This window comes from Lygodium microphyllum, chromosome 23 (genome assembly GCF_053477565.2).
Source record: "Lygodium microphyllum isolate KBCC chromosome 23, Lygodium_microphyllum_v1.1.10, whole genome shotgun sequence".
In the NCBI taxonomy this organism is placed as follows: Eukaryota; Viridiplantae; Streptophyta; class Polypodiopsida; order Schizaeales; family Lygodiaceae; genus Lygodium; species Lygodium microphyllum.
In genome coordinates this window covers 54228186-54300274 of record NC_141157.1, presented here as the reverse complement: position 1 = coordinate 54300274, position 72089 = coordinate 54228186, and the positions used below count along the sequence as shown (strand labels likewise).

The window sequence follows — 72089 nt, the reverse complement described above, 5'->3', positions numbered from 1 at the left end:
ATTTGGGGTGGCTCAACTTGCATGGAGCCAATATTTTGTATGGGTCACTATACATGAATTAAAAGCCCCACTTACTAAATTGTATATGCAAGATGCTAATTGGATAGCTTTCAAGAAGACACTTGGGGAAGAATTTTACATTGAAGAGACCAGTTTAATTACTTGCAAGACTTTCAAGGAGTGGGTTCTATAACCCAATAAGAATCTTGTGTACAAAGTTATTAAGAGAATTTGAAAGTTAGTTTGAGTAGTTATATATTGCAAAATAGCAAGCTCTTCCAAGTCAAAAAATTAAATTATGTCTAAAAGTAGTAGATCTTAAGCTTCAAGACAAGCTTGAGTATTTGTTAGAGAATCACACTACAAAGATAGGGCTTAAAACAGAGTGGAGATATATTAAGAAAGTTCCTACTACCGTGGTGAAAAAGCATAGAAGAAGAGAAGAGAAATATTGAATGTATCTAGATTGCTCATTGTTACAGGCAAAATAGTTTATATATCTAGTAAGCCACCCACTTTTGAGGCTAACCCTATTGTTGCACCTGTTGTTTCCACTATTAGGGAAGATGTATTAGATGAATTGGTTAAGGGCATGCAGGATCTTTAGTTGAAAGTCACAAAATTGGATGAGAAAGAACAAGAAGAAAGAGGATGGGAAACTATCCCTAAACGAGGGAAAATATGTATATGGTATGATAGTTTGCAACATGATAGGAAGGATTGTGCTACTTATCAAGAGGCCTTGGCATGATAGCTCATATTTTGGAAAGATGGCAAGATCCATACACAAGAAATGAGAGTGCCCCTTACTTTGAATTTTGAAAAGGGGGGTATGAAAAAGTTGTTGGAAGACTTGGCCGTCTGAAATGCTTATGCAGTTGTACATGCTTCTACTTTTGTTCTACAGTTGGATAGAATGCTTGGCCAAGTGTGGTCTGAAGATTGCAATGTGGATGCATTCTTTGCATATAGCGAAAAAGAGAAAAGTTACCGATAGTGAAATGTCTCATGTAGGGCAAGATATTTGTGACATATTGTCTAGGAATCAGCAGTAGATGCATATTTAGTGTATACATATTTAGCAAAAGTGCAAAATATAGATATACTTTTGGAAGAGAAATGGAAGAGAGATGAAGATAATGTAGGGACATCTAAGAGAGTGACAAGAAGAAGTGTGGATCAGCCCAAAGCTACAAATAAACCACCTCCCAAGCATGTTATGGAAGAGATCCAGTGGAATTCACCTCGAGAAAGGTGCTTGGCATCACCAAGTGTGAATTTCATGACAAAATCATTGACATAAATAAGAGGACGCATCAGTTTCTTGGTGATAACACTAGTGCATTGCTGCCAATTGAAGAGGAAACTGGTTTGTTGGGCATTCAGGCTGAATATGAGCATGATGTAAGTGCAGGTTTATCTATGGAGGATGCTGCTAATCATTGGATATCATGTGGAAAAGAGAAGAAAGTGGTTGAAAATGTATTGTGTTGTAGCAATCTATATGGTGGAGTAAGGCAAATGTAACAATATGGGGAAGAGACTCGCGGATATATTCTTCGTAGTCAGTATGTTCTTTGGACATGTATGATATTACAACATTGTTTTCTCAACAAGAAGGATTACAATATGCTAAAGCAGTTGTGGAGACAAAGTATAAGATGCTGGACAAAAAGGTATGATAAGTTTTAGCTTGCAGTTGAGAGGAGGGATATCACAACCATGAAAACTCCCTTGGGATTAGTACATATCTATACTCTCTCGCAAGTTGCAATGAACTCAGTTTCACACATGACAAATGCTATGAATAGGGTACTCAAGGATTTTATATCACAATTGACAATGCCCTTCTTGGATGATGTTCCTATCAAAGGGTATACAATGGATGAAACGAATGAAGAGATGGATACTCATGGATGCAAACAATTTGTTGCAAACCATATTGTTGATTGTGAAAGGATTTTGATGCATCTTAAAGAGGTACATTTAACTCTGAAAAAAATTCAGTCTTTGGAGTTAAAGACGTTTTGATTGTTGGGCATATGTGGGGGCCCTATGGGTAAATACCATGTGAGAATAGATGGGATTGATAGAATGCAAGATGTATGCACGAATGCATATCTCAAGTGCATAGATTCTTGGGTGCATGTGTTCTATTTAATATGGATCCTTCAATTTACACATGTATCTGCTGATGCTCTATATTAGCTCTTGAGGAAAGGTCAGAGGTTTCATTGGGAAGGAAGCATCACAAAAAGTAATGAAGAAATTAAAGCGGCTCTTGAAATTTTCTCCTACATTGAGAAAGATTGATTATTCACATGGAAAGCCTATCATTATTACTATTGATATGAGCCCAATGGGGATTGGAAGGGCAATTGGGCAAGATGATGAGGAAGGACAAAGATATACAATTTGATTTGGCGCTAAAGTATTGACCAAACAGTAGAGAAGGTATCCATAGGTAAAAAGAGAATTTAGGGGAATTGTGACAACCCTTAAATGCGATAAGGAGTATTTTATGGGTGCTTTGTAGTCATTGAGGCTAATTGTTTGTCGGTATTGGGTATGATTACTAGTTATGCTACCTTGAAAATTGCTATGCTTTTTTGGATTGTATACATCAAATCTTTAAACCTTGAATTTCAACATATTGCAAGATAACCCAATGGCAGACATGTTATCTCGGGCACACTATGAGAATGAAGATGGGATGATGGATGAGAAGGAAGAAGATGAATTTCTTGCAACTTAAAATGATGTTTTGATTGGTGAAACTAAATCAGCAATCATTGTAACTATAGGTATAGCTCTCATGAATGCTAGGACAACATTAAATGTAGTAGATATACGACAACTAGTTTATCAAGTACAAGTGTTGTAAGAGTGAATTTAGCAATACAAGGAGTTGCTACAACATTAATAGAAGCTTGGACAACAAAGAGAAAACAATTTAGATGCTATGTATCTTCTGTAGAAGTGTTTTTGAAAGACAAATATGTAGGAGAGTAGCTATGAATTGGTTAATACCTCAGCACATTAGCAAAGAGAGATGAGTGGTCGGATGAGGATTTTAAGAAGATCAAGAGGAAAGCCTATGGGTTTTTCTTAAAAGATGGGTATTTGTGGAAACATGCTAAAAAGAAACAACGTATGCCATTGCCATGTTTTGGGTGACAGAGCTTCACAAGTAAACGTTAAGTAAGAATTTCATGAAAGCTTAGGGGCTCGCCATAGAGGTGTTTGGGGTACTTTTGCAAAGATCAATGAAAGATATTAGTGGCAGGGCATGTATAAGGATGTATATCACTTTGGAAAACATGTGCAACATGTCAAATGTGTTCATCTATGAGACATCAGGATGGATTGCAAGCCACATATTCCTTGTCTCTTCATTTTAAGTGGGTGGTGGGTTTAGTCACAATGCCTATAGGTCTTTGGCAAATAAGATATCTTGCACTTGCATGTGAAGTCTTGACTAATCAAGTGCAAGGTAGAGCTCTATGTACCAAGATAACAAATGCAATGCGTGTACTTTTCTCTTAAAAGAGATCTTTTGTTGGTATGGCTACGTGGAAAAAATTACAGTAGATAGGGGTGAATAGGATGTAGATGAAGCCCATGATTTCTTCACATGGTTGGGGATAAAGGTTGCTTTAACTTCAGCTTATAATATTGAAGGAAATGGCAAAAATGAAAGAGGTCATGTACCTATTGTAAAGGCATTAAAAAAAGAATGTGGGGAGAAGGTAAAAGAGTGGCCACGATTGCTCCCTTATGCTCTGTGGGCTAACAGAATGACTCATATTGTTGCTATAGGATATATGCCTACTAAATTGATGTACAAACAAAAAACCAATCGACATAGCACTCTAGATTGGGAGGAAGAAGAAGGAGCAATCAGGGAGAATCTTGATTAGGTGTCCCACAATCTTACGTCCCTTTCAAAGCCAAGGAAACCAATAGATTTTCCATTTAAGCAGTAGAAAAGAAGCTAGTGTTTGGTGTGCATTTTTGGTGTACTAGGGAGCTCTAGGAGATCTAATGCTTTAGGGTTTCTTCTGAGTAGTGCGAAACAAGGATTTTGTTTATCATCTTAGGTTCTATCAATACATAGTGCTTTAAATCATTGAGCTTTGTCTTTATTTTTTGTAAAGGCTTTGGAAAATTTGAATCCCTTGCATATTTTTTTCCTTCTCTTCTATCTCATATTGTCTACTTCCTTCTCTCTTTGATCCCCGGTGGAAACAACCTTTTGAATAAAATCCCTTCGACACCGTTAATACCTAATGGATGTTCTTCTTAGAGCACTTCATGAAAAACCTGAAGGTCTTTGTGTGACAACAAGCTTGTCCAAAGGGCAGCATGGTTGAATGTTGGCTAGTTTCAGAGGCATTAGTTTATATTTTGGATTGGCTACTATCGATAGTGGATTTAGGTAATAGTATATTGTGGATGCTAATGTACGATGATAGAATAACATGAGATGTGCTAGTCAAAAGAACGATAGAAAATAGGATGGATAGTGCCATGGAGGAGAAAGTGAATTATTTTTGTATGTTGCACTATGCATCCATGGGAGAAGTGGCTCAATAGGTACAAGAAAGCTAGAAGGGAACAATTGGTAGTGTGATTACAATTTTGGTGTAGCACACGCCATCAACTAGTTCAATATCCTCACGACATGGAGAAGGTGGTTGCATAATGCCTTGAGAGTGTAGCTTCACACGAAGGGATACAAGTCTCTAGGGAAGGAATGTAAATTCTTGAGGGGATGCAGTCAAAAGGTGACCATATGTTTTCTTTGTTGTTGTATCTAGATTTTTTAGTGACAACAAATCTAGCCATTTCTATGTCAAATGAAAAATCTACAACATGGTGTGGTCATGTGTGCAACATTTTTAAGTTGACTGCATTGACAAAATACATTCCATGATGGATTGTGGTGTCATGGCAAAGTTTGGGCAAGAGAGTCGACGATGGGCCATAGATCTAAATATTGTAGCAGATGAGATGGAATATTTTCGCAACATGTAAAGTGTTATTTCAATAGATTAGCATAGATTCTCCATGATTATATTCGATGTATGATGATTTGAAGTGCTATTGAAAGGAGCAATGGCAATAGTTCGGTGAGGACCATCTAGATTCCTAGGGGTAGATTCTAAGAAAATATGGAATGATCTCTCTGTAAGACATTTGTCTTGCCAGTTCATCATGAACAATTATATGACCTTTTTTGCTATTTTTTTCATAGCACAAAACTATCACAAATGCTAATGTATTATTTGCAATACACTTATTTGTGATATTAAATAGGTAATCTTCTATCCAAATCCCCAACAACCTCATTATTGGTATGTTGTTCTATCAACACCTCAGAGCACTCGTGTATGATAAAATCAATGTCCCTAGCATGGAGAAGAAGAGTATGCGAGTAGAGGAGTCAATATTGCGGGGGGTTGGAGGATAAGGAGAGCTTGGAGCATGTGAAAGTGAGAAGCACAATTAATGTGGACAAACAAATATGAGTACAAGATTTTTTTGAGAATGAAGTGTACTCCTTTTTATGTGGAGACCTATGCATAGACCTTTTAGTTTACACCGAGCTATGCGAAGAGAATCCTCTTGTCAAATTCGTTGATAATTTACTTTTACTAATATTTTAATATATGCTTTTTACCTCATGAAGTGGATCTAGATTGGCCATGGAGGGAGGCCTAGGGATGTGTCTCGTTCGACCGACGGAGAGGGTGGTGATGGTGGATGCCTTAGAGAGACGCAAACTTTATCTCCTCTTTGTTTTGGGGGTGATTCTAGGAGGTGTTGCAAAGGTGCAAATGTTGTGATCCCATGGTTGGTTGCTACTTCTTGCTCTCGTACCAGTTCTAGAGAGAGTGACTCAAGTGGGTGTTTTGGAGACGTTGATGTAATGTCCCCATCTTGCCACTTGATCGGACACTTATCACCTCTATGGTTTGCTACACTTGAAGGGACGTCTAATCCCCCTTGACTCCAAATTTTACCTAGTTGTTCATAGATGGCACCCCTATGGATGCTACTCTAAGAGATACCACTCCTACAGGTACGCCAAATGGATAGGGGTGTCTTATCTACACCCAAGAGCATAGTCATAGGTGGGAGAAAACACACCTTAGATGTACCCCACTAGGATATGGATACCTAGTGGTGGATGAGAAAATAGGTGTTGTGCTCATAATGATGAGGGGAGGAGAGTGATAGCATGCATGAGAGAGTTGTGCCAACAAGTATTAAGATACAATTTTCTAGACTATTGAAAGAATATACCAGAGGGAAGGAAGGACTATGTCATTGTCATACTGCTGCGTATCCGAGGTGTGGAATCCACCAAAAAGTCTGTGTGTGCGACATTTGTTACTTTGTGCATACTTAGACGTTGTGCTTTGCTCTGCTTGAACGTTTTGCCTTCAGTTGGTTCATGTTCAATTTCACAGAAGAGACAAGTGCTGTTTGGGAGTGAATCTGATATTTGTTACAAACAATTTAGAAGGAGAATGGGCTAAAAAAAAATATGTGCCATTGGACAAAGTCACAACTAAGAGGGCGAGGAGGATGCTACAAACATTCATTTTATGGTATTGAAAGCCACAGGTGCATGGAGACAACACCAAGTTTGGAAAATGGACGATCCAAGTGAAATTGTTGAGGCTGCACTAGATCAACACATCAAGATGATAAAACAAATGAAAGGTGTTCCAGGAGTCAAAGAAGATCGATTGACGAAAGAATTAAATCCTAAACATTGTGCTCTTTCATTAGTGGGAGAATCCTGCACTATTATATGGTTATGGAGGCATCTGGGAAACTATCATTGAATGTTGAAGAGCTAAATAATCCTCAATCTGCCTGTGGGAATTGTGGGCTTGGAGATGCTTTTCGATGCAGTACCTGTCCATACAAAGGCATGCCCCCTTTCAAGCTTGGGGAGAAGGTTACACTATCAGGATCATTGTTAACTGCAGATGTATGATGCCAACAAGCTTTGGTTTCAACAATTGTCACTGGCAAAACACTTTATTTGCCTCTTTTTGTTAGATATTTTAAAGTGGCAGAGTACTTGGAATTTACAGTTGCAGACAGGCAACCTGAGCAATTGAATTTATAGCCGGACAGTGATGAGGACAAGGAGGAGCATAGCTGAGTTTATAGTTGAGTGGCGCTTTTGGACCTCAGAAAAACATGATGCTTTTTTTGCCTTTCGGAAGGGGTCCTCATCCTCTGAGCTCGAATGGGGGGGAAAAAAGCAACAACAGCAGGAAGTAGGGGGAGAGTCTGCCATCGAAGAATGGATAGAGAAAAAGCAACGGCATTTGGACCCAACTATGGACAGAGTGGGCAGGTTCAACACGGAGGTTCAATGTCAGTCATGTGGACGACAATCATTATCTAACTCCCTCCATCAATATCATTGCAGGATTGTGTTCTCGAGGTAAAGGCTTGCTGCATTTGTGCTACACAGAGAATAGTAGGGAAACCCTTGTGCTTGTGAAGGAGGAATTGCAAGGAGGAGGAGGACTGATTGGGTAGAGTGTGTTCATGCATGGGTGGACACCCCGAAGAAACGTAAAAACAAGACAATCAATCATACGGCAGTATCATGTGATGTTCTCCTTCATCGATCCTTCTTTAAAGAGCTCCTAAACAATCATCATTCTAATACTCAGCTCTAAGACTAGGCTGCGATATCCTGAGGAAGATCCATGCACAAGCCTGGCCTGGTCAACTTGCATACATCCACATATTTGACCCATGTAAAGAATTCTTGGTGCTATTTGTATTGGCAGCATAGACAGACAGACACATAGAGAGAGAGAGAGAGAGAGAGTCTGATAGAGGATTTCAAATAGGTAGATTTATTGACGAACCCTCGGCCCAAACGAAGTCTTTCGCCTATATAGGAAAAAGGTGTCACAAGAGCAACATTGCATACAAGTTACAGGTGATGTTTCTCCCTTTCAAAGCAGTGGAGCAGTAGGGTCTTGGAGTAGGAGCACCACATTGCCTGATTGTGAAAGATTAGCAAGAGAAAAGTCTTTGCAGGAGCAGAATATGCTAAGAGAGGAGTCCCATAGGTTAACAGAAAGCCCATAGTCTGTGGATTCTTCTGTGGCCAATGCTATACACAGAAGCTTAGAGCTTTGTGCAACTGCTTTAGCTCAGGTGGACAAGCTATGGGAGAGGAATGCAATGCTGGAGCATACTCAGGTCTTCCCAAACAACACTTTCAATATGTAAAACATGTCAAACTGGGCCTGGTAAAACGCGCTTCCCTGCACAAGAAGCCTAACATGTAAGAAGAAGCTTCAAAGATCCATATAATCATTATAGCAGAAGGATCTACAAATGCTGCAGAATTAAATCGGGTGGCCTAAAACCAGTGGACTGATCAGATTGGAATTCATCTTGTATTTTGTAAACATCTTGGCAGTAATACAATTGTTACTTGGCATGATTTTCTCATTTTTGCTTATTCACATGTTTGATCTTCTATCTTGAAATTTGTCAAGGACCTCTGTGGTCGCGACTTTGCTTTTGAAAACCCTTCGACATCGTAGTGTCCTTGCACAAGGAGTTATTGGTACCTACAGTGGTGGGCTAGTTTTCCATAGGATGGATGATGGATTGTATGCATGCATACATGTCACATAGACAATCAAATGTGTGCAAGGAAATCAAGTGTGGTAGTCCAAAGCCTGAGTAATTGAGCATAGAGGATTGGCGAAGACTCAAGGAGGAGGCCACAGACTCTCTAGGACAATGGTAGCAACAACGAATAACAGTGAGAATATGGCTGGAGGTAAGGGTCATGCATCATTTGGGGAGTGGTGGCATAGAACTTATTTGGAGGATTTTGTAAGTTCTTTTTTGATTGTGTTCACTTTATTATTTGGTATATTACTTGTACTAATAACCTTATTTCTAACCATGCTGCTTTATTTTCCTTGCATCACTCAATCACAAACCGTGATTCTATAGGTTTGGAGACTCGGTATATAGAGAGATGCGGTCTCATTGCAATTATCAATAGATTATATGTGTACGATAGCCTAGTAAATCATGTCTCTTTTCTGCTTTTAGCTTTTTTTTGTGATGCATTATATATTGTGTATTAATCTCTCATTATTTATATTACAGAGTCCGTTCGATACTCCATTGCATCAAGACAAGCTCTTAGATGGTGAGGATCTATAGCATTCACTTGGATTCATGGAGCACACATCATTTCCTTTTTTGGCCCTATGATCCATGCAGGCTCTTTTTATGTAACTTTCCTTAGATATATTTTTGATCCTTTGTATGGACTTGCATTTTATCATACTTGTAGATACATTTCTCTATTTATTTTTGACTCTCCTCCCTATCATTCAATGTAGTTTTATGAGGTATTATCATCATTGATATTGTACTTATTTTAATATTGAATCAAGGATTCTTTCTTTCCAACATCTCACAATGTATGTGTTTTGCATATGGAACTAGAAGGGTGATAGGGCAACATGCCCTACCACCTTTTTTTTCTCTTTATAATTGTCGCTATTTGCATCATTAAATACATTAAAAAATATCACTATATGCATTCTTATGTGCGTTGCTTTGGTTTAGCACACATTTTAGGTCCCCAACTTTAGCCACTATCCGTACATGTAGGATAGTTTGCTATAATACACATAGGGATAGTCTTTACTTAATTATATCAAGCTCTAATTATGCTTGTATACCCATATATTCATGTTAGATCATTCAATATTTTTTTTAAATGTCTTCAAATTCTCTTGAGATTAGTTTGAGGTCAAAATAGCTCCAGTTTAACTATCATTTAAGTACTGTAATAATAAGGTAGCAAGCTTATATACAAGGAAGATTATATATATTATGATTTGATGCTATTTAGGTACTCTAGTAGAGATTTATTGATGTGTGATATTGAAGCTATGCACCCCGATATGCTTATGGAATGTCTTGAGCTTTGCCTTTGAGTTTGGTTACATGTATTGGAGCTTTTGCTAGTTGCTATATTGGTCATTGATATTACACTCTTGAAGATTCTATTAGGTTTTATGCTCCTAGATTTATGCTTGATGTATTTAAGATTGTAGATGGCCATATATTTGATGTTCTAAGCTTGCATTGCTCATTTGGCATTCAATTTTACTCCAATAGGAGTCACTTGAGCTACTTGGATATTTTACATTTGAGTAGAGCTTTGGGTTTATCAATTGAGCTTTCTTCAATGAGATCGTGGAACTCACTTAAGTTACATCTATGTTCTCTGAATGCTATTTGGATGCAGTTGTTGACTACTGAGCTAGTTTGATTTATGCTTTGAGCTGGCACCTATCTCTATTAGGTTGTTGCCCATGATTATTCATCTTACTTAGCTATGTACTAAGCAACTTTACACTTGTTCAATTAGATGTGTATTTGACAATTCTCTTTTTTTATCTTTGAGATCTACTATATACATGATAGTTATGCCTCTTAGATGTATCCCACTCTGACACATTGAGTTTGACAATTCTTGGTACCAGTTGCATACTTAGTGACTACTAGTGGTTTGTATATATCCCACTTTTTGTAAGATATATAGTTTTTTTAAGTATGATCCAATGTTCCAACTTGCATTTAGGACAAGTCAAATTTGGGATTTATAGGATCAAATCTTCTGCATAAGGGAAGATAAGCAATTAAAATATATAAAGTTAAAGAAGGCTTGGAATGATGCAATACAATTTTGAAGGGAATGTCTAAGAAGATAGATGCATCCATTGAAGAGCTTGTTGATGATATGAAGTTGTTACCATAGTGCTCTCTTCAAGATGTGAATAATAAGAAGGTACTTATATCCACCTTGTTTAGGGTAATAGCAAAGGAACTCTCCTTACATGAGATGGTCAATGAATTGAACTCATAAGTTTTCTTTTCAAATATGTTTATCTTATTTTATGGTCTACTCTTTCAAATATTAAGAAAATACTTTTTTTTGCAAACATAAAGTTTATATGAAAATACAAGAAATAATGACAAACCACCTCAATTGTTTTTCATGGGATGAAGTCACTCGTGAATATCCAGAGTCTAGTTTTATGAATGTGCTACAAGATTTCTTCCTACCATTCAAGGATTGGGTAAGCATTGATGCTTTTTATCTTGAAAAATAACATATTTGTACTATTTAGAAAGTAATATTATTTTTTTCTATTAAAGAAACAAGCCAAAGGTAAAAGAAATGGAAAAGGGCAAACCACATTATAGGGTGATAATTTCCCTCCATAGTTTTCTTAATCCATTTGGAATGGGCAAAGCAAGAGAGATTACATAGATTACTAAAAAGGAGCAATATGTAGCATAACATGACGATGTGTAGATGCATTCCTTCTATCATCCACAACTTCCACTATAAGGGAAGTGTTACAAAGTTATTGTAATAAATGAAGCTAAGAGGAGAGAGGAGAAGAGTTGAAGAGAGAGAAAGAGAACAAGAAGAAGAGAAAAGAAGACTAGAAGAGGAGAGAGAAAGAGAAAAAAGGGAGACAAGGAAGGAGGAAGCCATGGAATCTGAAGATGAAGGTGAAGAGTATATTCTTGATAATAATTGGTTGTCCTAATCTGGGACTCTTACACCTTTATACCTCAGTCAGTGTGACTGGGTGTCTAACCCCTAGTTTCTATGTATCCCGCTTGTTACAACCCATCCCCACCCTAAAGGTTTTTGCCCTCAAAAATGAAAAGAACTAGAGGGAAGTGATGGGTGGGCTTAGGGAGGGGTGTAGAGAACTACTCTGTACCACATTATAATCAAAATGGGTGGGTAAAGACTAGGGACAACATGTTGTCCATGATTGGCCTGTTGAGGTAAAACTATCATAACTTTTGGCAGTCTGCTCCAAATGGGGCATGTTGCATGTTGAAATGGAGAATATGACAAGTACTTTCAGTCTAGGTAGGATGCACATGGCTGAGATGTGGGTAAGTATAAAACTATTCTAAAACAGTGTGTAGTCTATAGGTAGAGGGTGGTCAAATGGGGGTATAATCAACTAGTCTTTAGTCCATTGGGCCTCTTGAAGGTGAGAAAATTCATTGACAATGGTGGCTAGGCACCAAGAGGATTCTTCAAGGGGTAGTCCTTGCCATTTGATAAGGTAATCCTTGATGGATCGAGACCTTAAGTGCTTATCTCATTGTCTAATGATTGCCTTAGGGGGACATACTGAATGATGCTATCTTCCTCTATGGGGGGGAACTTCTTCCACATATTTCACTGAGGTGCCCATGAAGGGTTTCAGCTGGCTGATGAAGAAATACATTGTGGATTTTGGTGGTAGGGGGAAGCTCTAATTGGTAGGCCAAGTCACCAACTCTCTTCAGGATCCAGTAGGAACCATAGAAGGAGTGGGCCAGCTTGTTAGTGCTGCGCTCATTGAGAGTGAAGTAGTGGAGTAGTGGGGTTGTGGGACTTATTCACTTTGCATTGCTGAAGTAGGGCTTGCATGCAATCCAACTCAGCCTGATTTTTAGTATTTATCTTATCATTGAATAAGAGTGTAAGGAGGGGAACCTTATACCTATATGAAACTCCAATGCTAGAGTGGGTGGAGTTATTATAGACAAACTCAACCAAGTGGAGCCATGTATCCCAACTATGTTGTACATCATGGCAAAAGTGCCTCAAATATTTCTAAAGCCATTTGTTCACTCTTTTAGTTTGGCCATCAATTTGAGAGTGGTATGTAGTGGATGGGGCAAGCTTAGTACCCATGGATGTGAAAATTATCTACCAAAAGTTTCTCATAAACTTAGCATCCCGATCATGTACTATGACTTGTGGTAAGCCATGCAACTTGAAGACATATTCCATAAATTGAGTGGCCATTTGAGAGGCAGTGTATTGGGTCTTAGTGGGGATAAAGTGGGTAGCTTTGATGAGGCGATCAACTACCACATAGATATTGTTCCACCCTTTCTTGGTCATGGGGAGGCCATTGATGAAGTCCATTGTGATATGAGTGTGTTTCCCTTCAAGGATAGGGAGGGGCTGCAAGAGGCCAACGAGTCAAAGTGTACTGTCCTTGTTCTATTGGCATGGAACACATTTGGTCACAAAGTCCTTGACATCCCTCCAAAAGCCTTTGCAATGAAAGCTCTGGCAATCCTATCATATGATTACCATTCATCAAAGAAATGGTGCTTGGAGGCAAGATAGACCTCATGCATGTGAACATTGAAGATCAAGTAGCTGACGTCTTTACCAAATCACTTCTAGATGTTGAGGGTTGAAATGACTTGATTTATTGGCTGATTTTTCATATTTTTGTGGACTAAATATTTGATTTTTGATGGATTCTATATGATGTTTAGTTGTTTTGGAAGTGTTTGAGAGTGTTTTGGATGAGGTTGATTGGGTTTGAGAAGCTCATAATGGTTTGTAGTAGAGATATAATGTTCTGATATGTTTTGTTGATGTCCTGTAAGTGTTTGTTTGTGTCTTTTGAGCTTATTTTTTGCTCTATTTTCCTTCTATATAAGGGGTTGGACTGATGATTGATAAAGTTTGAGAGTTTTTGGAAGTTTGTTGATTGATTCTTTATGTTTTTGAATTATTTAAGTTGAGCTAAGTACTTTCTGATGCCTTCTCTAAACCCCCTATTGACCATTTGTAGAGCCTCTATCTCTGCTTTGTTTTGTTCAGTATGCCTCTCTAAGTGTAATGATGGATGAATGTGTAGGCTGGAAAATTTTTCCAACCTTGGGAAGAGATGAATACAAGTTCAAAATGGCTTGATGAAGTGGAAGAAGTAGCTTCTGAAGACCTGAAGTAAAGACTAAAATGGCAATGATAGTAGTGAGCTCTTAAGGGACACTATAGTAGTTCTGGTGACCTTTCATACTAGGCATGCCTCTTGGGAGGGGTATCCACGACCAAAAATGGGTTATGAATGAGTATTTTTTATTATCTCATTGTAATATTGAGAGAGAGCACGTATAAGAGAGAGTATGTGTGAGAGATAGACGAATCAATGCAAAACAATGTATTTATGAGGGAGAGATTGTGAGAGAAACCTATGGAATTGTTGAAGAAGAATACTATGTGATGATTTTCATTTAAATTTTTGTATTCTCTTGTGTTTTTTTGTTATCTTGATGAATTATATGAAGAAAATGAAGAGCATAATTAATTTTATTCAAGTTAAAGCCGTTGAAGAATTGTTTCTATGAAGCTACATGGAGATTTATTGTCTTGGTCTTCTTTTCCTTGTTGTGGTCATACCGAATATGAAAAAGATATTTTTTTATGATACAATATATATTTTCTTGTAGTAGATTCTCCATTTTCTTGGTGTTGCTCTTGGGGCTACATGTTTTTGGGTGCGCAACAATTGGAAAAAACTGCCAATAGGCATTACAAGGGGCTAAAAATAAAGGATATTGCAATGCCAAGAGGAGAAGAATTCAATGGATACTTGCAAAGTCCCTTCAACCACTGAAGAATTGGATATTCTCATTGCCAAAGCCACTTTCTACAAGAAATTCATCTGAAAATGGTGGAAACATATAACCATCATGGTGCAGGCTCTATGTGGTGGACTATTTCCTCTTCTTGTTGAAGCTATAGAGATGTGCATCTTGGTAGCAAATTGTCAAGGAGCAAACTAAAGTGCAAAAATAGAGAGAATGACCATCCATGGAAGATTTGGCATTCATTAAAGGGTTTCCAGATATCATCAAGTGGGAGATTGTAAAGAAGCTTTAGGAGTCGTGGTGAGTGGAAGCTCACAAGAATAAGAAGGAAAAGAATTGGAATCTGTTTGTGGATGCTCAATAGCAGGATATGTGGGATGCATGGTGCAGTGACAACCTTCTGTTTGTCCAATTAGCAACCCATTAGAAGTTGGTGGATAGAGTGTTTTTCACAAGGTACATTATTGAAACCATCAAAAGATGGCATTACTATGATGATGGCACCACAAAGATGCTCAGAAGAATGAGTTTTGACATTGAATTCAGAGACATTGAAAAGAAGAAAGTAGAAGAAATGTTAGTTAGAGAGTCCTCCGGAGACTAAAGTCCCCTCTGATTATGTTCTGTGGAGTACATCAACTGGGTGGAGCTAACTCCTTGATGAATGATGCAATCAAGAGACAAGCACTAGAATGAGTCTAGAGGTACGTGAGAAGAGAGAATGAAAAAATCAAAGCTGAGAGTGAGCTAGCAGTAGAAGCCTCCTTTGATGCCCTAGCAGCACTCTTTATAGAAGTCCCCATGGCGACTCAAGATCCCCTTCCTAGTGAGATCTGTTACAATATATGCATGGGAATTCACCTTAAGAAAGGGTATATAAGGGCTGATGGATGTAAATGGACTTAAGGGGCAGGGGAAACCCTGACACTAGCTATGCAGAGGCTATATAAACAACCTATGGGTTACTATCAAGGTTGAGATTTGTACCCAAGTTGTACCTTGAGCAACTTAGTAAACAAGATTTTGTTCTTGTACTTTGAGCTCCTATCTCCCTCTTGTGCACACTTTTTCTTGCTGCAACTTTGCTCTTTCACATGGTAACAGAGCCTTCTCTAATCCTTTCAGCTTCCTCAAACCTCAGCCTCACTAAGTGCACACAATCTTCATTTCTCTCATCTTGGACCTTCAAACTCCATAGCTAGCTTGACCTCTTGACCTTGGAGGGCTGGGGGACTCCTGGCTTCAAGTAAGAACTTCTTTCTTGACACAAGGCAACCAATCTTGGCACATCAAAGGGCAACATTAGGTAGCGTGGAAGACGGCATTGAAGAAATCATCAAAATGACACAGATCTATAGACATCGACTTTCAAATATCAACACGGTCTAAAGATGCAGCAATCCCTCCAACAACCATAGGGCTTACAAAGCCCCCCCAGTGGGGTATCTCCCTCTAAGAGGGTTTGCTGAAATTCTTCTTGTATTGGCTGCAATCAACCAAACCCTAGCTATCAGTTTCCTGCCAGAGCACTAACAGTGATTCTAATCACTGATTAATCCTCTCCAAAGTTAGTTGAAGGTTTGAAAGCTTCATTTCAATGCTCTTACACTCGGTGAGTCCTTTTAATCCAGTAAACACATCACATCTTACATCTCAAGTGGCATAAAACTTGAGCTGAGTGCTTGTAAGCACTAAAGCACATTGCTAAATCATTTTGCTGCTAGTATTTACTCACTCTAAGTTTTTCATCAGAAAATTAAAACCATTAAGTGCTCTACTTCATTTTGTAAGGCTATGTGTAAAACTATAAACACATAGACCATCCTATCCTAAACTTGTGTTACTTGCTGCATATCATGTGTAGTTTCTTTTAAATATCTTGGTCAATGAAATCAAAGAGACGAGTGTCATTGTACTCTCCTCGGAGCCATCAACAACAGGCGTTGAAGTCATAGACCATCCTTGTCCAACACAAGGTTCATCTACTAAACCATACCATAAGGAGGAGCTAGAAATCCAGTCTAGGTTCACGTCATTGAAGCCTAAAAAGAAGATTACACATAAGAAAGGACCACCAAAGTCATATTTTGAAGTACTACATATGTATGATTTTCAACCTTTCTATTCATTGCAAATTTGAATATCAATTGTTTCTAAGGGTGTCCTTGATTTGCTTCCACATTCATTGGCACACTACCCTTGTCTTAGCAAGTGGTAAGACCTTCCCAATGGCCACAACATATGCTGATGTCTACCCTCAAATTTGTAAATTTGATGGCAAAGATTTCCACCCATGGTAGGTACTTATCAAGTACAAGATGATGGAGAGAGGGTATTGGCCTCTCATTCAAGGCACTAGAGCTGTAAACTTTGCAAATATGGTTGATGTAAAGGATGGCCAATGTGCCCAAGCAATCATCATGTTACACTTAGATGAGTCCTTGATTCATCAAGTTGATCAACTAAATATTTCTAAAGAAAAATGGAATGAGCTTGAAAAGCTCTATGGAGCCACTGGTAAAAATACTAAAATCTTCCTTAAAATTGAATTCTTTAGCTTGGAATATAAATCAAGAGAAGACTTGCGAAAATTCATTTCTCACATGAAGGGTCTAATGGCACAGATTGCCTCAGTCTAAGCTCCAATCCATGAAGAGGATACTATTGCTATTCTCCTAAAAGCTGTGAAGAAGGTTTTTCCAACCCTTGTGACTACCCTAACTAATATCTCGAACCCAACTTTGGCAAGTACCATCCAGTCATGTGGATGAAGAGAAGAGAAATCATACTGAAGGAATGTCAGAGCAGTCACTTTTATGACCAAGTGTTAGTCCATAATGCTTCTACTAAGTGCTCCTTCTGTCAAAAAATGACATATTATAAGCATTTGCTGGAAGAAATACCCTGAAAAAATGAAGTGCAACAAATGCAAAACGACCGGGCATATCATCAGTAAGTGTCCCAGTGTTCCACCAGTATCGAAGGAATTGCAAGACAACTTTGCCTCCCAATCCACAGATGATCGACTCTTTTGAGTCTTGTAACATCCTCTACCTATGAATATCCTTGTAGCATGATTTATAAAGGCATCCTAGTTGATTGAGAGGGGGAACTTTAATATGTCTAGTGATGCAATGCCACCCTGGCATTGAGGGGGAGTGTTACAATATAGGCATGGGAATTCACCTTAGGCAAGGGTATATGAGGGCTGATGGATGTAAATGGACTTAAGGGGCAGGGGAAACCCTAACCCTAGCTAGGTAGAGGCTATATAAACAGCCTATGGGTCACTATCAAGGTTGAGATAGAGTGTACCCAAGTTGTACCTTGAGAAACTTAGTAAACAAGTATTTGTTCTTGTACTTTGAGCTCTTATCTCCCTCTTGTGCACACTTTTTCTTGTTACAAATCTGCTCTTTCACAATATCCATCCTTGAAATATTAATGATTGGCCAATGATCATTGTCAACATCGTGGTCTATAGATGCAGATTGGGCAATGACTGACAAAAAAAATATTGTTGGGTTTGATGTGCCACAAAGAAGCTTTGGAGTCAAAAAACACATTTCCAAAAGGAAGCACAAGAAGATATGGCCTCAAGAGAGAGATCTAGCTACTCAAAGTAGGGTAGGTATTGTTTTGGCTATAGTAGACACAAGGTCAAGATGAAGATGAAGTTGAAAATGGAGTCATGAGCTAGATGTGAGCTAGACACAGGTTACAAAAGAGCTTGAGAGAGCAGAGAGGAGAGCTGGAATGAGCTAGACCATGCTCAGCTGAGATTTGTTACCAAGAGGGTATGAGAAACTCGGTTGCCCTCCTCTTGCAATCATCAGCAAAGCGTGAGACAGAGGGGGGATGAGAGTGATTGATTTCCCTTTCATCAACTCTCAGAGGTGTGGATTGAGGGACATTATGACCATTGGAGATAGGTACATTCTCATTTTCCTATGCACACATGAGAGGGGCCTCCTCTACCCTCACTATACACCTCATTTTATTTGGTGCATTGCACACTACTAAGGCTCTGTGGCCTTCCTTCTTGCACCTATGCCATATGGGTTGGGACACATTGATCCACCATCAACTTTGCAAATTGACATACTCTCTCTGAAATATTTTTCTTGCCGATATCTAAACTGGATGTGAGATATGGATTTCAATCATTATTTTTTAAGTGATGTGAGTCATGGGGCGAGTGACTAATCTAGCATTCCAAGATGAGTGACTTCAAGATTGAGTGATGTATACCTTGCCACATCAACAACCTAACCAACTCTTTATTAACTAAGCTATCTTTTTGGGTGCTATTGTGTGGTCCTTACCATGTTGAACGAGTGTTATGTGGCAAGTCGTGGTACCTCCTAACGATGACGACAATTCTTCATGTGACAACGATGGTTTCCCTCCTCGACCATCTACAAAAGCAGGCTAAGTTTTTCTAACGCTATCCCTTTTGATTGCATGGATCATATTTTAAGTCTAGGGACACACGTGTATGGGTTATCATCAAATACTAGGCCCCTATTGATGAGTCACTCTGATCTATTAAGGTCTTAAGTGTGGGGATGCATCCCTGTGCGTCTATTTTGCATACCCTCATGGAAACATTCCTAATAGACGATTTAAGCCTACATGTCCTAATCTTTCCCAAATGGGGTCCCTTCCCCACCTACCAATCCCATTTTCGCCTTGTCTTGGGGTCATTCCTTATCTGTTTGGATTTATCCCTTATTTTATCATTTTTCCATGTGCTCCATTTTCCACAATATAAATATGACCTTATAGCCCTATTCTTCCCTTCGATTTGGTCACTTTTTCTTTTTATTGCCCCTAGTTTCGAGCCACAGATCATGAGTTACTAATTTTTAAGAAACTTTTGGCCCATTTTATGTGTTTGTATGTGAACGCACCTTTTTTGCTTCTGAACAATGATCTAATGTGACAGCCCTAACCTACACCTTTCCTTTGATATTTTTTCTCTTTACTTCCCATCATTTCAATATATAGTTTTTCCATTACTAATTTTTTTTCTTTTCACGTATTCTCGTGTGTAGATTTGGACTCTTTTTTCATGAGATCCTGCCCCAGTCACCTCGAAATTTAATTTTGATTAGAGAACCTTGTTTGTCTTGTTTCCTTGCATAATTTTCCTTTTTCCCCATCATATTTCAGTCCATCGATTTTATTTTATTAAAATTTTCATGTTTTTTTGTGGTTCTTTTTTGAAATTTTTCCATGTGAACCCCCCTTAATGCCATAGGAGCTGCATTCTGACCTAACAATCCTATCAGATAGTTTTTCTCTGACATTTTTTCTTTTTGTTTCACTTCATTTTCATACACAAATTTTCTCATATTAATTTTTGACTTCATTTTTATTTGTGTTTTTATCGTTTTTTTCATGTGAATGTGCCCTACCGCCCCCAGAACCATGTTCTACCTTAACCATCCTGTATGCCCCTTTCATTTCTATGTGTGTTTTTAGGCTTGATTTTTACTTTTTCCCATGTGAACGCGCACTTAGTTGTCACCAGACATCCCATTTCACTTTTCCAACCTCTTCCTCTCATCCTCCAACATATTTTTCCTTTTTTTCATTCCTCCATCTAGTGCTTGGTTTAATTGTTATTACTTTTTCTGTAATTTTTATTTTAACGCTTCACGTGTTTCTGCACAAACGTCCGCGTTTTCATGATTTTCCATGTGTTGCCACATATGGGACATCGTCCTTCCCCCGTGCATCTACCATGTCCATCGTGTTGACCCCATAGTCGCAAATCCCCTCCCCCCCCCCCCCCCCCCCCCAACCTGCGTTCATGTGCACCGTGAGAGGGGGGGATTCTCCATTTTCCCATTCAATATTTTTAAAAAAAACTTATTTAAAAGGAAAAAAAACAGAAAATAAAAAACCACACCCACTCTTCCCTCCCTCCCCAACTGTTCCCTTTCCTCCCAACACCCCTTCTCCCTTTCCCTCCCCCCCTCCCCCACGTGCGTACCCCTTCTCTCCTCCATCTCCCTCTTCTCTCTCCCCGTTCTCCTCCTCTCCTCCTCCCCTTCCTCTCCTCCTCCTCCATCTCCCCCTCCCTCCACTCTTTTCTTCTCCCAACTCCTCATCTTGCTCCTCCTACCTTCCCTCTTCTTTCTCCCCTTGCCGTTGCTGCTCGTTGTCGTGCCACTACGTGGACACATTGTGAAAAACTCTAGAGTGCATCATCATCCACCTTTCTTATTGATCTAGAGAGTCAATGTCATCTGAGTCATTAGTGCTAGTGTCCGTGGCATGGATGGGCCAAAAATACTAGAACTTTTGACCATTTTAGTCTTTTTAGATATTATTTATTATAAATATCCTTAAAAAGCTAAGAAAACTTCTAGCTAGGGTGGCATGCAAAAAGCAAGTTGCCTTTTCAGTCAGTTTTTGGATTTTTCATGAAAAAGGAAAGATGGCGAAATCGCGCTCATTACTATCATAGTTTGACAGACAGTAAACAACACTTTGAATTGAGAGAGGAAGAAAGAGCGATCTGGGAGATCCCTGAGCAAATGTCCTGAAGTTTTACTCCCCTTTTGAAGCCAAGGGAGCCATCAGAACATGAACTCTACATCTTTTCTAAGGATCTTGTGCAAGGGGGCTTCCTTTGTCACAAAGTGCGAGATGAATCTTCTGTAATAATCCACATGGCCGAGGAATCCCCTCAACTGTTTGAGGTTAGTTGGTGATGTTAAGGCTACAATCTTCTCAATCTTTGCAGGGTCTATTGCTATCTCTTGTGGTGAATTGTTGAGAAATAGACAAATGATATATGGTCCAAGGAAGAGATGTCCTAAATCCCATATGCACAATGAGGAGAGTGGAACAACCCAACTTCTATAAAGCATTGTACTTTCAAGATGAGTAATAAAACATGATGGTACTTTTGTCCTTTTAGTTAAGTGTTTGATTCATTGTCCAACCACACAAAACTGTGTTTATGAGTCTAAGTCTTAATCTTGGAACCTAATTTACTTGTATAACATTTTATCTTCAACTCTATGTCTTCATGAGTTCACTCTTTACCTTCCAACCTCCATAGCTCTTGCCATGCTCTAGATCCAACATTTTAATCAATGTCATTCGAGTCATTAATGCTAGTGGCCATGGCATGGATGGTCCAAAAATACTAGACTTTTGGACAATTTTATCCTATTTTTTATATTTTGGATATTATTTATTTTAGATATCTTAAAAAGCTAGGAAAACTTCTAGAATAGAGTAGCATGCAAAAAGCAACTTACTTTTTCAATCAGTTTTGGATTTTTCATGAAAAAGAAAGATGGGCAAAATCGTGCGCGTTGCGATTACAGTTGACAGACAGAAAACAACACTTTGAACTGGGAGAAGAACGAGTGATCTGGGAGAACCCTGACTAAGTGTCCTAGGGTTTTACCCCCCTTTCAGAGCCAACAAAGCTATCAAATTTGGGTTTTGAGCAACAAGGAAGAAGTTATTGTTTTGATACACGTTTTTTGTCTACGAAGGAGCTCCAAGTGATCTATAGCTTGGAGATTGCCTCTAAGTAGTGCGAGACAAGGGATTTCATGTTCCATCAATACATATTGATTCGATTCATTGTGCTTTGTCTTTATTTTGTTTACCTCTTGTCTATTCTTTTCATTTTCTTCCATCTCCTATCTCTACTTCCTTCTATCTCTGATCCCAGTGGATACAACCTTTCGACTAAAACCCCTCTGACATTGGTAAACCCAACGTGAAAGGTCGTCAAAAGAAAGAAAGACAAGATGGGAGAACCTTCGAACACAATTTCTAGTGATATTTTGCAGCAGCTAGTGCAAAATATGAATATACTTATGCATGTACAACAACAACAACAAGTAATGTAGGCTTCTGCTCAAACAGAAACTATTGTGATGAATGCTCTGCAAGCAGTTGAGCATGAGATGAAGTTATTTAATGGCAAGAATGTATCTACATATGTACATACCTATGCTCAAAAGATGGAATTCGTTGGGGTGGCTCAACTTGCATGGAGCCATTATTTTTTTTGGGATCATTATACATGAACTAAAAGTGCGAATTACTGAATTGTACATGTAGGATGTTGACTCGGTAGCTTTCAAGAAGACACTTAAGGAAGAATTTTACATTGAAGACACCAGTTTGATTACATGCAAGACTTTTAAGGAGTGGGCTTTAAAACCCAATAAGGGTCCAGTGGCTACATAATTATTAAGACACCAGTTTGATTACATGCAAGACTTTTAAGGAGTGGGCTTTAAAACCCAATAAGGGTCCAGTGGCTACATAATTATTAAGAGAATTTGAAAGTCAATTTGAGTAGCTAGATCTTGCAGAACAGCAAGCTCTTGCAAGTCGAAAAATTGAATTGTTTTTACAAGCAACAGATCTTGAGCTTCAAGAGAAGCTTGATGATTTACTAGAGGATCAGACTACAGAGATAGGTCTTAAAATAGAGTGGAGACATGTCAAGGAAGTTGTAACTGCATTTGTGAAAAAGCATAGAAGAAGAGAAAGATTGCATGTCTCTAGCTTACCCACTGTTACGGGTAGCAAAACAGTTGATGTATCCAGTAAGCCACCCACTTTTGTGGATAAACCTATGATTGTACCTACTATTCCCAATGTTAGGGAAGATGTTTTAGATGAATTGGTCAAAGGCAAGTGGGATCTTCAATTGAAGGTTGCAAAATTGCATGAAAAATGACAAGAGAAAAGGGGACGGTGTCGAAGGGTTTTCGAAAGCCAAGTCGCGACCACTGAGGACTTTGAATAATTTCAGGATAGAAGATTCAACATATGAATAATCCTATTGATCAATTTTCCACGCAGCAACAAGTTCCAGACGATTTTGTTTTATGGTTGTGAGTGTATTCCTTCAGATTTCATGACAGCATTACAATATGAATGGATTATGGCATCTTCACATGGCTCTTGTAAGTTTCGTAAAGCTGAATAATGCTTGACACCTCAAACTCCAACATACATGTGAATGCAGGAAATAGCCAAAGGTGCCCAGCCACCCTGGTCAAACTTGACAAGCACAGATGAGAAGAAGACTAGTTCAACGATCAAGCAGACCGAAACGAAAATGAGTATCAATATGACATTCGTCCGCCATACTAGGAGCATGACGAGAGCCATAAGTATGGTTGTCACAAGCATCACAACCACAACAGCAATTCCGTAAGCATTTCCAAGTTGAACAGTTGTCTGAAAACCTGCTGTCATGATTATGCACAGTACCATCAGTATCCAGTTGATTTCTGGAATGTAAACTTGACCTGGAAAGTTATTAGATGTGTGAACCACCTTCACCCTCGGGAAACAACCAAGTGCAACTGATTGCTTGATGATAGAGAATGTGGCAGAAATAGTTGCTTGGCTAGCAATGATAGCAGCAATTGTTGCGATCACAAACATGGGCCAGTAAAGTGGAGATGGAATACAGTTGTAAAATGCCTGTTCCACACCATCAAGATTTTCGGATAGGAAGGCAGCTTGTCCAATATACGAGGCAAGCAAGCACGGAAACACCAAAAATGCGAATGCAACAATAATCCAGCTGACAGACAAACCCTTTCCAATCTGAGTGTTCTTTCATTGACTTCTCATTTGGAGTCCCTTTAATACCTGAACAGGCAATGGTGAGAAATGTCCTAGATCTGCATATAATGCTTCAGTCCCAGTTATGCTGAGAAGTATGCCTCCTAATGACAGCCAGCTTTGCAGTGTGTGTGTTGTGAAGTATCGCACCAGATAAACAGGTAAAAATGCTCTCAACACCGAAAAGTCGTGCTTGATTATATTGTAAAGTCCAATGGGACCAATCACCAGAAACCAAATTAGAAGGGCTGGGGCGAAGAACCAACCAACTCTGTCTGTGCCAAAACGTTGCACACTAAATAGAACCACTAAGATGGCACATGCTATTGCTATGACGTGATCATTTTTCATCTGTGGATACTCAACTTTGATCCCAGTTACAGAAGAAAGGACTGAGATTGCAGGTGTGGTTAACTACAGATAGTAGACGAGACAACGTTCTAGAAGAAGAAGCAGAAGTAGGATCGATCCAGAAGAAGACGAGATATGGATCTTTAATAGTGTCTCCGCTTTCCTCCTTTTTGTGCTCTTTTTCTTTAATCTTGCTGAGGTTCCAATTACAAAGTAAGAAGAGAAGAGGGATGTAAGATCGCCGCCATTGCCACTGTCAGCGTCAACGAGAAAAGCCTTTCACGCCAAGTGGAAACAGCACAGAAGAAGAACACCCACATCCTCTCTCTCCTCCTTGTGGATCTCTCAGAATTATCAATTTTTTTTTCTTTCCTCTCCCGTCGATCCTCTTCAGAGCTTCCCTCTGATTTCCTTCAAGTCGAAGCATACTCCTTGTCGCAGTCGCAGAGAAAAACAAGTCTTTTTCTGTTCAGCCTCCTTCTTCCGCATTAGTCTATTTTCTAACATTCGTCACTATTCCCCCCCCCCCCCCAGAGTGCCGTTCTTTTCGTTCATTCTGCCCCCCAGGAAAAACCAGAGAGGCCTCCCTTTTCGCTCCCCTTTTTCAGGATTAGTGGCCCTTTTCTTTTTTCAATACATACGCAGATTGTGCCTATCAAAAAGTAGCCTCCTTCTTCATAAATGGAGAGTGATAAGAATAGCACAATCTCCAATCAAAGATTAGCATAGCATGTACACAACTTGCCCCTTCAAAACAGATTAAACAGTGCTGTACTGCCACCTGAAGTAGCACTATTACTTGTCGTGGGGGGGGGGAAGGGTCCACTAAAGTAATCAAGACGATGAGGCCTATAGAAGCCGAAACATGCTACCACTATGCGTATCCATCTTGGTGAAGTGGGCAAAACAAACACCAGCAACAACAATGTGCACCAAAAAGAACCCACCTCGCACACACAATCTCACCAATTGTATGTACTGATGATGTCTTCCATTTGATTTCAATGGAAAATACTCCAAAAAGGAGCACCTGAATTGTCGTCTCACTCGCATACCACAAAGGGCCATTGACACCATACTCCCATGTAACATTAGAGCTTTGCAAAATAGTAGCTGCCCAAGTCCACTGTGATACAATGACACTCACAATCAAGCCTGTCTTGATGCTCCTACTAGTTGTATTGCACCATTCTGAGGTGTGCTAAACATCAAGCAAGCTCTCACATTTGGCAAACATATCCACCAATGTACTTCGACTTGCATCTCTTGGAATTAGTTTAGTACTTCCTCACAAAGCCCATATTCGGCATATCTTGAAATAAGTGTAGCCCATGAGATTGCATCTCGAGTTTCCAATCTATCAAAAACTCCCTGTTTTTCTCCATCTTCGGCATAGAATGAAAGAGCAAACATAACAACTAAGTATGTACAAAGTATCAAATCACACACACGACTTTTGGGTGGTTTCACACCTCGAATGCGCAGCAATACGACATCCACCCCCTCTAATCCTGCGCATCCTCTGGATGGGCCAACTACCCATGATCATTATCATCAAGATCCACAAACAAATCAATCTCTTCGTTATGCATTTCCGGTAGATCAACAAGATTATCAGCCATATCATCTGTCTCTTCCATTGGAGTTTCTTGTCGTTGCTCTTCTCTTGAAAATTCTTCCAATGCATAATCCTCATCATCTCTTTTCTTGAAAATCTTGATTCTTTTTCCAGCAATAGGCACTCTAAGCACTGTCCCATCCAATTCAGTCAACTTATATGTTGCATTATCAAAAACATGTCTAACTATGTATGGCCCAAACCATCTTTTCACCATCTTCCGAAGTGCAGTATGCTGATTTTCAAGGCTGCTATCAAAGACTAATACCCAATCTCCCTCTTCTATTGCTCTAGGCCGCAAGCGATGCCTGCTATCAAACCTGTCCTTGTTCCTTAGTCTAGCAACTTTCAACCTGTCAATAGCTAGCTGAATATCCTCAGGTCTCCTCTCCAACTGTCGAATCCGAAGAGCTAAGAGCTCCTCTCTCGTCAAATCCTCCTGCCAAGGTAAAACCGACCAAGTCAAAGCACAAGTCTCAATCGGCATAACAGGTTTTTGACCATACATCAACTCTGCAGGCATATATCCTGTAGTAACACTATGTGTCGTACGATTAGCCCATAAAGCGAATGGTAGAAGTCTCGGCCATTCTCCAATCCGTCCTCTGCATGCTTTGGCTAATGCTTTCACTATTGGCGGATGCCCTCTTTCACTCTTTCCATTTCCCTCTGGATTGTATGCTGTGGTTAGAGCCAATTTGATTCCTAGCTGAGAGAAAAACTCCCTAGCTTCATCTGCATCCAATTCACCACGATCCGCAGTGATTTTACCCACACAACCATACCTGCAAAAAATTTCCTCCAATAAGAACTTACACATTGCACTAGTGGTCTTCGTTCTCAAAGATCTGCCCTCAACATGATTAGTAAGATCCTCTCTAGCCAAAACAATGTACCTCATCTGCCATAGACCCATAGGCATGGTAACCAAATCAACTACCCACTTATAATGAATGCATAGCGGATAGGTCGGATGAAGCTCATCTCTATGACGCACTACTGAATACATCTGGCAGTCTCTGCAAGTCTCAACAAAGTGAGAAACATCTCTGTACATGCCTTTCCACCAATATTTCTCCCTGATTTTCTCATAAGTAGCCCATATTCCTCTATGACCAGCCCAAGGACTCTCATGAAACTCCCTCATCACCTGTAACTGTGTCTCTCGATCGCAGACAACCCGCAAAGGTAATCCACCTCTTTTCTTCGGATGCTTCCAAAGAAATCCATCCTTGAGAAAATAACCATAGGCTTTCCTTCTGATCTTCTTAAACTCTTCATCTATCCATTCATCTCTTTTGCTTAGTGTACTAAGGTACCTGCCAATCTGCAACCAATCTCCAACATAAAGTTCTTCTGTAAAAGCCACAATATCATAAACATGACAAACATGATCAACCATAGTGGCTGAAATTTCTGCATTATCCTCTTCTGCAAGTAGAGTCTCCTCATCATCATATCTGGCTCTAGACAACATATCTGCCACTGGATTATCCTTCCCTGCTATGTGTTTAAATTCCGGATTTAATGACTTGATGTATGCAATCCATCTCAACATGGCTATATCCGGAGTAGAGCAACTCGTGATCATACCAATCAATGGCAAGCAATCTGTCTCTACCACAACTGAAGCTCCAATAAAGTACTCCTTGTCACATTTGAGAGCCGTGACAATCCCCAATAACTCCCTTTTGATTTGCAGATATCTCCTTTGTCTCTTGTTTAGGACTTTCGCCCCAAACCGAATAGCATACCTATTTCCATCTGCATCATCTTGACCCACAGCCCAACCTATGCCAATTGGACTAGTGTCAACTGTCAATACATGGTGCGCAGATCGGACGCAGGTAGCTCACGTAGTGAATTCCCAAAGGTCCCCAAGAACAAAGCACTCTACTTTTTAGCACAAAAACCAATGTAAAAACAAGCACGACATGAGACAAGAGACAAATTGGGTTGAATCTCCCCCATGCCTTGTGTGAGCGCTTCACAAAGCATGTATTTAATATATATTTCCAATCTTTTTGCTCAAAAATAGCCCAATTACAAAAATATGACAAGCTTTTAGCTTTTGAGTTTGCTTTCTACCAAAAATAGGAAAATAAAGCTAATGGACGGTGCCCAAAGAGTCTGGCACGCCCAATCTCAATGTTCAAATAAAAATAACATATCCAGGCGCATAAGCGCATACAAAATAATAATAAATAATCGATGTCTCTATAGACATAATCAAAATATAGGCGTGGCGCCTATCAAAATATAGTCCAAAGATCAGAAACCCGCTAGACTCCAATGCTTTCCTCCGCCACTGCTGCTATCTCTACACATCAACTGAAGCATTCACAATCGTTAGTAAAATAACACAATTAAACCGACAAAAGTGAATACCTAGCAGTCTTCAGCTACATAAATAAATCAACTGGTTAGAAATAAATCCTAACCTTAATTTATTACGAGTGCGCACTCTAAACTCATAAACGTTTATTAATTTAATATGCATTTTGCGGAATCACCCGCTATGGAATCACCCATGTACACACTAAATTAATGAAACGCCCGAAAAGGACAGGCGTCCCCATCAACTTCTCGCACAAAGAATCCTCTTTGCGTATGAGCCCCGGTCATCTAAGTTTACGGAATCCACCGTAAAACCTCACGGAATCCACCGTGGAATATGCCTCCTGGCATCAATACAATAGGCCTATCACAATTATAATCCGCTTTCCTGAGAGTAGGAGCATTCTGCAATAACTTCTTCAATTTCCGCATGGCTCTAGTGTGACTCTCATCCCAATAAAATTTCTGCCCCTTTCGAAGCAGCTGATACAAACAATCTGCAATGTGTGCAAAATGAGGTATCCAAATCATATAAAACACACAAGCACCAATGAATCTCCGTACCTCTGAAGTAGTAGAACAATACTCTGCAATCTTGCCTATAGCATTCACCTTATCAGGTGAGGGTTTCCTGCCATAATATCCACACATATGCCCAACAATGACAACCTCATTCACTCCAAAAACAGATTTTTGCCCTGAAAGTGTCAAGTTCACTTCTTCTAACCTGGTCAAAATCTTCTCACATGCTGAAATATGATCAGCCACAAAGTATCTGCATCCCTGCTCATTTAGGCTCTCATTCTTCTCTTCTTCTGCACACCCCTTAATGGGCACATCATCCAAGAAAGGCATAGTAAGCTGAGGTATGTAATCACGAAGAACCTTATGCATGGCATTCATCATATGCGCAACAGAATTAGTGGCACCTTGAGGCAAGGTACACATCCTGATAAGCCCAATAGGAGTTCTCATGGTGGTTATGTCCCTGCTTTCCAAAGCCAGCTGAAACTGATCATAACCTGAATACAAATCACCCAAAGAATAGATGGCACGTCCAGCAAATGCCTCTGCAAACTCATCCACAACTGGACCTATACCAACATTCCTGATAGTAACTCTGTTCACTGGCTGCATGTCCTGAATAAATCGAAGAGTACCATTCTTCTTTGGAACTGTAAACCACCTGTTTGAGTATGGTGCAGATGAAGGCTCAAGGATTCCCATCCTGATTTTCTCATTCAATAAATCAATCAGCTTTGGCAAGTGTGCTTTAGGCACTGGAATAGGTCGGAGATTCCATGGAATATGAGGAATAGTAAAAATAACCATAGGAGCAACAATATCAGGATTCACACATCCAATCTCATGTGGGACAAAAGCAAATCCCCTTCCACGACGCTCAAGCATCTCCTGAAAGCATTGCTTCTCCATGGGTAACAAGAAATCACCATTTCCAATTTTCAATTCAGCAAGTGTCTCTGCTGAAAATTTATGACCAATATGCTTCGGATTCCTCAAAATTTGCTGTTTAGCAGCCCTCTCTATTTGCTGATCACTGTCAGGTGGAAGCGGTATAGCAACCGGCTTCACCTTCTTATCCACAGTTTTGTATTTCGTGTCAACCCTGGCTTCATTACGCTCTTCTGCATTACATAAACCTTGCTGTAAATCAACAATTCTACACTCCAATGGCTGAATATTCTCAGCCCTCTGCTCTATGGACTACATAGAAACAGCCCCAAACTCTGAATGCTGAAATATTTCAGCAGTAAACTCTGTTGGCTGAAAATTTTCAGCCCTCTGTCTCTCTGAAAGCTGATCATAACCAGCTAGAAACTCTGTTTGCTGAATTTCTTCAGCACTCAATACTCTTTGCTGAGTTACCTCAGCCTCTGACTCAATCTGTGACATAAAATCTGCAATTTCATGAAACATGTTTAGGGACTGCACTAATACATTACCATGACAATTCAGCATGTCAGTTTTCAGCATATCTCTCATCTCTGTCATCGTATCTGCACAAATCACACTGTCATACATACCATCTATTTGCTCATCATCCTCCAAAATTCCTGCATTTTTCAAATTTTTCTCCTTCCTACATATATACTGCCTGGCAGCTCTAGACAATCTAGAAGTCTTCTGATAGCTCATTGAACTGTTTGCTGAAATCCCAACATAACCGGAGGAGAAAACACTGCTGCTGCCAGGAGGCGAGAACTCCAATCTCCTCTCCTCTGTACCACCGTCGTCTTGCGAAACGACGGTACCTAATGAAAACCCGAATCCCTCACAGTGGGCAAGGGTGCATCTCTGAGAGTATCCCTGTTTCTAACATGGTTCACACATACAGTCATAAACTGAACTGCTCTCATACCATCTTTATTGCGAATCCATGCATAAGCAGATCCATCATCCATGACCTTTGTCTCCATGCGCATCTCTTTAATGAATGGCTGACCAAGAATTATGGGATAAGAGCATGAATCCTGCACAAAAAAATGAAAATCCTCCTCTACATCACCAATAGAAACCCTGACACTAGGGCAAGCAGCATATAAATCACCTGCAGTGTTATTGGCGGCTCTCATACGCCACCCATGCTCTACATCCATAGGCCATCTGTTACTCTCATAAACTCCACGAACAATGAGATTAATCTCTGAACCATGATCAACCAATGCAACATAAGGCACCTGTTTTTCTCCAACCTTTACCATCGTCTCTGTAGTTGCCCTAGCCCAATGGCTCCGCGAAAAGTGACTACGCGGTATCAAAACAGGCTCATCAATTTCAGCATAATGCATAGGCTGAACCCTCTTCTCTACCTGTGGCAAAACAGAAGCATTATCAACCATAACCTCATCATCATCCTCATCCAACTCTCCAATCAAAACTCCCTGTGTATCAGTGGTAGCCAATGCATGTCTTTTCCTCTTCAGGACCTCCTGAAACTGATCCTGAAACTCTCTTTTTGAGATGCCCAAAATCTCAAAAATAGTGAAAGTCACCTCACTGCCAAGTATTTTATCATTAAAGATTTTCTTCATATCTGTAGATGTCTCAATATCGGACATCAATCTGAATCCTGGCTGCTTTCTCTCTCTAGGCTCTTGCCTCTTTTCTCTCTTTTGAGCATCCTCCATCTGTCAATCTGGCCCTGGTCGTGAAGACGGTCCTGCAGTAGGTGGAGTAACAAACTCACCCCCTCTAGTCTTCTTAGCTGCACTTGGATTGTCTTCATCCCTCTTATGCTTCTCCTCAACAAATACATCTGCACCATGAGATTTAGCCAAATAAGCATAAATAGAATACCTGTCAACAGGCGAGTCCCAACCTGTCTCTGATCTGATGCTAGAGCCTGCACTAGTCAAAACAGTTTGCTGAATTTTCCCCTTGTTTGCAGACTCCATAGCATAAGTCCATAGTGCGGACTGAGTCTCTGATCCCTTCTCAATCTGTACTCCATATGCAGAAGCATCACCTCTAGCCGTCACATAAGAAGTACGCGCAGCCATGTCCTCCACTAACTTCTTCATTCCACCTTTACCAAAGTTGGTAGCAAGTGGAGCTCTTGTCTCAGTCAACCAAATCTTACCATCTTGCCCCCAATATACCAAATTCTGCCTCCTTGCATCCTGGAAAGAGTCACAATCCCTGCAATGCTGATGCTCCGTACTATCACACCAAATACATCTCCGATCTCTCCTAGGTGCACTAGGAGCACTCCTAGGTGCAATAGGAGCACTAGAAGAAGTAGCAGGCGCAGTCGAAGCAAACTGCTCCTTCAACTTACCCACCAACTCCGCTTTGACTGACTCAAGTGTCAAATCTGTGATACCTTTGATTATGTCATCAAGAGAAGTAGGCACCGATGGAGCAGATGGTTTAGGAGCAGAAGGTGTAGGCATCGGTCGTGGAACAGGAGGAATAGGTGGAGTAGAAACAGTAGGCACTGGCATAGGCCAAGAAACTGGCTGAGGAGGAGAAGAAATAACAGGGGTAGAAGTAGGCATAGGAGCAGATGATGATGTAGGTGTCATGGAACCATTCTGTAGGCGAGTCTTCCATATCCTCCTCTTGGTCAATGTCGAGACTGCATCCTGAGCATCCTGCCAATCAGTTTTAAGACCCATAGGCTTCGTGCGATCTTAAAGAAGCTCACCCAATTCTTCTTGAAGAGCAGGATCTGCAGCTTGCAAGAAAAGCTCAACTTTTTCAACATCCAATGCTCTTTGTTCAATGGCATCAAGCTGACTATACCTCTCTTCGAATTCTCGAATCAACTCCGAAGCAGCAAGACCTTTGTTTAGCATGTAGACCCACTCTCGGAATGACTGCCGAGTAGCCATACCAAAGTCCTCAAGGAAGTATTCTTCTTTTAGAGCCTTCTTAAAATCTTGCCAATGTGTATTTTGAATAAATAAATCAGTCACCTTTGTCCTCAAAGCAGGTGTGACAAGACGAAGGAAGAACTTACTCATAAGTCCAGCAGGAACTCCAAAAAACCCCATCTTGATCTCATATGTCTTCAAATATGCTGAAACATTACGCCCATCAAATAGCTTCTTCTCACTCTCAACTGCTTCAATAGCCTTAGTCGCGCTGTTTGCATTCTCCTGCTCCGAATAGAGTTGCCTTTGCTGAGACAACTATTGTTGATGCAATTGTTGTTGCTGCTGCATATACATTTGTGTTTGCTGATTTTGGAGTTGCATATACATGGACATATTCTGCAAAATCTGTTTTAGATCCTCCGTTGAAGTACTTGACGCAGCAGTCATAGATGGAGCTGAAGTAGAGGCAGCTGGAATTGTAGAAGAAGCTGAAAAAGAGGCTGAAGTGTCTCCCATCCTGAAATTTCTGCGACGCTTTCACGTCGGGTTCACCAAAGATGTCGAAGGGTTTTCGAAAGCCAAGTCGCGACCACTGAGGACTTTGAATAATTTCAGGATAGAAGATTCAACATATGAATAATCCTATTGATCAATTTTCCACGTAGCAACAAGTTCCAGACGACTTTGTTTTATGGTTGTGAGTGTATTCCTTCAGATTTCATGACAGCATTACAATATGAATGGATTATGGCATCTTCACATGGCTCTTGTAAGTTTCGTAAAGCTGAATAATGCTTGACACCTCAAACTCCAACATACATGTGAATGCAGGAAATAGCCAAAGGTGCCCAGCCACCCTGGTCAAACTTGACAAGCACAGATGAGAAGAAGACTAGTTCAACGATCAAGCAGACCGAAACGAAAATGAGTATCAATATGACATTCGTCCGCCATACTAGGAGCATGACGAGAGCCATAAGTATGGTTGTCACAAGCATCACAACCACAACAGCAATTCCGTAAGCATTTCCAAGTTGAACAGTTGTCTGAAAACCTGCTGTCACGATTATGCACAGTACCATCAGTATCCAGTTGATTTCTGGAATGTAAACCTGACCTGGAAAGTTATTAGATGTGTGAACCACCTTCACCCTCGGGAAACAACCAAGTGCAACTGATTGCTTGATGATAGAGAATGTGGCAGAAATAGTTGCTTGGCTAGCAATGATAGCAGCAATTGTTGCGATCACAAACATGGGCCAGTAAAGTGGAGATGGAATACAGTTGTAAAATGCCTGTTCCACACTATCAAGATTTTCGGATAGGAAGGCAGCTTGTCCAATATACGAGGCAAGCAAGCACGGAAACACCAAAAATGCGAATGCAACAATAATCCAGCTGACAGACAAACCCTTTCCAATCTGAGTGTTCTTTCATTGACTTCTCATTTGGAGTCCCTTTAATACCTGAACAGGCAATGGTGAGAAATGTCCTAGATCTGCATATAATGCTTCAGTCCCAGTTATGCTGAGAAGTATGCCTCCTAATGACAGCCAGCTTTGCAGTGTGTGTGTTGTGAAGTATCGCACCAGATAAACAGGTAAAAATGCTCTCAACACCGAAAAGTCGTGCTTGATTATATTGTAAAGTCCAATGGGACCAATCACCAGAAACCAAATTAGAAGGGCTGGGGCGAAGAACCAACCAACTCTGTCTGTGCCAAAACGTTGCACACTAAATAGAACCACTAAGATGGCACATGCTATTGCTATGACGTGATCATTTTTCATCTGTGGATACTCAACTTTGATCCCAGTTACAGAAGAAAGGACTGAGATTGCAGGTGTGGCTAACTACAGATAGTAGACGAGACAACGTTCTAGAAGAAGAAGCAGAAGTAGGATCGATCCAGAAGAAGACGAGATATGGATCTTTAATAGTGTCTCCGCTTTCCTCCTTTTTGTGCTCTTTTTCTTTAATCTTGCTGAGGTTCCAATTACAAAGTAAGAAGAGAAGAGGGATGTAAGATCGCCGCCATTGCCACTGTCAGCGTCAACGAGAAAAGCCTTTCACGCCAAGTGGAAACAGCACAGAAGAAGAACACCCACATCCTCTCTCTCCTCCTTGTGGATCTCTCAGAATTATCAATTTTTTTTTCTTTCCTCTCCTGTCGATCCTCTTCAGAGCTTCCCTCTGATTTCCTTCAAGTCGAAGCATACTCCTTGTCGCAGTCGCAGAGAAAAACAAGTCTTTTTCTGTTCAGCCTCCTTCTTCCGCATTAGTCTATTTTCTAACATTCGTCACTATTCCCCCCCCCCCCAGAGTGCCATTCTTTTCGTTCATTCTGCCCCCCAAGAAAAACCAGAGAGGCCTCCCTTTTCGCTCCCCTTTTTCAGGATTAGTGGCCCTTTTCTTTTTTCAATACATACGCAGATTGTGCCTATCAAAAAGTAGCCTCCTTCTTCATAAATGGAGAGTGATAAGGATAGCACAATCTCCAATCAAAGATTAGCATAGCATGTACACAACTTGCCCCTTCAAAATAGATTAAACAGTGCTGTACTGCCACCTGAAGTAGCACTATTACTTGTCGTGGGGGGGGAAGGGTCCACTAAAGTAATCAAGACGATGAGGCCTATAGAAGCCGAAACATGCTACCACTATGCGTATCCATCTTGGTGAAGTGGGCAAAACAAACACCAGCAACAACAATGTGCACCAAAAAGAACCCACCTCGCACACACAATCTCACCAATTGTATGTATTGATGATGTCTTCCGTTTGATTTCAATGGCAAATACTCCAAAAAGGAGCACCTGAGTTGTCGTCTCACTTGCATACCACAAAGGGCCATTGACACCATACTCCCATGTAACATTAGAGCTTTGCAAAATAGTAGCTGCCCAAGTCCACTGTGATACAATGACACTCACAATCAAGCCTGTCTTGATGCTCCTACTAGTTGTATTGCACCATTCTGAGGTGTGCTAAACATCAAGCAAGCTCTCACATTTGGCAAACATATCCACCAATGTACTTCGACTTGCATCTCTTGGAATTAGTTTAGTACTTCCTCACAAAGCCCATATTCGGCATATCTTGAAATAAGTGTAGCCCATGAGATTGCATCTCGAGTTTCCAATCTATCAAAAACTCCCTGTTTTTCTCCATCTTCGGCATAGAATGAAAGAGCAAACATAACAACTAAGTATGTACAAAGTATCAAATCACACACACGACTTTTGGGTGGTTTCACACCTCGAATGCGCAGCAATACGACAACGGGTAGCAACCCCTAAGCCAAGAAAAAGATGCATGTGGTGTGATGGTTTGCAGCATGAGAGAAAAGATTGTGCTTCTTATCAGGAGGCCTTGGTATGACAGCTCATATGTTGGAAAGATGGCAAGATCCATGCACAAGAAACGGGATTGCCTTCTCTTGCTTTGAATTTTGGAAAGGGGGATATGTGGAAATTGTTAAAAGACTTGGCTATTCAAAATGCTTATGCGACTGTACATGCTTCTACTTTTAGTCTACAGTTGGATAGAATGCATGGCCAAGTGATAGTTGGTGGTCCAAAGGAAGTAATATGGACACATGCTTTGCATGCAGCTAAAAAGAGAAAAGTTACTGATAGTGAAATGTCTCATGCAAGGCAAGACATTCATCACATAACTGGTTGGGAATCACCGGTACGTGCATGTTCAATGGATGCATATTCAGCAAAAGGGCAAAACACGGATGTGCATGTGGAAGAGAAATAGAAGAGAGATGAAGATAATACAATGATATCTAAGGAAGTGACAAGAAGAAGTGTGGATTTGACTAAAGCTGCAAATCAGCCACCTCTTGAGCATGTTATGGAAGAGATTGGGCAAGAGCAAAAATATGATAACAAGGAAGAGGGCAAATAGTTGGGATATAAGTTGCACTCTAATATTGAGACATGCACATATGCCTTGAAGGATCCTGTAGTGGAAGAGTCAGCCATTGCATCTACAGATTTTCTTAATGTATCTGAAGTTGCACTCTGATATTGAGACAGGCACAGATGCCTTGAAAGATTCTGTAGTGGAAGAGTCAGCCATTGCATCTACAGATTTTCTTAATGTATCTGAAGAGGTTTATGAAAATCATGTTTTACTTGATGCAGGGACTCAAAGGGACATTGGTGACTTGTTGGATGCACATGATTTGTAGGATGATACAATTATCATTTATGAGACATCTCATGAGCTCGAGGATATGCCTTTACAGGATGTTAGATATGATGCTCCACAAATTGGTGAGAATATGTTGAATGCAAGCGAGGCTCAATTTATGTTGGATGTGGAGCAAAAAGGTTATCAAAAGAAACTTTCTATGTGAGTTGGACTTTGAAAAAACAGACATGTTGCTATGTATTTGTTTATGGGTTCATTGATAGTATGTATATGGGGATTCAACAGCCTCTAGTGTATGATGTACACCCAAGGCCTTATGACCCTAGAGGGGGTACTAGGTATGGCTCAAGAGTTGTACAAATGCTGTGTATTTTGATCTATGATCCAGGGGGATGCCTTCTTATGTGCATGATGAGCAACAAGTTCATGCTATGGGTGTTTGAACTGGGCAGTGCATCAGTGGCACATACCGGAGGATGTGCAGGTTTAGAGGGGGTGGATGTCGTGCCACTACATAGATAGAGTGTGAAAAACTCTAGAGTGCATCATCATCCGACTTTCTTATTGATCTAGAAAGTCAATGTCATCTGAGTCATTAGTGCTAGTATCGGTGGCACAGATGGTCCAAAAATACTAGCTTTTTGGAAAATTTTAGTCTATTTTTTATATTATTTATTGTAAATATCCTAAAAATATAGGAAAACTTCTAGAATAGAGTGACATGCAAAAAGCAAGTTGCTTTTTCAGCAAGTTTTGGATTTTTCATGAAAAAGAAAGATGGGCAAAATCGTGCACATTGCAATCGCAATTGACACAGAAAACAACACTTTGAACTGGGAGAAGAAGAAGGAGTGATTTGGGAGATCCCTGATCAGGTGTCTTGGGGTTTTACCCCTCTTTCGAAGCCAACGAAGCCATCAAATTTGGGTTGTGAGCACCAGAGAAGAAACTGTTATTTTGATGCACATTTTTGGTCTACGAAGGAGCTCCAATATATCTAATGCTTGGAGATTGCTTCTCACTAGTGCCAAACAAGGGATTTCAAGTTCTGTGAATACATATTGATTTGATTCATTGTGCTTCGTCTTTATTGTGTTTACCTCTTGTCTATTCTTTTCCTTCTCTTCCATCTCCTATCTCTACTTCCTTCTATCTTTGATCCTCTCAATGGATACGACCTTTCGACTAAAACCCCACCGACATCACAATCAGCCCACTACCTACACATCACCGCCAGCCGTCCATGCCTTGTTGAGCTACCACTACTCTACCATTCACTGGCGGCCACACGTGGTGCCATCGCCGCTACTATCATTGCCCACCGTCGGCATCACTATGCAATGTCGTCGACCTCACCCCATTGCACCATTGACCTCACCTACAGTGGCCATCATCGGCCATCTGCAATGCATGCATAATTGCCCCGCACCACTCGATGTAGCCAGTGCCACCACTTCCCCTGCCTACCCCCTAGCCACGTGGCCACCTCCACCCGCCTGTTCCCCCAAAACCCACCTACCCACCCACTCAAAAGCGCCCCCCCGGCCACCAAAAGACCCCTCCCCATAAACAACTTGCCTACCCTGTACATGGTATCCCCTCCCACCTCTCTTTTAAAATTAATTAATTAAAAAATAATTACATAAACAACATTCCCTTTTCAACTCGCATTTCAATTAAACAACAACACACCACACCTAACAACACTAAAGCACAAACCCCCACCCCAATATATCTAAATATATATTTCTTTTATTTCCCACCAAAACACAAAAAAATAACCACAAATATTTTTTTTAAAAAAATAAACACAAATAATAAAAAACCCAAAAACAAAAATCCTACGGCCCCTACATCCCTATGTATGTGTGTGTGTGTGTGTGTGTGTATACATATATATATATATATGTGTGTGTGTGTGTGTGTGTGTGTGTGTGTGTGTGTACACACACACACACACACACACACATATATATACATACATACATACATACATACATACATACATATACACACACCTCTGGGGGGTCACTATGTATAAAAATGTGTGTAACGTGAGTTCAAAAAAAGGGAATATAAAAATACATAGGCTTACATATATACATTTATAGAAGGTAATATTTTAAAAGCAATAAATCTATTCACAAAAGGGGTCTTTATATTGAACAAGTAAAGTTTTTACAAAAGGGTATTATTAAATCATAAAATTGGCATGGATCTTTAACAAAAGGATATGATTAACCTCAACAAGTAATCATAGTACCCCTAATGTTTAGGGTATTATACCCACACCCTCTCTCTCTCTCTCTCTCTCTCTCTCTCTCTCTCTCTCTCTCTCTCTCTCTCTCTCTCTCTCTCTCTCTCTCTCTCTCTCTCATACAAGAGGTGGAGGATGAGCGAAAAGACCTAAGATTGAAGAGTCTTTCTCTATTGTGGTCAAGCACTTGGACTTAGATTTTGTAAAGCCAACCCAAAAGAGGAGAAATAGTCATTGTTACATTATTTTGTGGAGTTGCATGCTCTCTCTCTCTCTCTCTCTCTCTCTCTCTCTCTCTCTCTCTCTCTCTCTCTCTCTCTCTCTCTCTCTCTCTCTCTCTCTCTCTCTCTCTCTCTCTCTCTCTCTCTCTCAAAGATATGAAAAAGATGGAATGAATCTTCATTCTTATATTAGAAGTTAATCAAAAGCAATGAGAAAGCAACAGACACATTCAAGACTAAAGTATTCTCTAAAGGCAACTATCATGATTGTTTATACTTCTTTTATTATTAATAGATAGATTATGCATGAGTTATGCATGTAGCGTGACGATTTGATTTTTCTTATTTTTCTTATTCCTTTATATCTCCTCTGTGTGTGTGTGTGTGTGTGTGTGAAACTAGGCTCAAAGGAGTATGACATGAATAGTTGATGGCATTTTTTTTTCTCTTCTTATGAGGTATAAAAGAGTAATTTTGAGAACACTCCAATTTAAGATGCAAGGGACACATAATTAGCAAGTAGCTATGTAAGTCAGCGTAACGACAAGATTTTGTAACACATGCCTTCAAAAGTGATATTACCCTATCATCATACGGCACAAGTTGAGCTTCCTAATAATAACTATTGTGAAAACCTTATGTTTTGTCTTTATCTTTAACATAACATGTACTTTCTTCATACATGTACATATACATAAACACACTTTCTTTATATATGTACATTTATATACATCTACACACATATGTACATCCACACATACATGCATGTCTGCACACACACACACACACACACACACACACAAACACACACACACACACACACACACATAAAGAGAAGTTAATTCACATAATGTAATAGAAAAGAGTTTGAAAATAGCCCTTGGATTAGAAACAAGGGTTTTCTAACCCTTCAAAACTTTCTAATGAGCATGACATTAACAAACCTGTCAAAGAAGCGGAGATATCTCAAGACAAGGGGGAAACTCTTTTGAGGAAGCCACAAGAAAGAAATTCTCATTCTAATCAATTACAAGCCAATGATTCTCATGCATCTTTTTTTTTATAACTTTGTTCAAACAAGAGCTGAATATCTTAAATAAAGGGTTAATAGCATTACACGGACTAGTATTGACAAAAATAAGTTACACTAGTGAGGGCCAATACTAAGATACCTTCCAACAAGTAAAGATAGTCTCAAAGAGTGTAAAACATATAGAATGTTGATGTGCTCTTACTAGCCCAATTATGTTAATGTATAGGAAGTTATTATTTTTACACATTGCATCCAAATTTCATTATCCATGGTCTAATGGAAATAGAGTGAAAGTCACTAAAATGGTTTTGAAGCAAGCACAATATACATGCTTTTTTATCATGCAAAAGCTTTGTGACCAAGCTTTCATATGTACTGCTATTAATCAAGAGACCTTAGATGCATTACCTTATGCAGTGTCCAAACTTTCTTATCTAGTGCTGTTAATCAAGAGAACTTAGATGTACTATTGTTGGCCCTTTCATCCTAGAAAATGTAATAACACACAAAAACTAGGGGTTCAAATGGCACAAAGCTCTCATGAAATTAGCTTCACATACATCATCATTGTCTCTTTGTTTACTAGTTGTTATGACAAGATCAATGTGGATCTAGTCACATGGAGTGGTGATATGACGACCAAAACTATTTGGTGGTAACCATCTCATTTTCATGATACCATGTGGAGGTAAGTGGTGGTTAGGATACCATCTTGGACTAAGCCTCAAGGAGTTAACCACAATGACCTTTACCAGCGTTCCTCATACTATGGGTGGAATTACGATACGAGACATTATGAAACTCACATATGGGTGCAAAGCGATACCCTCTACATGCCCCCTACTAGTGGCTAGTTACATATGTAACATAGGTAAAAGGGACTATGCATGTAGTCCCATCATATGCTAGACCCTACTTTGAAGCAACCATATAGTTTGTAGAATGTGCATTGATGAAGTTTACATGAAAACATGGATTCGTAGTCCATTGGAAATGGCTAAAGTTGCAAGAAATGTTTTGTTAGTGGCATGAAATAATTGTGTGAGATTTTGTTAGTAGTATATGGTGCACATTGTAAGGCTTTCTCATAAGAGCCTAAATAGGACTCAAGGTATGATTGGATATAAGCATACACATAGTGATTTGACTTAATGGAGGTTATCTATGGATAAATCAAGGTCTTATGCATCAACTGTTATCTCAATCATGATGGTGGGGACTAGTCCATTGTTCATATACCTTTGCAAAGTATAAGTCATTAATGATCACAAAACTTGATTATGTGTCTATCCTAGCTCCGACCCATTTTCCGACACACTCGATTGCCTGCACCTATCTACAAATGAATTTAGACCCAATAGATTATTAGATCTATATTCTTACAGTGCAACCAAATGAAAAAGACTAGCGCCTACAATTATAGAAAGTAATAGGTGATACGAACTGAAAAAACGATTCAAGGTAGCATTATCTACAGAAAACCCACCCCATAGCCAAGTAACTAAGGTATCTCCTATCACAAATATGGCACTTGCTAAACTAGTAATTACGGTAGCTCCCCAAAAACTATTTTTAACCCCAAGAAAATACATAGACTATAAAAGCAGCAACGATCATTAATAAAGGAATGACCACTCCAATGCATGCCTCAACCACCCGCATGCATGCTTAACTGCCCATGCGATCCACCCACCTAGTGTTGGCATGAAGCGCACTATCAAAATTTAACCATACATGGTGGATGAGATGCCTTGAGGAGAGTGGAGTGAACTAGTGGGGTAGTGACTCCATAATGTCTTTATTGTTCCTTCATGTGGCCATTATTACAAGAACATATGTAGATGTAACTGCACTCTCTCTCCCTCCCTCCCTCCCTCCCTCTCTCTTTAAATGGTCTATTCTTCTATCAATCGGGTACCCAAGAAGGAAGGAGAAGCAAGCATCAAATCAGGGGCAAGAAGTCAGCACAAGACCCTCCTCTAGTTCTGTCTCTCTCTTGCTTTGTGGCAGCAGACATCTGTATGTTCAGGAACACAAACATACACAGGTGCTAGCATGCACTATCATGTTGGTAGTAGTAAATTGATTTTACAATAATTGTTCCTGGTCTGACTATGGCCGATGACTGCAATATGTGTTCCTCACAGGTCTACGATGATTTTGCAATAATTATGGTTTGCAATCAGAGGTTGCGACGGTATAAAAGACCCTCTTTAGCCTGGTAGTAAGCACCATAGCAGAGTCGCTTATTGCCACCGTTTTATACCCTCTTTAGCCTGGTAGTAAGCACCATAGCAGAGTCGCTTATTGCCACCGTAGCAGAGTTTGCGACTCTGCAATCAGCAACAACGGACTGGTAAACAATGGCCACCATAGCAGAGTTTGTGACTCTGCAATCAGCAACAGACTGGTAAACAATGGTCGCCGTAGCAGAGTTTGCGACTCTGCAATCAACACCGTAGCAGAGTCGCTTACTGCCACCATAGTAGAGTCTGTGACTCTGCAATCAACACCATAGCAGAGTCGCTTACTGCCACCATAGTAGAGTAATTTGTGACTCTGCAATCAACACTGTAGCAGAGTCGACTCTGGAATCAACAACCGACTAGTAAACAACGGCCTGGCATTGTACTCGGACGATAGCTGATGCTATTCTTGCGTTGTTGCTGCAAACAACGGACTGGTAATACCGGATGATAGCTATTCTTGCGTTGTTGCTGCAATTGATAGTAGCTGATGCAATCGGTGGCTTTGCTGGTTGCTTTACTGGTAATGAGCTCAGCGTAGCACAGGTTGCGATCTGTCTAAAACGATCTGGCATTTTCGGAATAGTTGTGTCTCTACAGGTTGCGATCTCTCTACAATACTCTGGCACTGTCGGAATAGTACACAACTATTCGTGTGTTGTTGCTATAATCGATATCTGAGGCAATCGATGACTGGTCCACAACTGACTAACTGGTACACAGCTGACTAGCACCTATCCCTCTCCCTTAACTCCCTAGGAAAATCAAATAATCCACCCTGAAGAAGTAGGGCGGGAAGGCATCAATAGCATTTTCAAGTTTCACTCTGGAGCATTCAATGGGGGCCTCGCAATAGCACCCATCAGCCACCTGGAGGCTAATAGGGGGCTTGCCAGAGCACCTGTTAGTAGAGCACCTGTTAGTCACCTGCTTCATCAGCAGCACCCATCAATAGCATTATGAAGTTTTTGATCAACCCCAGCAATGCCATCAAGAGCATCATCAAATGATTAAGTGCCCATGATCAAAGACAGCAAGCATTTGCAATAGTATCATGTTTAGGACCACCCCCGACAATGCCATCAATGCTATCATTAATGATCGAGTGCGTGTGACCAAATCCAGTAGTCAACAAAAGCAAAGTCAACAGAGGTTAGTAGCTCATTTTGAAGGAATACATAAGGCATTCATTGCTAACAAAAAATATGAGTTTCAGCATAGTAATAGTCGTACAAATAATGTGTTTTGTATGAGTGCAATGATTCCAAGTAGAGGGTGTTTTCTTTTCCATAATACATGGCTTGAAATCACATCATCCCCAATAAGAGTTGTGTTGAATGATAATGGAACCCCCTATGTGTACAAACTCAATAATAAAAGGAAGTAGGGTTATTACAAACTCTATAAACTAGGGAAGGATGCCATGCCTTAATTGAGAGAGAGAGAGAGAGAGAGAGAGAGAGAGAGTAGCCTTCTCATTGGCAAATATGAATCACTCAAAACATGTTGCTGGGTGTTTGGAAGGACTCCATAATGTTCAAAGATCAATTATCAATGTTTCTTTAGGTAAAAGATTATTGTGTTGTCCGCTATTGGAGGAAATGAGGGTTTTATCCCATATTAATATTATAATAAAATGCTTGAATCTTTCAAGGACTTTTTTCTTCTATGATTCAATCCACCATTACATGATGTGACATTTATATTGATGGTAGAGTTCAAACTAATGAATGCATATATGGTTGCTTTGTCTCAACCTTTTCCTTGACATGCAAACATCAAGCCACAAAGAGTTACATGTAATATGATTGGCCCCTCTACCCTACAAAGTGAAATGGTTGAGTGAAAGGGGGAAAAAACTAAAAGCCTTGCACTACTGGATAGTAGGGAATTTTTTCAAGGGTATAATATCTTTTACAAGATTTTGCTTAGGTAATGTTAAATAAATTGTTTGATCAGTATACTTTTTAGGGTTATTACTTTCATTGTAGGATTTATTGCATGTGTAAATCTACTATTTCCATATGATCAATACATGTTTATATGATTGCACTTCGCACAAGTTAAGGGGCCATAGTTCTCACCTAGTGTACGAGTAGTGTACTTGGTTTGTGCATGCCATTGTTAATGCCATTTCCATGCACAAGTGAACACATGCACACTTTAGGAACATTTAATATGGGTCGTTGTAGTGTTTAGGAGTACTTTTCTATCCCCCATATAAAGCTCACATTTTTCCTGTATCTAAACATTAGCTATTGTTTAGTATACTTGGTTTGTATGTGTACTTGCAGATTCATTCACAATAAGAAGAGTGTGTCAAGTAGCATTAGAAGACCTCTCTCTCTCTCTCTCTCTCATTCGACTCATTAGGAGCTGATAAGTGAGATTCTTTCTCTTCAATTATCTTTTGAAGGTGTCTAACTTATGAAAATATTGTATATAAGACCATTGAACGTTAATTAAGCCAATACATGACCCATCATGATAGTCCAAATTATACATGATTGTTGATTGGAGTACCAAGTTCTAACATATGACATGACCTTATATATAGTTCAAAACCTTTTTGGAACTTTCAAATGGCATTCATTCAGGAGAGAATATATCCTTTACACTATGGCTACGTAGTACTTTACACTTTCTTTTGCAAATGGATTACACTAAACATGGTATCCATGTCCCAAGTCCATTTGGCTTGGCACTACATGATACTATATTTAGTGTCATTATTTTCACATCTAAAGAGACAAATTTTACATAATCTTATTATGCGTCATGTTACCCAATGTAGTAACTATACACAAACTACTCATAATCTAATAGGAGCCTAATGCAAGATCCAACAGAGAATATTACTAAAGAGATATAAAGATTATTGATAAAGCATGAGGCTGATCAATTTATGGAGTTTAGGAAGAATAGCTAGTGATGACTTGCACTAAAGATGGTATCTATGTCCCATGTCTTTATGATTTTGGCACTAACAGATATCATATCTAGTGTGGTTAATGTATATACAGAAAAATATAACTAATGTTAAAAAATGCTAGTAGATTTTATCTTTGTGCTTCTTAACACTACATAATTGTTCATATACTCATTTCAAAGAACGTACTTGATAATCCATATTAGTATCTATCTTAAGCTCAAAATTTAAGAGTAAATTTTTAACTATATAAGATGGGAGCACACACACACACACACACACACACACACAGATCTTATCAATATGCTCTATTGGTTTCACCTTTTAGGTATGGATGTTGAGGGAAAAACAAGTGTCCAAGGTAATATAAGTAAACTGGATAAAAATATACTTTTGGAAAAATGCAGATACGTGCTATTTAGAGAAATATGCTCTATGAAAGAAGAAGAGATGAGAGATGCTTGTTGGAATATTGGAAAAAGAGACGTACTTAGATGTAATGTGATTTCACAAATAAAAAAACATGTAGAAAACCCAAGGATTGCATGTTCAGTTGAAAGTATGGATTTGGATGCTGTTGCCATGAGATGGGTCTCTAGAATGATTGGAAATCTTTTAGAAATTTGGAATACTAGTAAGCCTAGCTTCCAACAAGATTTTGATGTTGGAAAAATACATGCATGGGATGCATTGTATGCGGAAGCACGAGTTGCAAAATCAAAATCTGATCGAAGCTTAAACAAGTCAATCTCATGGGATGAAAAGATGTGGTCTGCATATGTTGCTATGGAACAAAATTCTACCACTTCAATGGCAATATTTGAAGTACATGCCCTTCAAAGTAACTATGCACGCATGTCTCATGTGTATTCTACGGCATATCTAAGTGAAGATGAGATAGTTCTAGGGGAAAAACTAGGAAAGGGTGCTTGTAGTGTGGTATTCAAAGTAAAGGTTAAAGGAGTAGCAAGATTTGATCACAACAAGATCTATGCAAGAAAGTGTTATAGAGGAAAAGACTATATAAGGCAAGTAGAACAACGAAGAGAGATAGTGATGCAAATCATACATCTAGTGTTAGTACGTGTGATTGCAATGACTGCAGAAGAACCTCTATGGACCATAACACCATATTTTAATGGTGGAAATCTTTTAAGTCTCATGACTCAACTGCCTACATCTTGTGGTCACTTTACAAGGTTATTTCATGCTTGGGGTACAGGTAAAAGGAGGCGTGATGAAGAAACTCAATTGAAAAGTGATAAAATAGTGCAAATAAATATATTTTTCAAATGTATCACATCTATTATACATGCATTAATTTTGGGAATGTGTCGTTTGCACAAACCAAGGTGGTTACACACAGATCTACATTCTGGCAATATTGTATTAGATTTTGTTGGTGAAGTTTGTCGTGTGGGGATTATAGATTAAGGCATAGCTTTGGATTTCTCATAGAAAAGAAAGGCATTTTCCAAGCCACATTGAGGGTGTGCAGATAATGATGAAGTGTATGCAAAAAAACTACAACAATGCAAAGTAGACCATATACGGAGAAAATGGTTAGCGCCTGAGTTGAAAGACACCACATTGAAGGGTTGTTATAGCCCACAGATTGATGTTTATGCTCTTGGCTAGATACTACGAGAGCTTTGCTATTTCTATGAGGATGCTTCTGATAACTTTGATGTAACGAAAGTTATCTCTCCATCCTTGATAATGATTAGACACCTATCTCATGGTTTTGGAGATAAAATGATGAATGTAGATCCATCAAAAAGGGTTTCATTTGACAACATAAATGAGCATATCTGTAAGCGCCATGGTATGAATGGTGAATTGGCCATGCGTCCCTTGGCAGAAATGGAGCCAAGCTTTATCTAAATATAGTTTCACATCATCAATACCATGTAGCATGACTTGTTACTAGTTTTAGTTTATTGTCTAGAGATACATATCCTTTTAGAAATTTTCATATGTTAGAAAGTGTGCTCTTTATTTTGTATGTATCATTTTGAAGTGATGGTATTATATCTCTTATAAACTAAGGTTTTCTTCAGTGGAACTATCTTTATTTGAATTTGTGTAGATAGCTTGAATTTCTTATTTCACTTTGATCATCATGGATTATTTGGTTGAGTATCATTAGACTATGTCAAGCGTGCTTTTAGTGCTTCAAGGTTAAGTTAGTTGTGTGTTTATAATTTTTAAGAGAAATCACTTCCATGTCACGATATATAAGAGTATTACTAATTCAAAACACTATTGACATCCCTAGTGCATGTACAAAAGCATTACTAATAATGTCATGATATTATATCATAGACTTTAGAGTGCTTAGTGTGATATATATCAAGTAAACATGTCACTTAGGAATATCAAGTTTTCTCATCTAATAAACTCCTCTTTTTATAATATCCTTTGAATGTTGAATGTAGTTCCTACTTAAGGAATAACAAACTTGGTAATTGGGATTCATGGGGTCTTTTTACAAGATTCAAGTGATCCTCGATGAAAGTCAAGAAGATGTAGGTCTTGTGAGGCTAAGAAAAGAGACCTGAACCTACCTTTGCTCAAATCCGTGAACAAATTGAGGGTGACGAGCTTATAGATGGATCCTTTGACTTCATCGAGGATAACTATCTAGTTAAGAAACGACAAGAGGAGCGATGGACTCTTGGTGACCATCATCAAGTTCATATCAGGAGGAGTGATACTATCATAAACGAACTAGCTTTTTCAAATAAGCGACAATGTTTAGAACATGTTGATGAGGAACAAAATGACACTCCAAGACATCTCACATCAAAGCGAGGAAGTAAATTGCTAAGTCCAAGCATTCTTGAGACTTGGAAACAAGAATGTAGTAGAGTAAGGCTAAAATTAAATGATGGACCTAAAAATGGGCCGGCACTGGCTCATGCACTAGCTGGGCCTTGTCACTACGCACAAGACAACCCCTCGGCCTCGCGGCTAGGAGCGTCTATCAAAATCTCTGCCTTCCTAAACATTGCGTTTGTAATACGTTGTAGTCCAACTGATCTTAACCCAATATTACTCCTCAGAGGGAGTCCCTTTCACATAGCCAAAAGGCTCGAATCACATACACCTGGGGTTCCTCCTACGGCTAAATGCCGTCAACCCTCTGCAACTCTCCTACACCTTGGGGATTGGCCCCTCGATGCGTCGCTCAACATATAGACATATCGCACAAAAGTCGCTCAAGGTACCAAATAAGCGTGTCCAAGAATGTACCATTGTCTTTACTTATCTTTCCCCTTTAGAACCCGCGTCTACCTACGGCATGGGTACCTCACTGCCTCTCAACGTAGGTCATGTTCTAATAAACTAATTGCAATGCATGTCCAGGAGCTGATCACTGATACTTTTAAATTATTTTCATGCTCTATGCATTTGGTGGATGCCTAGTGCTCAAACATTTAGCAAAACAGTATTGTGCACAAGTGCAAAACATTCTTTTAATGGTTTTCAACTACCGTTCGTGCCTTGTTGCATGGGCTTAGCACCGAGGTGATCCTCGTGCTACTAAGCTCTTAATTTTAATTATTATCCGTCCTAAAATGCTATGCATAGAAATCAGTAGCTTTCCCATCATTTCACACGGCATTTAGACATATTTCAACTCCTCTACCCTTCCCCGTTTAAATATTGCATCGTTGTATGGATTTATAGGGCATTTTGTCATCATTTTATGTGTAGAAAGCGGAAAAAACCACACTAGAACAAGAAAGTGGGGTTGAACTGAGGCAAATCCTCATGCTTCAGTCCCCACAAACATTCACAAACATTGCTCTTATTTATCCTTTTTTTTCAAAGCCCAAAATGTATTTTTTTCCTATTTTTTAGGATTTTTTCACACTTTTCTTGTCATTTTTCCCATTTTCTCCCATTTTTTAATTACTGAAAATTAAAAACAGATTAGGGGCTATGGCCCTAAGTTCATTTCAGCAAGAATAGAATTTCAATAGATGTGGATTAATTTATTTTATCATTTTTAGCCCTAAAAAACCCATTTTTCCTTCATTTTTATGCTTTTTCGTGTTTCGGTTCATTGTTTTCTGCCATCCGACACATGGTTTTTTTGATTTTTAATGATGAAGGGACAGAAAACAACTCAAACCACGATATACTCAAAACTCAATCCATATGAACACATTTTTGTCAACCAAATTTGCATAAAGAGACCATTTCCTTTGAAAAAACGATTATTACCGTGACTTGCGGGTTTTTCCCATTTAATTTGACGCGTCCCATGACTGATTTCCAGCCATGAATTCTTCTTGGAATCAGCAATCTACAATGATTTGGTATTGCCCTTCAATCTTGTCAAGAATCGGCATCCGTCCGACCGTCCATTTCCATTCTATCCTTCTACGCACGAACGGGGTTTAAGAGGAGAGAGGAGGAGGAGAGAGAAAGACTGAAAATGGGCTTCTTGCACAGTCCACCATATCTTGCGCAAAGGGCGGCGATGGAGAGCGAAATCATGCTGTAGACCGGCTGTGCCTTCATCTCCCTGGCTTATGTGTAGCCACCATCTCTCAATTGGGGGGGGGGGGGGGTGCGTTTTTTCGGCGGCTGAAAAACAGCCGCCGCCCCCTCCCTACATCACGTTTTTTTGAGAGAGTCCCTCTTTTTGGGCACCCCGGTCGGTTTCGGGCCAACTTCCGCATACGAGCTCTGATTGACGTGCTGTAAATTTTTGGGCGTCCGCCTCGGCATCCCGGACAGGCTTGCAACTCCCACATCCTGTCCTAATTGACATAAAAATTACTAAAAATCCGGAGGTGTCACTTGGGCGCCCGTCGACTGCTTATGCTTAAAATCGTCTTAGATCGAGCCGTCGCCTTTGACAGTGAATATTTTTCCCTTGATATTCATAATTTTTAGCTATTTTTAAGCACTTTCCGTCACCTAAATTCCGCTCTCATTGGCGACCACGGGATAGGGCGACTCAGCCCGTCGAATCCACGAACATATCTGCACATAAACAACCAAAGAAGCATCAAACTGATACAAAACAATTATATAATAAAACTCAGCACAATGCTCCCCCTACCCCTGGACAGAACCAAGGCATGACTTCCACAAGGAGTAGGCCTAGCATCATCTAATAGAAGATCCGAAGTGAATCACTAACCAGCTGCCCCAACACATCCAAACTAAAAAAACCTATCAAAGAGGTTGCCCGAAGTGGTAGTCTGCACTACTTACCAACTAAAGACAACACAACTAGGAGCTCCTACAAGGCAAGGACTCCTATAGCCTGATCAAAGAGTATTGTCTTTAAGTACAGTTCTTCTTTTAGGGTTTTTATTGGATGAACATACTTGGGCATGTAAAAAGGAGGGAGCTGAGCGTAGTGACCCAAGGAGAACAGGGCATCGGTCTCAGGACCTGTCTCGGCACCCAAGAACCTGCCAAGCCCTCGCAAGGCGACACTTAATCCTTTTTTAACGCTCACATTTATTTTCGCTCCAACCTACCTTGTTTTGTCATCTTTTTGTTTTTTCCAGCAAGAAGCCACCCCGAGGAAGACAAGGTATCGGCCCCGGGTCTGATTCGTCCCCAGGAACCTACCAGGCCTTCGCAAGGTAATGATCAACTGCTTATATATGTTCATTTCGTTTCTTTTCTTTGATAGGGGTTAGAACCCCTTTTTACACACCTTCGTATTTATATTCATCTTTTAGGATGTTCAAAGTTTCTGGGCATCATCATTATTATCTTCTGGCAGGCTTCTCTAACTGCCTCACTACTAACAAGAACTCCTAGAACGGCTGCCTAGCAAGCTAGCAAAACAGGGCCACTAGGATGTCCTCCTAAAACAGGTCTTTCGATGCCTGACAATGTCTTTACAGGAGGCAATGACTTCTCCGACCTCCCTCAAACATACTTAGCCTAAACCTGGGACTGCATGCCTTGGTCGCCGGTCCCCAACAAAATATATCCCCTCGACAAGTACAAATACACATATAACAGGAAAGAAAGGTACTCGTAAAGGAGAGGTATCACCTGGATTGGCCACAAGAAGCTTCCATCAATGCCGCGACAAAGGCTCCCTCCAAGCTTGCCTTCAAACCTGTCTAGCACAGCACTTAAAACAAAAACCCAATTAAACGCACCCGCACTAGACAGGGAAATGGCCCTCTTGGCCTAATGAAATCAGACATGACTTTGCTACAAAACTGAATCGGCCCTCTTGGCCTAATGAATCAAAACATGACTGCATAACATCCTCCTGGAAACAACTATGATAGACAACAAAGCATACTATTCCGAGGGGAACAGGGCTTGTAGCCCTAAACTAGGTGCATTAGATTATGACCTATCCCTCCTGCGTATATCACAAGAGGTGTTCGCATCACATGTCGTCGAATCAGTCTATGGGTCCAAGATAATAAAGGGAGATGAGTCTCGCTTACCCTCTGCATCACCCAAATCAACCATCGTCTGCCAAAGAGGGCATGTTCAAAAAGCATACCCCACAAACGATCGGGTCATGTCTCACCATCAATAGATATATCGGGACAAGGGCCACAATTAAAGAAGAGGTCTTCTTCATACGCAAAATTAGCCAAAGAATCGGCAAACTGATTCCAATTCCATGGAATCAACTGGAAAGACACTCTATCGAATTCGTCTAGCAGGGCTATGGCAGTATGATGGTACATACAAAGGATGGGGTTTCGTACCATGTATGTCCCATTGAGTTGATTTAAAACCAACTGAGAGTCCCCTTTCACCAATAACTGGCGGATACCACCCTTCTTTGCAATATTCAAACCCATAATCAGGGCTTTGTATTTTGCCATATTATTGGTAAAATTCACCCCGAGATAAGCAGCTAACTTCATGACCATGTGTCGTCGAGGGTCTCGGATGACAACTCCTACACTTCCTTTTTTGCATGGACCCCTGGACGCCTCATCAAAGTACAAGGTGTACGTCCATAAAGGGTTTACATATCCCGCCATCCGGAACTCTACTCGTAATTATGGTAATCGAAATTCAGCATATTCAATGGGTGGACTGTAGGCTCCATCCCTCCATCATCATTGAATTCAACGGGGATGCTCATCAAAATTTGTAGGCAGTGATGGCAGAAGACCTTGATCTCCCAAATAAATGTCCCGTCTTCTTGCTCAATCACCTTGTATCCTTTGCTCCACCAAATGAGCTTTCCCTGATGATACCTCTGTTCCAAATATGGGTGTTCTAAATAAGGGATCAGAGGACCCATCAACCTCTATCACGATTTCCTTGCAGATGTTTGATCGATCTCGCCTAGACCTGCAAGGCAGTCATAGCATTAGTGCAATCAGAAATAATAAGGTTTAATCTTATTCAGATTAACCTTATTTTTAAATTATGTCCCCTCAAGGTCAGCTAACAAGACTGTGGATTTATTCTTTCTTATCCTAACGATCCTATAGGGCCCATCCCATTTGGGTTCTAGCTTGCCTGGAAATAATTCACGTCGTGTGTCATAATACAGAATAAGCTGTCCTTTCTTGAAGGTGTACTTCTTGGCTTTGAGGTCATGTAGCTGCTTCATTCGGCGCTTCGCCACTTCTTGGTGCAATAAGCTCTGCAACTTAAGCTCGTCTAAATGTGCCAGTATCGTCAAGCGCTCAAAAAGTGCATCTTCATCGCTCAAATAATGATTGATGGCAAACCGAATAGTCGGCAGCTCAATCTCTAAAGGCAAGACACACTCCTCCCCATATACTAACTTGAACGGGGTATGGCCAGTGGCTCGTTTGAAGGTCGTATTATAAGCCCACACTTCCACGTATAACTTTTTATCCCAATCCCATTTCTTTTCCGACACAATTTTGGACAAGATGCCCACAAGCTGCTTGTTGGTACTTTCAACCTGCCCATTGGCTTGCGGATTATATGGGGTTGTCTTGTTATGCTTGATTTTCCACATCTCTGTCAAACCTTTAATCACCTTATTCAGGAAATGGGTTCCACGGTCTGACACTAATTCTTTCGGCAGACCAAACCGGTATATTATCTGCTCTAAAAGGAAACTAGCAGTTTCTTTAGCATCATCTTTCCTTGTTGCACGTGCTTCTAACCACTTCGTAAAGTAGTCGGTTGCTACAATGATGTACCTCTTTTGCGTAGTCGACGATGGAGTAATAGGACCCACAAAGTCTATGCCCCACTTCTCAAATGGAAGTATCACCATAATAGGGGTGAGTGGTCGTTTCCTATTCTCTCGACTATCATGTCGTTGGCAAATATCGCATCGCTTAACATACGCAAACGCATCCTGGAAGATGGTAGGCCACCAATAACCTGCTCTTAAAGCCTTTTGTGCTGTAAGTCTTCCAGCAAAATGGCCACCGCAAGCAGAATCATGGCACTCTTCCAAAATGAATGGCACCTCGTCATGCATCACACACCGGCGATAGATATCATCAACCTCTTGCCGATATAATGTACCTGCGATCAAGGCAAACTTTAACGCTTGCTGCTTAATTTTCATTTTCTCAGCTTTAGATAATTCCGATCTAGCCTCTCCCGTCGATAAATAATGTGTTATTGCAGCGTACCAGGAGGGAATAGATGCCGTATCTATTTTAAATAACAACTCCATGTCACTACCTTCAGCCGTAGATTCTTTCGGCTCCCCAAAGTCCACTAGATATTCCACGATGCCTTGCAACCTTGGTGGCTTACTCTTGATTTCATAATCAAATTCCTGCAAAGTGATTAACCACTTTGCTAGACGATCAGGCGGTTGTAACTTATTCATCAATAGTCGAAGTCCCTCCGCCTTCGTATAAAGCACGACTTTCGCATAGAGAATATAATGCCTGAATTTCTTGGACCCAAAGACCATCGCTAAACACAATTTCTCCATGTAAGTATAATTGATTTCGGATACCCCTAGCTTCCGACTGGCAAAAGCAATCGGGTGGTACTACTTCTCTTCCCAAATTTGGGCTAAACAGCAGCTGATACTATACATCGTGGCTGCTGAAAATATATAAAACACCTCACCTCTTTTAGGTGCTTTTAAAACGGGTGCTCTTGCTAGCTCCTGTTTCACATCCTCGAATGCTACCTTACAAGGGTCACCCCATACAAACGAACAGCTAAAGGACAATAAATTTGTAAGCGGCAACATTCTTTCTGCTAAGGCGTTGATGAATCTACGATAGTAACCAACCGAAGACAGAAAGCTATGAACCTCTTTCGGAGTGCGTGGTGGACCCATGGCAACTATAACTTTAACCTTCTCGGGGTCTGTCGCAATTTCTACCGAACTGACCACATGACCCAGCAATAATCCATAAGGTACTCCAAAAGCACACTTCCGTGGGTTTAAGGCGATGCAGAATTGTCTACAGCGCTCAAAGCATTTTCTTAGAATGATCAACTGCCTTTTTCTCACGGTGGCAGCCCCTAAGTCATCAATAAACACCTTCAACTCTTCAGGGGATATGTCACCGAATGTCTTATCTGCTGTTCGTTGCCACGAACCAGGTGCATTGCATAAACCAAAGGCCATCACATGGTACGCAAAAGTACCAAATACAGTGATAAAAGTTGTTTTCAACTTATCATCTTCTGCAATTGCCATTTGGTTGTATCCTGCAAAGCAATCCATAAACAAATATATCTCCCTACCCGCTAATTGATCCAAAATCTGGTCAATAAATGGCAACGGGTAGTAGTCCTTAACTGTCTGCTTATTTAGCTCCCTAAAGTCCACACATAAACGGATTTGATTATTCTTCTTCTTTCTAATCACAACTGGCGAACACCATTCCGTGTGTTGCACAGGAAAAATCAAACCCGCTTTTCGAAGCTTCTGTAACTCTTCAAATAGGCCGTCCCTCAATTCGAAAGGCATACGCCTTACTTTCTGCCGTACAGGACGACTGCCCTCTTTCAACGGAATTGTATGAACAGCAAGACTAGGAGGAATGCCTCTCAACTCATCATAACTCCAGGCAAAGATATCATGGAATTCCTGGATCAAGGCCACATAGTCCTCCCTTTCTGCTGAGCTGAGCATAGAACCTAATTTGATTGGCCACGAATCATCAGGTGTACCAAGGTCTAGCTCGATAACATCTGCATCTCTTATATGATCTTGGCCCTCTATTGGCTCATTCAAAGTGATTTGATAGATGTCTTCTGTGGTGGATCCCTCTTTGGACTCTTCACTCGATGATGTCTCACTGGCAGATAAATCTTCTAATGTCTCCAATTCTGTAGAAGATAGAGAAGCTCTCTCACTCTGCGGGGACTTAGGATAAGCATCAACCACCACACGCTGGGCATCTCTGCCGAATATCAATCGACCGGCAGGTATATCTACTTGGCAGTCCGCTTGCAAGATCCAAGGTCGTTCGAGTAATACTTGGTAACTTGGACGGCCTGCAAAATGAATCACCCTAAAGTCCAACAGGCATTCTACATTTGCAACAGTGACATGGACCTTAGTAATGCATCCTTCTGGCTGTCTCAAACTATCATCTGCCATTCTGAGAATTGTGGAGGTATCTTTCTGGATCGCAAGACCCAACCTTTCCATCAGTTCAGAACTCATAATGTTAACAGATGATCCCGTGTCGACAATGGCATAATCTACTAATATCCCATCGACATAGGCTGCAACCCTTGGGCAATGCTTCTCAGCATGCTCGAACCAATCATCACCTACTTGCGCAATACCCAAAGGTTCTACGATATACCCGGTACGTAGGATCTTTCTAAATTCCTTGCGTACTCCTAGGGAAAGCTTAATAAGCTGTAAAAAATTCACATCCGGCTTGACTTTGCAAAGAGAGCTCGCCAAATCGAATTCATGATAGTTCGATAGAGCTCGCTTTTCACGCCAAACCATCCGCTCTTTAGGTCGTTGAACTGGCTTTATTGCCTCTTTCTTAACTTTCACCTTCTTCTTTGGTGGTTCCTTATCGGCTTTACTTTCTACGGGCTTCAAAGGTCCCCCTTCCATGGCAGGATCCAAAACTTGCGTCCCTTTGTCGCCTTGTTTAGGGTTTCCATCGACAGGCTTATCCTTGTCGGCCTCTCGACCCTTTTGACCTCTTGTAAGGACAGCTCGCAGATTAGAGGTTTCAGCATCATTAACGCGTACAACCTCAATCAAACTAACCCCACCACCACTAGGTAGCTCCTCCACTGTAGTCTTTGGTCGTTGAAGTATTTGTTTAGGCCCGTTCTCTCGCTGGGAATCATTTCCTTGGGCACGATGATTAACAGGCCTTGGTTGCCGACTACCTCGCTGGAGGGAACTGATCTTACTCCAGCAAGTAGCTGCTAAATGGCCAGATTTTCCACAAATGTCGCACTTAACATTTGGTCAATTTCTTGGATAGTGCTGCCCACCACACCATTTGCAACTGAACCTCGATGGTGCACCCTCCTCTGGGTATCTACTTCCTATCAAATTTTGTTGTTTTTTAAGGAAGTTGACATCAACGGCTATTTGTCGATACTGCTCCGTAATCATATCGGTATAATGCTTCATCATGTCCTTAACCTCGCCAAGAACATTGGAAGAACTCGACTCATAGCCTTGGTCATTACCATGTCGTTCCATCGGCCTAACAATTCGATTAGGCACTGGTTGTTGAACCACAGGCATGGTGTTAGAATTGACCGCCTGGCTTCCACCACTTGGAGCCATTTGACTGCCCGTAGGCATCGACATGCTAGGGGGAGCTGGTAATAAAGGGACATTCTGCATCATGTTTCCTCTCCCATTAGGGTTAGCCATCGCCATCCCTTGACCACCATTTCCATTGGCTATTGCCATATTGTTTCCCAATACTAAACCCATGTTCGAATTGCCTCGAGAAGCATAGGTTGCTTGTAGTCGGGATTCCACCTCTTGTGCTCGTGTAATGGCAGTATCTATATCCCCCAAGGGAACACTACTCAACTGCAATTGGATATTAAAGTCCAAACCATGTAGGAAATATTGCAATTGGGCAGCTGCGGGGATAGGAATAGAGGTGTCCAACTTACGGAAAACCTCTTTTATCTTCTTCGCATAAGCACGAATATCCTCGTGTGGTTCTTGGCGGGTCACGTTAAGTACACGCAACCAATATTTCCCACCCCTTTCAGGGGCAAACTCCCTTCGAAAAGCTCCATAAAATGCATCAATGTTCAATATGGTTCCGGCTTCTAAACCATGATACCATATAGCGGCTCTTCCTTTGAGAGTTATATTGAAGAACATCATTAAATGTCCTTCTTGGATGCGACAGTTAAACATCAGCTTTTGAAACTCCCTAATGTGGAGTTCCGCATCTTCCTCAACTAGCCCATTAAAAATGGGTAGCGGGTAACCTAGAGCCGGCAAATCCGTCGTTCCTGCTGGAATTGCAATAGGCTGCGCCATGACAAAGATTGGATTTGCACTAGAAATAGGGGACGGTGGGGTTACACCTTCCGTACTTGACGTGGACTGGCTTATAGAAGGAAGGGAAGCACTAGAGCTTCCACCTTCTCCTAACTTACTGCTTGTGGTACTAAGACCACTAGATCCACACCCTCGTAAGGGTTCAGCACCGCTACGCTTAGGGGAATATCTCCTAAAAATTTCAGCACGTCGCCTAGCTCTTTCGTCTCTTTCTTGCTTTTGAATTTCTGCTAGACGATGCTTATCAATAAATAACGGATCAATCTCAGTATCCTTTGGCATAAACTGCTAGTTGGTCCCTAAACAACCAGGATTCGAGAACCGCCACTTTTAAGCGGCTCCCGGCAGACGCACCACTGATGGACCTAGAAACGGGCCGGCACTGGCTCATGCACTAGCCGGGCCTCGTCACTACGCACAAGACAACCCCTCGGCCTCGCGGCCAGGAGCGTCTATCAAAATCTCTGCCTTCCTAAACATTGCGTTTGTAATACGTTGTAGTCCAACTAATCTTAACCCAATATTACTCCTCAGAGGGAGTCCCTTTCACATAGCCAAAAGGCTCGAATCACATACACCTGGGGTTCCTCCTACGGCTAAATGCCGTCAACCCTCTGCGACTCTCCTACACCTTGGGGATTGGCCCCTCGATGCGTCGCTCAACATATAGACATATCGCACAAAAGTCGCTCAAGGTACCAAATAAGCGTGTCCAGGAATGTACCATTGTCCTTACTTCTCTTTCCCCTTTAGGACCCGCGTCTACCTACCGCATGGGTACCTCACTGCCTCTCAACGTAGGTCATGTTCTAATAAACCAATTGCAATGCATATCCAGGAGCTGATCACTGATACTTTTAAATTATTTTCATGCTCTATGCATTTGGTGGATGCCTAGTGCTCAAACATTTAGCAAAACAGTATTGTGCACAAGTGCAAAACATTCTTTTAATAGTTTCCAACTACCATTCGTGCCTCGTTGCATGGGCTTAGCACCGAGGTGATCCTCGTGCTACTAAGCTCTTAATTTTAATTATTATCCATCCTAAAATTCTATGCATAGAAATCATTAGCTTTCCCATCATTTCACACGGCATTTAGACATATTTCAACTCCTCTACCCTTCCCCATTTAAATATTGCATCGTTGTATGGATTTATAGGGCATTTTGACATCATTTTATGTGTAGAAAGCGGGAAAAACCACACTAGAACAAGAAAGTGGGGTTGAACTGAGGCAAATACTCATGCTTCAGTCCCCACAAACATTCACAAACATTTCTCTTATTTATCCTTATTTTTCAAAGCCCAAAATGTATTTTTCCCCTATTTTTTAGGGTTTTTTCACCCTTTTCTTGCCATTTTTTCCATTTTCTCCCATTTTTTAATTACTGAAAATTAAGAACAGATTAGGGGCTGTGGCCCTTAGTTCATTTCAGCAAGAATAGAATTTCAGTAGATGTGGATTAATTTATTTTATCATTTTTAGCCCTAAAAAACCTATTTTTCCTTCATTTTTATGCTTTTTCGTGTTTCGGTTCATTGTTTTCTGCCATCCGACACATGGTTTTTCTGATTTTTAATGATGAAGGGACAGAAAACAACTCAAACCATGACATACTCAAAACTCAATCCATATGAACACATTTTTGTCAACCAAATTTGCATAAAGAGACCATTTCCTTTGAAAAAACGATTATTACCGTGACTTGCGGGTTTTTCCCATTTAATTTGACGCGTCCCACAACTGATTTCCAGCCATGAATTCTACTTGGAATCAGCAATCTACAATGATTTGGTATTGCCCTTCAATCTTGTCAAGAATCGGCATCCGTCCGACCGTCCATTTCCATTCTATCCTTCTACGCACGAACGGGGTTTAAGAGGAGAGAGGAGGAGGAGAGAGAAAGACTGAAAATGGGCTTCTTGCACAGTCCACCATATCTCGCGCGAAGGGCGGCGATGGAGAGCGAAATCATGCTATAGACCGGTTGTGCCTTCATCTCCCTGGCTTATGTGTAGCCACCATCTCTCAATTGGGGGGGGGGGGGGGGGGGCGCGTTTTTTTCGGCGGCTGAAAAACAGCCGCTGCCCCCCCCTACATCACGTTTTTTTGAGAGAGGGGGGGTGCCAAAGGTCACCCCCCCCTCTTCACACCCTTTGGAATTTCCAATTTGGCCCCCTTTTTGGGCACCCCGGTCGATTTCGGGCCAACTTCCGCATACGAGCTCCGATTGACGTGCTGTAAATTTCTGGGCGTCTGCCTCGGCATCCCGTATAGGCCTGCAGCTCCCACATCCTGTCTTGACTGACAGAAAAATTACTAAAAATCCGGAGGTATCACTTGGGCGCCCGTCGACTGCTTATGCTTAAAATCGTCCTAGATCGAGCCGCCGCCTTTGACGGTGAATATTTTTCCCTTGGTATTCATAATTTTTAGCTATTTTTAAGCACTTTCCGTCACCTAAATTCCACTCCCATTAAAACAATCCACAATCTCAAGGGATGATAGGTTTGAACTACATAGTGAAGATGTTGATGGAGAACCTCGAGTTCGAATATGGTGTAATGAGTGTAACTCATTTTATGGAAAGGGCACACTAGGAGGGAAGAATGCTGCATATACTTGCTTATCCAACTTCATGAGAACACACATTTTGGATGGTAAACGGCATGAAAAAAACTATCTTATGTTTCGAGGGCTTAAAAAGGTGAATATAGAAGTTACAACCATGGAGCAAGAGTCAGATGATAGGAAAGAGATAGAGGCTTCGATAGAGAAGTTGCATGATTACATGGAGAAACATGACCCAGCAATAATCCATAAGGTACTCCAAAAGCACACTTCCGTGGGTTTAAGGCGATGCAGAATTGTCTACAGCGCTCAAAGCATTTTCTTAGAATGATCAACTGCCTTTTTCTCACGGTGGCAGCCCCTAAGTCATCAATAAACACCTTCAACTCTTCAGGGGATATGTCACCGAATGTCTTATCTGCTGTTCGTTGCCACGAACCAGGTGCATTGCATAAACCAAAGGCCATCACATGGTACGCAAAAGTACCAAATACAGTGATAAAAGTTGTTTTCAACTTATCATCTTCTGCAATTGCCATTTGGTTGTATCCTGCAAAGCAATCCATAAACAAATATATCTCCCTACCCGCTAATTGATCCAAAATCTGGTCAATAAATGGCAACGGGTAGTAGTCCTTAACTGTCTGCTTATTTAGCTCCCTAAAGTCCACACATAAACGGATTTGATTATTCTTCTTCTTTCTAATCACAACTGGCGAACACCATTCCGTGTGTTGCACAGGAAAAATCAAACCCGCTTTTCGAAGCTTCTGTAACTCTTCAAATAGGCCGTCCCTCAATTCGAAAGGCATACGCCTTACTTTCTGCCGTACAGGACGACTGCCCTCTTTCAACGGAATTGTATGAACAGCAAGACTAGGAGGAATGCCTCTCAACTCATCATAACTCCAGGCAAAGATATCATGGAATTCCTGGATCAAGGCCACATAGTCCTCCCTTTCTGCTGAGCTGAGCATAGAACCTAATTTGATTGGCCACGAATCATCAGGTGTACCAAGGTCTAGCTCGATAACATCTGCATCTCTTATATGATCTTGGCCCTCTATTGGCTCATTCAAAGTGATTTGATAGATGTCTTCTGTGGTGGATCCCTCTTTGGACTCTTCACTCGATGATGTCTCACTGGCAGATAAATCTTCTAATGTCTCCAATTCTGTAGAAGATAGAGAAGCTCTCTCACTCTGCGGGGACTTAGGATAAGCATCAACCACCACACGCTGGGCATCTCTGCCGAATATCAATCGACCGGCAGGTATATCTACTTGGCAGTCCGCTTGCAAGATCCAAGGTCGTTCGAGTAATACTTGGTAACTTGGACGGCCTGCAAAATGAATCACCCTAAAGTCCAACAGGCATTCTACATTTGCAACAGTGACATGGACCTTAGTAATGCATCCTTCTGGCTGTCTCAAACTATCATCTGCCATTCTGAGAATTGTGGAGGTATCTTTCTGGATCGCAAGACCCAACCTTTCCATCAGTTCAGAACTCATAATGTTAACAGATGATCCCGTGTCGACAATGGCATAATCTACTAATATCCCATCGACATAGGCTGCAACCCTTGGGCAATGCTTCTCAGCATGCTCGAACCAATCATCACCTACTTGCGCAATACCCAAAGGTTCTACGATATACCCGGTACGTAGGATCTTTCTAAATTCCTTGCGTACTCCTAGGGAAAGCTTAATAAGCTGTAAAAAATTCACATCCGGCTTGACTTCGCAAAGAGAGCTCGCCAAATCGAATTCATGATAGTTCGATAGAGCTCGCTTTTCACGCCAAACCATCCGCTCTTTAGGTCGTTGAACTGGCTTTATTGCCTCTTTCTTAACTTTCACCTTCTTCTTTGGTGGTTCCTTATCGGCTTTACTTTCTACGGGCTTCAAAGGTCCCCCTTCCATGGCAGGATCCAAAACTTGCGTCCCTTTGTCGCCTTGTTTAGGGTTTCCATCGACAGGCTTATCCTTGTCGGCCTCTCGACCCTTTTGACCTCTTGTAAGGACAGCTCGCAGATTAGAGGTTTCAGCATCATTAACGCGTACAACCTCAATCAAACTAACCCCACCACCACTAGGTAGCTCCTCCACTGTAGTCTTTGGTCGTTGAAGTATTTGTTTAGGCCCGTTCTCTCGCTGGGAATCATTTCCTTGGGCACGATGATTAACAGGCCTTGGTTGCCGACTACCTCGCTGGAGGGAACTGATCTTACTCCAGCAAGTAGCTGCTAAATGGCCAGATTTTCCACAAATGTCGCACTTAACATTTGGTCAATTTCTTGGATAGTGCTGCCCACCACACCATTTGCAACTGAACCTCGATGGTGCACCCTCCTCTGGGTATCTACTTCCTATCAAATTTTGTTGTTTTTTAAGGAAGTTGACATCAACGGCTATTTGTCGATACTGCTCCGTAATCATATCGGTATAATGCTTCATCATGTCCTTAACCTCGCCAAGAACATTGGAAGAACTCGACTCATAGCCTTGGTCATTACCATGTCGTTCCATCGGCCTAACAATTCGATTAGGCACTGGTTGTTGAACCACAGGCATGGTGTTAGAATTGACCGCCTGGCTTCCACCACTTGGAGCCATTTGACTGCCCGTAGGCATCGACATGCTAGGGGGAGCTGGTAATAAAGGGACATTCTGCATCATGTTTCCTCTCCCATTAGGGTTAGCCATCGCCATCCCTTGACCACCATTTCCATTGGCTATTGCCATATTGTTTCCCAATACTAAACCCATGTTCGAATTGCCTCGAGAAGCATAGGTTGCTTGTAGTCGGGATTCCACCTCTTGTGCTCGTGTAATGGCAGTATCTATATCCCCCAAGGGAACACTACTCAACTGCAATTGGATATTAAAGTCCAAACCATGTAGGAAATATTGCAATTGGGCAGCTGCGGGGATAGGAATAGAGGTGTCCAACTTACGGAAAACCTCTTTTATCTTCTTCGCATAAGCACGAATATCCTCGTGTGGTTCTTGGCGGGTCACGTTAAGTACACGCAACCAATATTTCCCACCCCTTTCAGGGGCAAACTCCCTTCGAAAAGCTCCATAAAATGCATCAATGTTCAATATGGTTCCGGCTTCTAAACCATGATACCATATAGCGGCTCTTCCTTTGAGAGTTATATTGAAGAACATCATTAAATGTCCTTCTTGGATGCGACAGTTAAACATCAGCTTTTGAAACTCCCTAATGTGGAGTTCCGCATCTTCCTCAACTAGCCCATTAAAAATGGGTAGCGGGTAACCTAGAGCCGGCAAATCCGTCGTTCCTGCTGGAATTGCAATAGGCTGCGCCATGACAAAGATTGGATTTGCACTAGAAATAGGGGACGGTGGGGTTACACCTTCCGTACTTGACGTGGACTGGCTTATAGAAGGAAGGGAAGCACTAGAGCTTCCACCTTCTCCTAACTTACTGCTTGTGGTACTAAGACCACTAGATCCACACCCTCGTAAGGGTTGAGCACCGCTACGCTTAGGGGAATATCTCCTAAAAATTTCAGCACGTCGCCTAGCTCTTTCGTCTCTTTCTTGCTTTTGAATTTCTGCTAGACGATGCTTATCAATAAATAACGGATCAATCTCAGTATCCTTTGGCATAAACTGCTAGTTGGTCCCTAAACAACCAGGATTCGAGAACCGCCACTTTTAAGCGGCTCCCGGCAGACGCACCACTGATGGACCTAGAAACGGGCCGGCACTGGCTCATGCACTAGCCGGGCCTCGTCACTACGCACAAGACAACCCCTCGGCCTCGCGGCCAGGAGCGTCTATCAAAATCTCTGCCTTCCTAAACATTGCGTTTGTAATACGTTGTAGTCCAACTAATCTTAACCCAATATTACTCCTCAGAGGGAGTCCCTTTCACATAGCCAAAAGGCTCGAATCACATACACCTGGGGTTCCTCCTACGGCTAAATGCCGTCAACCCTCTGCGACTCTCCTACACCTTGGGGATTGGCCCCTCGATGCGTCGCTCAACATATAGACATATCGCACAAAAGTCGCTCAAGGTACCAAATAAGCGTGTCCAGGAATGTACCATTGTCCTTACTTCTCTTTCCCCTTTAGGACCCGCGTCTACCTACCGCATGGGTACCTCACTGCCTCTCAACGTAGGTCATGTTCTAATAAACCAATTGCAATGCATATCCAGGAGCTGATCACTGATACTTTTAAATTATTTTCATGCTCTATGCATTTGGTGGATGCCTAGTGCTCAAACATTTAGCAAAACAGTATTGTGCACAAGTGCAAAACATTCTTTTAATAGTTTCCAACTACCATTCGTGCCTCGTTGCATGGGCTTAGCACCGAGGTGATCCTCGTGCTACTAAGCTCTTAATTTTAATTATTATCCATCCTAAAATTCTATGCATAGAAATCATTAGCTTTCCCATCATTTCACACGGCATTTAGACATATTTCAACTCCTCTACCCTTCCCCATTTAAATATTGCATCGTTGTATGGATTTATAGGGCATTTTGACATCATTTTATGTGTAGAAAGCGGGAAAAACCACACTAGAACAAGAAAGTGGGGTTGAACTGAGGCAAATACTCATGCTTCAGTCCCCACAAACATTCACAAACATTTCTCTTATTTATCCTTATTTTTCAAAGCCCAAAATGTATTTTTCCCCTATTTTTTAGGGTTTTTTCACCCTTTTCTTGCCATTTTTTCCATTTTCTCCCATTTTTTAATTACTGAAAATTAAGAACAGATTAGGGGCTGTGGCCCTTAGTTCATTTCAGCAAGAATAGAATTTCAGTAGATGTGGATTAATTTATTTTATCATTTTTAGCCCTAAAAAACCTATTTTTCCTTCATTTTTATGCTTTTTCGTGTTTCGGTTCATTGTTTTCTGCCATCCGACACATGGTTTTTCTGATTTTTAATGATGAAGGGACAGAAAACAACTCAAACCATGACATACTCAAAACTCAATCCATATGAACACATTTTTGTCAACCAAATTTGCATAAAGAGACCATTTCCTTTGAAAAAACGATTATTACCGTGACTTGCGGGTTTTTCCCATTTAATTTGACGCGTCCCACAACTGATTTCCAGCCATGAATTCTACTTGGAATCAGCAATCTACAATGATTTGGTATTGCCCTTCAATCTTGTCAAGAATCGGCATCCGTCCGACCGTCCATTTCCATTCTATCCTTCTACGCACGAACGGGGTTTAAGAGGAGAGAGGAGGAGGAGAGAGAAAGACTGAAAATGGGCTTCTTGCACAGTCCACCATATCTCGCGTGAAGGGCGGCGATGGAGAGCGAAATCATGCTATAGACCGGTTGTGCCTTCATCTCCCTGGCTTATGTGTAGCCACCATCTCTCAATTGGGGGGGGGGGGGGGGGGGCGCGTTTTTTTCGGCGGCTGAAAAACAGCCGCTGCCCCCCCCTACATCACGTTTTTTTGAGAGAGGGGGGGTGCCAAAGGTCACCCCCCCCTCTTCACACCCTTTGGAATTTCCAATTTGGCCCCCTTTTTGGGCACCCCGGTCGATTTCGGGCCAACTTCCGCATACGAGCTCCGATTGACGTGCTGTAAATTTCTGGGCGTCTGCCTCGGCATCCCGTATAGGCCTGCAGCTCCCACATCCTGTCTTGACTGACAGAAAAATTACTAAAAATCCGGAGGTATCACTTGGGCGCCCGTCGACTGCTTATGCTTAAAATCGTCCTAGATCGAGCCGCCGCCTTTGACGGTGAATATTTTTCCCTTGGTATTCATAATTTTTAGCTATTTTTAAGCACTTTCCGTCACCTAAATTCCACTCCCATTAAAACAATCCACAATCTCAAGGGATGATAGGTTTGAACTACATAGTGAAGATGTTGATGGAGAACCTCGAGTTCGAATATGGTGTAATGAGTGTAACTCATTTTATGGAAAGGGCACACTAGGAGGGAAGAATGCTGCATATACTTGCTTATCCAACTTCATGAGAACACACATTTTGGATGGTAAACGGCATGAAAAAAACTATCTTATGTTTCGAGGGCTTAAAAAGGTGAATATAGAAGTTACAACCATGGAGCAAGAGTCAGATGATAGGAAAGAGATAGAGGCTTCGATAGAGAAGTTGCATGATTACATGGAGAAACATGAAGGTATTATTTATCTTCTTTCTTTGAGTTTATAGATGTAAAAAATTTTATCTTATAGGAATGAGATTGTAGACTAGATGATGCTCTATAATACTACACTTATTACATAATATAAGTTTGTTTTTTTTGTAGGTTGGAATTTTGAGGTGATTGTAGCTACATTGCATGACTTTAAAGACAAAAGCTTTGCTCGTGTAAGGTGCAAGTATGATGATACATGGTTGCATCTATGCCCTCCAAGGTCTGATTTATATACTACTTTGACTGAACACACAAAGTCAATTTTACACACAAAGGCATTTTCAAAGGAGGTGGAAAAATCCAACCCATTACTTATAGGATCACGTGGACGTCCTCGAAAGGGACTAGTACATGATCCAAAGCAAACATCTCTAAGAAAATTTGTGTTCTCTAGAAAGGTGGGAAGTCCACCATTGAACTCTCTTAATAACCATGAAGACAATGGAAATCCATTAATAAGTTTAAACTTATTATGTTGGGGTTTATGGAGTCTAGTTATTGTAGTGAACAAGAAGAAAATGAATGTGAAACCTTTATTAGATGATCAATGTGGTGGTAAGCTTTGATTTTCAGAGCCTTTTACTAAGGCAAATCTAGAGGATGGAAAAACATGTTTCCAAATAGATGGTTGCTTTCGTCATATTGAGTGTCTACGTGTTTCAACTAATGGGAAACAATTTACAGACTTCTCTTGTAGCCAGTGCAAATGTATATCTAGGATTAATGACTTTAGGATGAGAGTATACAGGGAGAAGCTAGTACAAGAGAAGAGAGGAAATAGGGGAACCGGATTTGGTAGAAGATTAGACTATCTCACTAGACAAGAGCTTAGGAATACAACAATTGATGCCAAAAAACATATAAAAGAACTTTAAATTTATGGATGAGTAAGTCTCAGCTTGTAATTCTTTCAGTGCAAATGAGAAGCTTATGCGAAGCCAACATGGACTCTTTAAATCGAAAAGATGTCCAAAGATTTTGTAACAATATAATAGAAGCCCATAGATTAGGAAAATTTGGTGGAAAGCCGGCTTTGTGGGACTTTTTACAAGATATATCTACAAACATGGTACGATCAAAGGAAGGTCAACGATACAGTGCAAATACAAAGGCTTTGTTTGAAGTTACGAAGATGTGGGGTGGACCAAGGCTGCATGAGTTTCTTGGTAATAACCTAAATGGCTCTTCACTCTCAACGACAAAGAGGGGCCATAGACAAGCTATCCACTTTATACCAGGGATACATGGATATATATTTGATGCCATTGCTGAAATATATCAAAAGGAGAAAGAAAAACATGGCATCATAGAAAGTATTCCATTTATTCTAGTGGAAGACAAGACAACCATAAAGAAGCGAATAAGGCAAATGTATAATATTATCTCTTTTGGCACGTAAAAAGTATTATTGATTAACTTTTAGATTTTATAACATTTACTATTTTCATTGTAGGTGGAACCCTAAAGATGATACTCTTATTGGGTTTGATGGATACAAGTCTTCAAACCATGAGTGTGGGACTTCATCCATGATAAAAGTTGGAGAAGGAAAAGCTCGATATGATGTGATTGCTGAAGCATTTGAGACTTGTATCATTGGTGGTTATGCAAGAGTCTTTATTGCAAATCCACTTCATGAAAAGCTTTCATGCTTAGTCGTGGTTGCTCATTGCACTTGTAATCGATTTGATGCAAGTTTTGTTCACAAATGATGGATTGAAATTTTAGCATTGTGGAATGAGAAGCTCAAATGGACAGTAGGTCCGATTATTGGACATGCATCAGATGGAGATAGTCGACGAAGACAATTGATGTTGAGTGATTATGTAAATAAGCACGGTGCTAGATACAAGATCAAATGGGATGGATGGCCTCTTTCAACTAGCTTGTCAAATGGAGAGGTTTCAGGCATGCATGATCAAGATTTTATACACAATGGAAAAAAGCTAGTCAACATTCTTGACAAACCAAAGCGTCAATTGGCTCTTGGTGATGTCTGGGTTACTTTGAATCATGTTACCATTGTCTATGATTCTTTTTCTATTGATAAGCATATGCTTAAGGAAGGAGACGAGATGGTCGTCAAAATTGGGTTGCAGCACAAAGGATATGTAGTAGGCAAGTTCAATGGTGTTTGGGAGAGTTAGCAAACAATGGAAAACATAGAAAAGAGTGGGGCATTTGCACAATGCAGATGGACTCATTATTGTGCACGCAGGGTAAGGATTTAGCTGCCAATATTTATGATGTGGGGGAACAAAGGCTTATCTTGAAATTGATGGAGACTACATTGATATTTTCTTGTCCCCGCACTTGAGCTTGGTGGAGAGAGTCCATTTAGCAGCAAAAGTGGCATTCTTCTTCCAAATTTGGAGGTCTTGGATTATAAAACATGCCTCCTATACACTATCAAAGATTTTTATTAGTAAGTAGGCATTCTTAGACATGCAACTCTCGTGTCACTTCATTGTATTGCTCATAAAATATTTTAGAGACTTTCATCCAAATAAGATGCTTCCAATACATCTCACAGGATTTGATGCAGTTGAAATCTTTTTTAGCAAGGTTGGTAGCATGGTTGGGCAAGAGCGTACTTATGACTTGATGGACATGTTGCACAGTATAGGGATCTTAAATAGGCTTTCACATTTTGAATGCAAGGAGGATGGTGTGAAATTTGGACGGGCCCATAAGAAGCAAGAATATGTATGGAGAGAGTTAAATCTCAAAGAGACCATGAAGAAAGTAGATTTAGGCGATTACAAATGTGTTTCAACTGATGAGAAGATCATCGATGCCTTGAAAATGGGACTACAAAGTGCTCAATAGATTTGTGAAGATTTGCAAATGAAGCCAAAAGGTAAAGAGGATAAGAAATGGTGGCTAGAGCCTAGGTCTGAAGGCTTATTTGAGGCTTATGTCAATTCAAATCTACAAGATTCTGATACAGATGAGGAATCTTTAGTTCTTGTCGACGATGGAGTGGATTCAGAGGAGGAGGTATCTACAAGTGAGATAAGACATGTGGTAGACTCTATATTGGATGAAACAAATGAAGTGAGCCCAGTAGTGGAGCTTGAGAATAGTAGGTTTATTTTTAAGTCTACATTGGTAATCCAACTCAATGGCAATCCCACATTGTCCAAGGATAGGCTTACAAGGGTGCGGCAAGGAGTATACTATAGTAAGGAGGAGAAGTACCAAACTCAACAAATGATAATTTGTTTGGTATTGGTTTAGATTGTGCTGTGTTCTTTGAGGAGAATGCCAATGGAAGGATCACAAGGTCATCAAAGGCAAGTTCTTCAAGAAGTATGAGACCATGCAAAAGCCAAAGTGTATGGTACTTGGGACGAGTTCAAAAGATGAGAAGAAAAGTTGGAGGTGCTAGTGTGGAGTATAAGAGAGGGTTTAGCCTCTCAGATAGGCCATCCGAGGTAGAGGTTCAACTTGGATGGTATCAAAAATCAAAGGGACTAATGAGTTTTACATATGATTTGACTGATCTTGATATGGTAGATATTGAAAGTATCATTGCCCTTGCCAATCTCACATATGATTGCAACAATAACAAATATGAACTTGACGAACATGATTGGAAGATTTTCAATGAATTTGTAAAGGACCATTGAGAATAGGTGAAGAAACATTATTTTTTCTCTTCTTCAATATTGCTTGCTATGTAAAATGACTTTAAAAAATGTCTTGTCAATGTCTTTTTCTAGCATTTTCCTTGATGTTAATTGCTTATATTTTTATATTTGCTTTAGGAACATGACTAATGGACTATGGTGATGCATCTACAAATGTGAGAACGAGGATGGAGTCTGGATCATTAACAATGTTGGGGTGCTAAGTAAAACACATTTATGGGCTAAATGAAATTTTGTATATTCACCTTTTTTGTATAGCTATATCTACTTTATAAAAGAAAACCAGGTAAGTTTTACAAATATGCGAACATTAAAAATCATGCTTTTAATTACATGGTCATGCAAATAATTTTGGAATTTATTCATGTGCCATAGAAAGGCAATATGTTTTTTCATTTAATATTGCTACCTTCTCTAACTACAAATCAAGCTCATATTCAATGTGTTATTTTATGGCTTGATAATATTGCAACTAGGTGGAAAATTTAGAGTATATTTTTCTTGTTATCTCTAAAATTTATGTGTACATGTATATGTATTACATGCACATGATATGCTTTGTAGGAATGGTGGAGAAAATAATTTATGATGAATTAGATGCAAAATATGTAATGATAGCCCATTGCTATCACAATAGGAAAGCACCAAGATAAATATTGCAATTAAGAGAGCCCTAAGATAGTACTCTAACATTTATATTTCAATTTTTGTGATTAAAGACCACAATACTCACTCTACGATAGAGTTGAGCAACTAGCTTACTATTATGTGTGCATTGTACATCTAGTGTCTCTATTTGGAATTTTTTTCAAAACCCTATCTTTATCCATAAAATTATAAATTTTACCATTGGATGTTATATATCATGAAGATATTTTACAAAGCTTCATCATCACTAAAGAGCTAAACTCTTTTATGAACCCTTAAGAGCTAGTTGTGATCAATTCTGTGAGATAAAAATAGAGTTTTGTATTCATTACATAAGGATTTACTAAATTCTTTTCTTTAAAAAATAAATTTAGAGTAAGGGATTTATAAATTATGGTAAGACGTTATAGAAGGGTAAAAAAAAATCTCAAAAAAGGTTATATAGGGATATTTAAAACATGCCATGAACACACGTCATATATAGGATTTATACATAGTGACCCCCCCGAGACACACACACACACGTGTGTGTGCACACACACAGTGTGTGTGCACACGTGTGTGTGTGCACACATGTGTGTGTGTGTGTGTGTGTGTGTGTTCCTCATTAAAACACATCACTACACAACACTCTAATACTACACAAAACACAAAACAAAAAAACACAATAATAATAATTTAAAACAAAAAGAAAAAACAAGAACATGACAAACAAAAAAAAAAAACACACCAAACAAACCACACCATTACTACCAACCCCCCTACCCCCATTTTCCCTTTCCCCATTTATTTTATTCTTTAGCACATGATTGCCCCTTTTTTGACATCGTGCGTGTGATGCTATTCCTCAAGGTCTTATTCGTGCCGTGCCCGGCTTTACAACCTCGTTGTGTTTGAGCACGTTCGTGATCGCGGTCATTTACATGCGCTAACGCACGTGTGGTTTTGTCTACATGGTGG

General features: G+C 40.4%; 1 protein-coding gene and 3 pseudogenes across 1 annotated transcript; 2 read left to right on the top strand and 2 right to left on the bottom strand.

Moving 5' to 3' along the window:
* Positions 1–23493: 23493 nt before the first annotated feature.
* Positions 23494–24480, bottom strand: LOC148016197 (potassium transporter 11 pseudogene; annotated as a pseudogene).
* Positions 24481–33578: 9098 nt separating this feature from the next.
* Positions 33579–34565, bottom strand: LOC148016196 (potassium transporter 11 pseudogene; annotated as a pseudogene).
* Positions 34566–46186: 11621 nt separating this feature from the next.
* LOC148016195 (uncharacterized) lies at positions 46187–67394 on the top strand. The gene is made up of 4 exons (XM_087663883.1): positions 46187–46466; positions 48174–48515; positions 66487–66810; positions 66940–67394. The coding sequence occupies exons 1-4, from the start codon at positions 46187–46189 to the stop codon at positions 67392–67394; spliced, it is 1401 nt and encodes a 466-aa protein (XP_087520009.1).
* A 377-nt stretch (positions 67395–67771) lies between these two features.
* LOC148016194 (uncharacterized) lies at positions 67772–69145 on the top strand (annotated as a pseudogene).
* Positions 69146–72089: the final 2944 nt, after the last annotated feature.

Bases quoted from the DNA above. Each gene is read 5' to 3' on its own strand.
- LOC148016195 (XM_087663883.1), top strand. From the start codon at position 46,187: ATGGATTTGGATGCTGTTGCCATGAGATGGGTCTCTAGAATGATTGGA. The intron at 46,467-48,173 runs GTAACTATGCAC...TGTGAGGCTAAG, and splicing joins TGAAGTACATGCCCTTCAAA to AAAAGAGACCTGAACCTACC. The intron at 66,811-66,939 runs GTATTATTTATC...TTTTTTTTGTAG, and splicing joins TTACATGGAGAAACATGAAG to GTTGGAATTTTGAGGTGATT.